The 72,089-nt window shown below is 39.3% G+C and overlaps 1 protein-coding gene across 1 annotated transcript; it reads left to right on the forward strand.

Annotated features, from left to right (window-relative positions):
• Positions 1 to 1,316: 1,316 nt before the first annotated feature.
• MME (membrane metallo-endopeptidase) lies at positions 1,317 to 47,375 on the forward strand. The gene is made up of 22 exons (XM_010584920.1): positions 1,317 to 1,477; positions 2,900 to 2,935; positions 10,060 to 10,221; positions 11,794 to 11,874; positions 12,629 to 12,724; positions 12,830 to 12,948; positions 13,963 to 14,028; positions 17,365 to 17,499; positions 19,863 to 19,964; positions 22,974 to 23,110; positions 23,204 to 23,297; positions 26,318 to 26,446; positions 27,391 to 27,489; positions 29,389 to 29,469; positions 30,751 to 30,854; positions 33,364 to 33,422; positions 37,131 to 37,250; positions 37,957 to 38,090; positions 40,334 to 40,399; positions 43,802 to 43,897; positions 44,307 to 44,383; positions 47,149 to 47,375. Exons 1-22 carry the CDS (start codon positions 1,318 to 1,320, stop codon positions 47,246 to 47,248), a joined length of 2,253 nt encoding a protein of 750 aa, XP_010583222.1. The 5' UTR covers position 1,317; the 3' UTR covers positions 47,249 to 47,375.
• Positions 47,376 to 72,089: the final 24,714 nt, after the last annotated feature.

The following is a 72,089-nucleotide window of genomic DNA, read 5'->3' on the forward strand; positions in this document are numbered from 1 at the left end:
GTCCAGAGGAAAAGCAAAGACTGGATATCTGAAAGATTCCAGCAGCTTGAGGAGACAAAGATCAATACAAGCCAGTAATACAGTTAAAACTAAAATAATTAAGGTCAAGTCTTAGACTTGAATGGATGCAGAAACTGGGAAGGGTTCCCTTACTGCTGTTACACCAACTTACAGAGAGTGGGGGAAAAAGGGTGTGATGAATACAAGAGGACTTGAATGCCCTGACCTGCACCACTGGTTGACCTTCTTATGAGGTGTCTGGTGAATGAAGGTGTTTCCATTATTTATCCCAGTGGAACTCTGATATTCTTCCTCATTGAATGGAAAGGGTGTGTACTTTATCTGTGGATATAAAGATCCCCAGGAAATGCTGTTAAGAGAAATTGTTGAGTTTTCATTGTGAAATACTGAGAAATACGTTGCTGTATATATAGAAATTTGAATCCCTGTCAGGAGAGGAAAGTCTGGCCATAAATAAATGGGAGCAGATGAAGAGAGAGCAAAGAACTGTAAAACAGTAGTACTGCAAAAGGTGGCCAAGTTATCTCTAAAAAGTGACAGAAATACAATCTTAAAATCTACTATTGCCTACACATTTCATGAGTGAGCATGAGTCCATTCATGCTCCCACCAGTTTTGTGTGTATGTGTTGTAGTTACTTCTAATTTACGGTGTTCTAACCTCAAAAGAGAGACTTGGTTGCACTTCTTTAAAAATTACTGTGAAGACTCACTATCTTCAGTGTGAATTTGACAGGCGCCCAGCAGAGCCTGAATTTTTTTTTTTTTCTATTTTTAGAGACAGCTGTAAAGCTGTAGTCAAGAATTGCTTACATCATATTTGAAGAAATGACAGCAAAGCACAATGGCATATTTTGACCTTTGGCATTAGATAAGTAATTGGCAGATTAAGTTAATTTTTATTCAAGTAGGGAGACTTGCTTTTTGCTTGCTTGTGAATTCCTGTACCATCATACAAGATTAAACCACACAGGTACGTTGTAAAAAGAGGGTTTGGTTTATTAGCCTCCCTTTTCTATTTGGTGGCCTCTTCACATGAAGGAAGACCAGTCTTCTGTTCTCCATAAATGACGAATAGCACATAGTACGTACCTCTGTGTGTGTGTGTGCACGAGAGAGAGAGAGGAGGAGAGAATTTTTAATTTCATGATTGACATTCTAGTAGTATTACAAATTATTTGAAAACTCACCTAGAAAACATCTTTGTTAGTGTGCAGTTGAGGAGTCAGTTTCAAGACCTGTGGCTCAGTATAAATCCGCCAGTGCATTTTCCCTTTGCCTTTTCAGACGCTGGGTTATGGGCAAGTCAGAAAGCCAGATGGATATAACTGAAATGAATGCTCCAAAACCAAAGAAGAAACTGCGATGGAGTGGCCTGGAAATAGGGCTAGCTGTTGTAGTGATTCTGCTAGCTATTGTAGCGATCACAATGATAGTTCTGTATGCAACATATGACGGTAAGTGCACTTAAACTGTCTGTGAATGTACAAATAGATATGAATATAAAAGTGTTTTAAGAAATTAAGAAAAAATGCTTTACTAAAGGGAATCCAGTTGTTAGTATATAGTAAAAAAAATTGAAGTTGCACTACATTAAAATGTTGTATTAGAAAAGACTGTGTTGCATGGTATATATAGCTGCACTACATAAAACATTAAGAAAATAAAATGAGGTCAGCTCAGAATTATTTGCTCAATAATAGAAAATTGTACCTTACCCAGTGTATAAAATTAGATGATTAATAGCTGCTACATCATAACCATATTTCATATGTATGTCACTAGACAGTATGACACAATTATCTGAAATATAAAGCTGCATCCACACTTATTGCTGGACACTGCCACAAAACTGCTTTTTTCCAAAAGGGGCTCTGTAAATTCATTTGTTCATGCAAAGTTGTGGTAAACACAAAACATTTGCTTGTTCTGACTTAGCAATACTTCTGTTTGTAATTAATACTTCAGTAAGCAAAAAACCTCTACAAAATACAAGACTGCTGAAGAAAACCAAACTAAAGTGCTTCCTCCATATTCCTGAATATATATGAAAATCCTATTTTTTCCTTTTACAATCTGTTGCAGCAAGGGCTCTTAGTAAGTGTAGTCATACTAAGAGGTTTTGTGATTCAGCAGCCATACAAAAATATTTGAAAATAATTCCATTCAGGGCTAAATAAGCTGATAATTTTTTAGAAAAGATTAATACAGAGAAGCTAAAATTTCCATTTGGGGTCAAACTAGAATGTTCCCTTAGATTGGAAATGAAATGCTTTGGTTCATTTTAAAGAACGTAATAATTTTGTTTAAAGTTTTTGTTATAGTCTAGTTCAAATATGGAATGGAAAAATGCCATTCTGAAATGAAAAATAAAAAATATTTTGTTTCTAAAGTCTCAAAAGGAAACATTTTCATGTTCCTGAATGTTGTATTTTGTTTAGAAGACTTCAGAGTGAATGTCTCAGAATTTTCAGTTAATTCCTCCAAAACCTTTTTGTCACTGAAGGGTATTGCTAAATTCAAACTGACTTTGCAGCTGCCTTCAGTCCTTGTGCTATTTTTCTGTAAATTTCTTCTTTGTTATAAATATATTTTGCCCACCTCTAATTGATTGATAGAACATTTTCCTCTGATGACTACAAAAATTCCACATGATGAGTGACTAGCACTGAAAGACCCTGAAGGGATGAACATGATATTTTTTAGAGCCTGATCTTATAAATATTCACTTGCTGAGTGTGAGGTGTCCATTCATCTTTATGTTACTGTATACTGCAATTAAATGCAATTCTAAAGTGACTGTCAATGAAAATAGTATTTACAATAGGTTTTAGATATATTCAATAAAGAATTAAGAATATGACTGTATTCTCTTTTAGATGGGGTTTGCAAGACATCAGACTGTATAAAATCAGGTAAGAATGAAAATACATTCCTTTTAAATTAATTTCTATATTTTTCAACAAAATTACCACCATGTAATGTTCCCATCTAACTGCAGACAAGTATGGCACAATGAGGCCTGGGATCTGCTAACCCAAATAATTTTCTTAGCATATTTCTTCTACAAATGTAAAATCTTGTGATGTGATGTGATATTGTTGGATCTTACAAAGTCATCAGGGTCTGGCTAGTTTAAGACTTAGAAACAGACTCTCCAAAGAATGCCTCCAGCTTCAGAAATGCTTTAAGTCAATCAGAAGATGGCTCTTCCCCACACCTACCTCCAAGTCAGAATTCAAGCAGAGGCTGTGTCTCTGAGGAAGGTACATAAAAATAGTCTTGATCACTGATAGCCATGTTTAAGGAGATGCAATGCTAATCATGTCAAAAAAATTTCCAAATTTTACAGTCTGACAAGCTAACTTCATTCTTTAGGAACAAATGCATAAAAAAATACTTAGGTGACATCCCGGTCTGAACTCTGCTAGAAAGCTACTAAAATGCATCAGAGGCATGCCGAGTTCCATACTACATATCCTCTTGTAGTAGGTCAAGTGGTAGTTATCAATGCTCTCCCTTTCCCCTCACCTGTAGTTCTCTTATCCTTTCTGTTTTCTCCTCCAGATCAATGAATGCTGGTTTTCCTTTTTTGCCTAATTTACTTCTAAATGTCCCCATTCTCTTTCTAACACTTCCTCCACCTCATTCATACAGACTGATCCTAGGCTCAGAAGCAGCCTCTCTCTCTCATTCCTCAAAAGAAAGAAGCATTTAGCTGGCTGTGCCAACATGTATTTCAAAGGGGCTCTATGCCAGCTCTGCCCTGCTTTCTCCTTTCATGCCATTTTCCATGGTCAAACAGTTGACAGTTCTTCATGCCCTTGCAGCAAGTCTTTTCCAAGTCAGGAGGAGAGCCCTACATTGCCAATATATAATCAACCTTGTTATATCTATATACCCCTATAACAGGACTCTTTTGATTATGTGGGGTTTTGGGAAGCTTCCAAAGCTGGGACCCTTGAAATCACTCTCTTCATATTACTTTTTGGCAGGCGTTCCTCTTTCGCTTTCTCCACCCCTGTAGAATAACTTGGCCACACAGTTCACAAAGGCTGTGGCCCAGTCACAGAGGGTGGCAAGAAGTCTAAAGTGGAAGCTTAGAACATGGATCATTTCCCAGCACCCACACTGTGACCTCTCAGCTTACCAAACAAACTTCTGGCATTTTGTTCAACCTTGGTAACCTCCTATTGAAAAGCATCACAGACACCCTGTTAGCTATGTGTTATCTTCATGTCAAGTGGAACTCATAACTTCTACATAGATTCTGTACGTCATGACTGGCCTCTCTGGAAGTTGAGAGAAAAGACAGCCCTAGGAGAAGACAGAGACGCGGTATGTCAATAGGAGAAACACGAAGGGTGGTGAGGAGTAGTAAAGGATTTGACAGTCAACATGCAAGAAAAATGTATGCGCTTGCAAGCAAAAGTGTATGTATGTAAGTTAAGTACAGTTGTTAGGAAATCTGACATACACAGCACCCCATGGGAGGCTCCCAAAAGGTTTTGATTCGTAGGCCCCATTTAGACTTGCAGACGTGCCAGAAACAGCGTAGAAAGGTCGTTATATTGGTTTCCTTACTTCTGTGGGACTACTCGTTTTAGGTCACATTTTAGACAGTAGCCAAAGTCCAACATCTCTGAAGATGCTCGGTTTTGGCTAAATACTTACGCATATCTGTTAAAAAAGTTCAGGTAAGACTACATAATGATGAGTGAACTCAAAAAGGAAAAGCCGTAGAAGGTTTGGAGAAATAAGCCGCAATGTAAACTGAAGACCTAGCAAGAAGTGGCTAAATGAATTAAGCAGAATAGTTTTACTCTTTTATGCTTCTGTTAAAAGATTTTACAGCATGCAGATATTTAAGGGGATAAATAAACATTCTTACTGAATGTAAGATTCTCAATACAGAAGTAAAATTGTGAAAGGATTACAGTAAGGACACTGATAAAGAAAAATGGCAGGCTTACAAAATGACATAACAGGGTGAAGAAGGAGCATTTTTTTAAAATATAAATTGCCTCAATTCAACAGAGATAATAATGAAATATAAAATGAGAAAAAAGGGTAGGTAGACTAAAACATCCCAAAAATAGAAATGTACGGTGTGGTTCTAATGTCATAATCTCTTTTCATTTTTCATTAAATACAGCTTTATTTTATTCACACATTTATCTCATTTACTATCAACTGCCCCATATTCTACAAATTGTCTAGTTCAAACATTGAAAGAATAACTCCTAAAGAAATAGTGAGAATTCAGTCTCAAAACATGTAAAATGCCAGGGTAGTGCTATAAATGTATTCTATGAAAGTTTTTTTTACTGGCAGGAACATCATCTAATTGACATCATAGAGGTTTTCTTTAATCCACATTCTGCTGTCCCTATATAGGACATGGAAGCTTATCCACTGCAGACAGGGGGAGTGCTCTTGTGAGTAACTACTACTACATGTGCAAGAACTGCACACTCCAGCCTGGAACCCATAAAATTTACAACTGGGTGAAAGACAGCTTTTGTATTTTACTAGGTGTTACTACTTGGTGTTTACTTACCATACTGTAAGAGTCCAGGGAGGCAACCAGTGTATCTAATTAAATTACAATCTTTATAATTAAGTTTTAGCTGTGGGGCTATACCTCAAGTAAGATCTAAACAGATGCAAAAGCAATGATGTCAAACTAGAACCCTTACTTCAGACCATGTTATGATCTGTAGCATTAGTATGTGTTTCTGCCTAGCAAGGGTCAATTACCAGAAGCAGCTAAAAATCTGCACAGTCTATTAGACTGTTGTAGCAATGAAATCTTAGTATGCAGGAAGCAGTTAGGATCAGGGAGCCCCCACATGAAGTTTGGATGTGCTAGCCGTTACAGAACTGTCAGTTCCAAATGCTGCATCTGTCTGTAAATGATTTAGAATGGATAGCTCTAAGCAATGTTGGGAATGACCAGCTTGAATTTAAAATTGTTATTTATTAACTGAGCCAGGATTTCCATGTCCCACCATGGTATGATGCATTTAATGTAGAAATTGCTATAGAAGTATTGGGCCTTCTCCACACTTGTATGGCCATTAAATGGAATATAGTCAGATTATGAAAAGGGGAGGCAAGTGTTGGTAAGGACGTAATCACCTAGAAAACTTGTTCAATTAGGTGGTCATTAGAGTGAGTGAGTTCTCAGCTCTGGAAGCAGAACACTGTGAATCAGGAGCCCAGAATGGTTAGCTGGCATCTGCTCAGGCCTTCAGCGCTCCAAGAGGTTAAAAAATAGTTCAAAGAGTTTGTCAGGATTATATAATTTAATAACAAAATAAATTAGTATTTTAAAAATGCAATGTAAAGTGTTTAATCCAGAGAAATAAACTGTATTATTGCTGTTTAATAATATTCTTACTGGGATGAATCTACAAGTTTAATATTACTGAAACCAGAATTTTGTAACATTTTCATCTTTAATTTGGCTGCTTCTTCCAGACCATGTACAATAACATACAGGAAAAGTTAGACAGATAGTTGCAGATAGAAAGACAGACGTATTAACTTTGGAAAATTTATTGTGGTCTTTCAAGAACTATAATTAGCAATAGACATTAAGTGAAATAGTAATGCCTTGCACCATAACTGACCAATACTGTGACAGTTTTTTGCAATGAATTTCAAAATTTTGCAATAGGTATAAGCCTGTGAAAAAGAATAAAGTGAAGATACTGACAGAATTTATAGTACAGTTAATAGAAGAGCTTCAAATAAATGACCAGAAGAAAAAATGTAATGAAAATTCCATTGGTTACACACACAGTAAAATATCAGTAACTGCATGGTAATGTTAGCAAGGTTTGTGAGATCCATTCTAGTGTAGCACATGAAGATAGCATGTAATTGCTACATTTGAAAATTCTTTAATAAGCTGACATACTGTCTGCTAATTTTACTCAGCTCAGCACAGACTGGTGAGAATAGGGAATTTTGATCTCTCTCATACCAGTTTCACCTAGGTAAGCATATTGTGTTTCTCCTATATCCTCCCCAGGTCACTGGTTGTTATGTTAGCCTATATTACTTTATTTGTAAGCTATTAAAGCAACAACTGGCAATCAGGAGTACCACAATATAATTAATCATTAAAAGTAATAGAGATAAGGCTCTACATTCTTCAGTGACAGTTAGGAAATTGAAAAACAAGTGAGAATAGGAACAAACCCAAAGACTGGTTCATCAAAGCAATACTGAGGACTAATGAAAAGTATACCATGTAATATCTGTATTTGTATACGTATGAATTAACCTATTAGAATTAAAATAAAATATTCATCAGTCTCACACTTATTCCAGAGCAAAAATGTCTCAGTGTGTACAGCCATGAACTTACCATAAAGCTTCTTTGGGCACAAGTATCAACTTATAAATAACTTAGAGCATGTTTTGGATTCTGTCCAGCCCAATTGTCCCACTGACTTTGAAGGGGCAATTCATGTGTCTTTATGCTTCTGGGCTTGGTTGATAACAAAATCACATTTCATTGATTTTAATACATCCACGGTATCAGCCAAATACTGGGTGGTTATCTTGGGGTTCAGAGGTACAAATTACACTTTTGAGGAGAGTATTCTTGAGCTGGATACTTAGTCCATGTATTTTGCATGAAGCCCTAAGTGAAAGACTACAGTTCCCATGACTGAGCTCTTTCTGTTATGTTTGCAGTATTTAAACTTCAAGTTTTGATAAAAGTTGATTGGCTAATATTGGCTAGCCTGGACTTTACAGCAGAAAAGTTATGATAGATGATTATTTTTGTGTGACAGTAGTAGGCAAGGAAGATTAAACAGATGCTGACTACAAAACAGAGCAACCTGATTCCACAGTTAAGGCAAGGTTTGATATTACATAAACTGTTAGTAATTTCTCAGATTTACGCAAGATGTGGATTTCTCCTGGGTTTTGTTGGAGTATTTTTTTTTTTTTGCAAAAGTGACAAGACAGTAGGTAAGAGCCATCTTTTCTTGGTGTCAGAAGATTTATCTATCCTGCCATTACTTTTTGACAGGGCTGGCACACTGCTCTGAATGAGTGAGCTGCAATATCCAGTCCTGGCTATTAAAGACTTTGTTGCTGGACTAACACATGCCAAGATAATCCAAGGGACAGTGTTGCCCTTCAGATGCTGCTCCAGCCTAGCAGAGAGATCTGTAAGAATACCCTTAAAACAGGAGATGTTAGTAATAATTAGCAATCTTCCTCTTTTACAGCGAATAGATGGAGCTAGGACAGGAATAAAGTGCATCATTCAAAACACTCCCCTTCTCCTAAAGAAAACAGGACAAACTAGACAGAAACAAGTACCAGAGTTTTTACACAATCACAGAAAAGTTGAGCTTGGAAGTGACCTTTGGAGATCACATAGTCCAACAGCACTGCTTAAAGCAGGGTCAACTAGAGAAAGTTGCTCAGGATCTTGTCCAGTCAGGTTTTGATTATTCCCCAGATGGAGACTTCGCAACTTCCCTGGCAGCCTATTGCAGCGTTTGACAACCCTTACAGTAAGAAGTTTTTTCTTAAGTTGAATAGGATTTTTTTTTTTCTTATTTCTGTATGTGCCCATTGCCTGTTGTCCAAGTTTACAGGCAGCAGGGAAATTCCTTGCTCTACTGGACAGTAGGACTGGATGCTTGGCTTTCTCAAGAATGAGTAAAAAGCAAGTGTCAAACTTAGTAAAAACATGACTGAATTTCACAGTCTCTTCTTGTTGGCCTGATGCTGTATCCCTGAAATTGAAGTCAGCCTGACATTGACTTCAGAAGGAAAAGAATCAGGTCCTAGGCATTGTACCTATTTCCGCAATGCTTTTTATGCTACTGAAGCAGTCTAAAATTGAAAATGCCTGTGTTCGTGGCTTTTTCCATCTTCCAAGGACTGGAACATTGTAAAACTACCAGATGTTGGCCTCAAATACAACAAGCGTAAGCCAACTGAAGATCCCAAGAAAAACGAGGGCGGGGGGGGAGGAGGCAAGTCAACATAAATACTATTGCCTGTCTATCCACCTGTCATTTCCACCAGCATAACAGACATGGAAAATATTGAAAGTACTGGAGAAATAACTATAAATATTTGACTCACCCATGTGGGTGGGATGAACACTGGAAATCACAAGCCTCACCATTTACTAAAAATAATGTCTGAAAAATGGGAAGGATATTCAGTGTCCTGGGGAGTTCAGAGGTATCACTAGCTCTTGCTTGACTCCTAGCATTTCTCCTTTCTGTGAAAGACTTTGTGCTAGCATACTAGTGGTGAAAGCAGTCTAGGTGGAAGAGGAATACCAAAAAGCAGCAGCACAGGTTTATGAATAGCAGCTGGGAAACTGTCATCAAGGAATCAGTTTTCACTAGAGAATCCCATGTCACGATCAGTCAGTGACTGGTTAGTCTTTGACAAGCCACTTCAAGAGGGTCAGTAGGGATAGAAAGAGGCAGTATCAGTTCTAGAATAAAAGGTGGAATAGGTCTAAAAAATCTATGTAGATTCAGAAAAGCATTAATAGGAAAACTTTCTTGACAAGAACTTAATCGGTACAACAAAGTCATTATTTTATTGAAATAAATTGGATTCAGCTGAGCCTACATCATATTAATTACTTAAATTACATCACAGTGGATACTTAGCCTCTGATATGTCTTGTGCTTTTAATCTCTCCTTTCACCACATTTCAGTGCAAAGTGTAGGTCAGTAAATGAAACATCTTACATTTCATTTAAAACTAAGCAACCACTCACAGGGTGCAGGAACATTAGTCAGTTTACCCATCAGTAAACACAGGCAACAGAAAAGTATATATAGGTTATGGGCAGTAAAGGAATAGTAATTTGTTGTGCACTTACTAGTACTTTGTTTGGTTTACAACATTCAAGTAGGCTTGAGCCTATTCTAAACTAAAGGAAATACATTTATGACTTCCCTCTTCAAAGCAAACAAATGTATTCATTTATTTTCTCTAAGGATTCTTTATGCCTTAATTTGTCTCATATTGCAGCAGCCCGTATCCTTGAGAACATGGACACCACTGCAGAGCCTTGTAATGATTTTTACCAATATGCCTGTGGAGGATGGCTTAAGAGGAACGTCATTCCAGAAACCAGCTCCCGTTATAGTAACTTTGACATTTTAAGAGACGAACTAGAAGTTGTTTTAAAAGGTCAGTGGGGTTTATGTTTGTGGACTATATAAAGTTTCTTCTTTGGCTTACATGTTATCCTAATATGATGTGGTTGTCTAGCAAAGCTTAAAATACTACCGAATATTTCAGTTTCTTTGTGTTTGGTTCAGGACAAATCTACCACAAACTGTTTGCTTGGAGAATGCTGTGGAAGTTATGCTGTTGTGTCTGACACTGGAGCAGAGTTGATCAGACCTGACCTTTCGAATATCTGTACTCTGTGTGCTCATCTGCATATTAAAACAACTGAAATCCATATCATTACCCTCATGCACTAACAATAGCAGCCACGCTAGGTGAAGCAGAAAGAGGTCTGCCTGTGTCCAAGTCAGCTGAAATGCTGGAAGTTGCTCTCTGGCAGCCTTATGTCCTGCATATCTGTATTCCATCAGCTAAATCCCAAAGAGCAGGCAAGCAATTTTCTAACTGGTCATATCATAAACTTAAAAATACTCCTTTTTCCACAAAATGTAATAGTGTCAAATTGTCCATATTCCCTTTTCTCAGATGAAAATAACAAAGAAGTCAGGCTCATGAAACATTCTCCAAACCGCTCTCTCAGACTGAGATTACTTTGCATGTCTTCTGGTTTTGCCAGGTTTGCGGTTTATGGATGCCATGGTGTTCCTTAAGCTTCAGTTTCTGTGGAGCAAAGCAATTGTAAAGTAGTAACTGGAGTAATTGTAAAGTAGTGGCAAGAGTGGGCTGCCCCACAAGGGAAGGTGATCCAGGAGCTGACTGTCACTCGAGGCAGGCAGGGACAGAGGCCTCACAGACGAGGGGCTCAGTCCCACAGGACCCAAACCAGAAGAGCAGAGCAGGTCCGGTGACAGTGACCAGGTTCAGCCAACAGCCCCATGATCACCAGACAAGTCCATAGTCATGCAGCAGGTCTCAGGCAAGTCAGCCAGGCAAGGTCCAGCATACCTATGAGAGCATGGGCAAGGAGCTGACCTGGACTGCTGCTCCTGAGCCAACAGGCATAGGGTGTGCAAGTAGAGGCACCAGATGAGGCTTCTTACAGCTTGCTCTTACAATTTAGCTGTTTTCATGGAAGTATGATCCACGGCCACACAGCTGCACCATACCAAAGCAGACCTTGAACACAAACAGCTAAACTCCTGGCTACAGTGAAGAGATTGCAGGATAGAATTACAGGAAAAGATGGTTATAGGCTGGTCAGTGTAGTTAGAGCCTGCTGGTACACTTAGAGTCCTGACAGCAATTCTCTTCACACAATAGCTTGGTCACCTAAAAACTGTCCCTGAAAAGTTGGAGCATTTGTATTTTGCCAAGGGTGATCCACAGAGTATCTACCTGATTCCTTTATGCTCAATTTATTAACACAGACTGATGCAATTGCAAGCCATGTAATCTCCAAAGTTTTTTACCCTCGGCTTTTGAAAGGCAAAGCTTCCCTGGAATTTGAGATGGATGCGGAGTACTTACTGTCCGCCCTCTGGTCCTCAGGATGGTATCCACTATGGTTCCTTCAGTATCTTTCCAATAAAGATTAGATATTAAGATACATTTGTTGTCTGTGTGTTTCAGATGTCCTCGACACACCAAGCAGTAATGATATAACAGCAGTGCAGAAGGCAAAAACTCTGTACAGATCGTGCATAAATGAAAGTAAGTGTCTCCTGAATTTATGCCTATAGGATAGATAAATTATCATCCAAAGAATCCCATCTTCACAGTCAGCTATACCTATATCATCCTAGTTTCTGTGCATAATTTTTTGGAAATTCGTCATGAAAACTAAAATGTATCCATTCTATAGAGTCAAATAAGAATGTCAATAGTAAAATTAGTGTTATATCTCCTGTTAGACTAGCTTTGATATTTTAGGTGAGATTACATTGATCTTCAGTTACCAGTTTGCTGCAGATATTTAAACTCAAATTCTTTCAGTTAAATGTGAGTTAACTTCTTTTTTAAAAATTATCAGGGATGAGGTGAAAAATGACTAGCACGCCAGGCTTCTAGAAAGACAGGGAGATCATTTCTTTCAAGAATCTGAGCTAGATGCTGCCACTAGAATGAGGAGCAGTAAAACAGTTAGCAGTGCTTCCTAAATCACATGTTTTTATAGGTTCTATAAAGTTACTAATACTTCTTAAAAATATTATTTCAAGATATCTGTAGAGTGAAAATACAATTGTTCTTCAATGTCATGGTCACAAGGATTTGCATATGCTGTTTGTAGTCATGACTGAAACATTTTTTAAATTAAATGTTAAAGTACAGTCACACATCAGAGCATACTTCTATTGTGGTGATGGTGAAAACATATTTCTCAGCTTCATTATTCTGAACTCATTATAGTAGTGTAACATTTGTTGTTTTAAATTGTCATGGTAACTCATTTTAATTTTTCCAAAAGCTATCATTGATAGCAGAGGTGGAAGGCCTTTAATCAGTTTATTGCCAAAGGTATCTGACTGGCCTGTAGCAACAACTAACTGGGATTCTGCCTACGGTAAGATAATCTGTATTTATTTCCTTTTCAGTTAAAATTTTTAAATTATTGTACTTTTCATTGCTTACTAAAAATAGAGGCTGAGTATACCTTTCATTTGCTTAGGTACTGCTTGGACAGCTGAGACAGCTATTGCACAGCTAAACTCCAGATATGGAAAAAAGGTCCTTATTAATTTTTTTGTTGGCACCGATGATAAAAATTCCACAGCACATATCATTCATGTAAGTCTCCCTGGGTGGCATTGCCTTGTTGATCATAAAAGTGCAGCAAAATAACTAGAAGCATAGACATAAATGTTAACCAGGAGAAACATTAGTGATTTGAATTTTACCAGAGTAAGTGGTAGATGAATTTGTGAATCTATGTAGTTTTCAAACTTAAATTATCAGTTTCACAGTGCTCTGTCCATTCTCAAAGTCAATATCTTTATTCTGTGCACTCATACTCTGTTACTTTCAGTGAGGTGAGAATAACAGAGATATATATAGACATACGGACACAATTTATGCGTACACTAGACAGAAGACAGACATGACCTACTTATATATGCATGCAAGCAAACAAGTAAACATGATTTCCTTACCATGTACTTCAGGCAGAAAGCTCTGTCACTGAAAACCTGGGCCATGATCCCAGTGGCAGAAAGCCCAGCAAAAGGGGTTGTTTTTACAAGGTATTCAGATGCCAAAGTACTAACAGGACCTGCTGGCACAGATATGAAAGTGGCTGAGGACATTCGCATAAAGAGTATGTCAAGAGTCCCCTGCCTATAAATGTAAGATGATCTCTGAAAATGGAAAATCCAGAGGAAGGCAGTATTACGTATGGTGAATCTTCACCAGCTACTCCTGAGACACAACAGTTACAAGAGCAAAAGTCTCATCTTTCCTGTAGATAGATCCTTGACTACTTCGCATGAATGAATTTCAAAGATGTAGTAACTGCCTTGCTTGACTGAGGACTGTTTTGTCTTCTGTACATGCACTGTTTTCACACGGGTTATGCGTAGCATGCATTGTTCAGCAACAGAACAGAAAGACTGAAAAGAAAGACAAAAAATATAAGGAGAGTGAAAGGAATTAAAGGAGGGCAACAGAATGAGAGAGAAACTCCCCTTTGGCCAGAAGATAATTTGGCAAGAGTGAAGCATCAGTGACCTGTAATTGACAAAAGAATAGTACAATGCTATGCCATTTTGTCCTTAAGCACTTTTTAATTTTTATTTGAATTTATAGATTGATCAGCCTGGGCTTGGCCTGCCTTCTCGTGACTACTATGAATGCACTGGTGCATACAAAGAGGTAAGATGAAGAGCTGACAGATCAGTGACTACATTTTAGAAGTTTTAGCCTATATTTCCAAGGCAGACATATCCTCAAGAGTGGGGATAGGCAAAGAGCAGAACAGTCCTTCCTGAAAGAGATTCCAGTACTGCCCCTGGGAAATACTACTGGGAGAATTGGGGAAACTGGAATAGAAAGGTAATAATGATGAGCATTTAAGCAAAGTTGATCTGCAGGTGGGCATAGTGTGTGTGACAGACTGGAGAAAGAAGTTCTAACATGGGTAAGTGAGCAAGAAGGCAAGAGAGCCAAAAGGGGAATGAAGAGAATACAGAGAAATGAGATTAAGGGCAAGTAGAAATAAGTTAGCTAAGAATGGGAGGGAGTATAACAAGTGTCCTGAAGATGAGGTGTTATAATATTATGCCATAATAGTTAGTGACCTAGTTTGATCTTCCTGGCAGCACTAGGAGCCAAGGGGGTTTTGTCTAGGCTCCAGCTGCTAGTACGTACCAATTGTCTCTGCACTGGATGAGAAGAGTGCACATTCCTCTGACATCACTACAGCCCGGACATCCCAACCTCTCTCCGTTCCTGTGTCCCCCTCCCTTATATGTGGAAGAAAAGTAGCTTTTCCACACAATTCCTGTGGGATTATGAAAGTCAGAAGAGGAACACCTACTTGACTATTTAGGACCTCTTGGAAGGAAATAAACATGAAACAATTTAGCTTTGTTACACAGCTTCTGCCAGGCTTCACAGCTGCATCAAGAGGTATATCATAACTGTCAAAGTTGTATTAAGATAGATTATGAGTGCTTATGGATCACCCCTGTTCTGTCACTACAAAAAGGATGCCATTTCTGAACAATGGTCAACTGGCATTGATTGGCAAGTGCTGCAGGTGTCAGTGGAGTCCGGGTGGACTAGTCATATCACTAATAGGCTTAGAAAGAAAAAAAGAACCATTCAGAACCAAAGACACACTTTTCTGCATGAAAGATCTGAAAAGATCACAGTCTCCTAGGTCAACTGCTGAACAAAAATGCAGCAGCTAAAGTATGTGATATCATAGAAATTGCTTCAGATACCTAAAATCTCATATGGTCTTCTTTAATTCATGTTTACTTGTTATTCTTATGCATTCTTATTAACCTGTTACCACTGGCACTGTGTATCTGTTGTTGCTAATGTTGGATATGCTTTAACATGTTGAGAGCTGAAGTATATGTGTTTGCTGAAGTCATGTAGCTGAAACTGCTACCACAGTACCCTTTAATTAGCCACTTCTCTTCTGTGTAATTAAATGCAGAAGCAATGAGAAAGCATACAACACATTTTGGGTTTGTGGGTATTTTGCTGACATGCTAACAGTTAATGCTCTAATACTGATTACATTTAATTACAGATCACATGCTAGTAAAGACAATTATTACCATATTAACTGTTCAGTTACATTATTATCACATGTGTTATGGTCTCTAGGAGCTGGGTCACATATCACAATTTGCTGCCTTCCTTGTATTACATCGACTGCAGCACTAAAACGCAATTCCCATTCTAATCTCGGACCTACCTGAAAGTATCATACTACTTTCTACTGCTGGAAAGCAGAGGGGAAGTATTTTTTAAAAATCAGAGATTTATCACTGAAAGGCAGGTTCATAATATTCTTACAAGCGTGAATACTTCAAGTGAGAGATGTTCCTCCTTTCAATCCCTGCACTCTGAGGGCAGCCTTTTCTTGGGTCTATTTCCTGCTGTGTCATTCAACTCTTTGACCTGTATGTAGCAAACAAGGTATCTGCCTTCTGCACTTTAACCTCTGGCTTTGTCAGGACTTCCCACCACAAAGCTACGGGTGGAATCTGTGAAGAAGATATTTTAAAAATCTTTTTCTTTTGTAAGATATATAATTCCTCTGCTCATACAGGAGTTATTCTGACATCTAAGTTCCTACTAAAATATCTGAGAGTATTTATACGGTCCATCTGAAATCAGCTGACTTATTTCTTTGCTACCTGACCATACAATGATGTGCACTTTAGGCCAAAAATAAAGTCCATTAGTTGGTACCTGAAAATCTCTGTTGACTTACTGGTTTGGGGTAATGTCTGCATTGAATTTTTATAAACTGTATTTGACTATTTTAAAATGGAATTTGCAGGCTTGGTATGCACTCTTTTTTGTGACTTGTAGCTGTCAGTGGGTTCTTGGGCTTTTCTCTTTCTGGTAAAGTAATCTATCTTGATTAAAAATAACACTGAGGGCTCAGTCCTTCAAGATGCTGTGAGCCACCTGTCTTTTTGAAGTCTGTCAGTACTTTTCATGAGCTGCTCAGAATTTTCCAGCGCACACAGCTTGCTATGGCACAGCATTGTTGGCAGGTAGGGGAGGCTGACAGGAAATGGGTGGCAAGGAAAGTAGTTACCGGGATGGCTGTATAAATGTAGCATTCATTAAAGGGGTGCGTCCTACTGCCTTAGGAGCTGAACTTACCAGAATACTTCTGTTAATAAAGCTGATGACATGCACACCTTATTAACCCTAGGTTTATCACTCTTTTAGTAGATTACTCTATTTTGCATAAAATAGATTTATTATGTATTTTTATTTGCATTTAAAAAGCATATTGAAAACAGCATTTCTGTGGATAGAAAAATGAATGTGGCTTATCAAAGAGGAATTAGAATAATCTTAAGTTCCATAAAATATAATGAGATCTGTAGATACTCGACAGTGTAATATTTAAGAGAATATACTTCCATATTTACATTCTTATCCTTGGTGAATTCTTTTATGTTAAATTTAATATACACTATATTGTCTATAGTATATCTAGCTATATACTAAATTTAGATACAGCAACATGATTTCTAAATGTTCCAAGAAGCAAGAGAGGAGGTATGCTGTTTCTGGGAGTAATTTTCCCACAACGCTAATTCAACACAGTCCATCAGCATTTCTCTTGGTTTTATGTTTCTGGGAACATCGCTCTTTGGAAGCAGTATTTTTGGAAGTTGTAATTAAAGTGAGCTAGAAAAAACATGGGTGATGGTTTAAATATGGACATACAAATGTCTCATTTCAAATAATGAAAACACAGTGCAGTAGTTGAGAGTGTTTAGCTTTGAACAGTGCTACAAATTATACAGCAATTTTCCATTAGGGAATTTTCAAAGTTAATTTCTATTTGTGATCTAACAGTATTTCAGAATACAATACTATTACACTGTTTAAGAAAGGGATGAAGAACTGTAGTTCGTAAAAATGAAGATGAAATCTTAAAGATAATCAAGGTATGCTATACTTTGAAGAGTTTTGTCTTTAAAATGTTTGTATTTTTTCCTGCAGGCATGTTCTGCCTATGTTGATTTCATGATTTCTGTAGCTAAACTAATCCTACAAGAAAGAAATATTTCTTTCAATGAGAGCGAGATTTCTGAACAAATGAAAAGAGTTATGGACCTGGAGAAAGAGATTGCCAATGTAAGAAAAACATTTTTGAAGTATCCTTTAAATAACTGACTTTTTTCTTAATATCTAAGAAAGCTAACTGTAAACTGAGTTGTTAAGTTACTTGCTAATGTTATTTTGTGGGACCAAAAGCTGACCAAAAATGTATGGGGCCTGGAACACCTAAGAGGAACACAAAATAAGAAAGACATGCCTTCTAATGAGCAAGGGAAAATATTTGAGTTAGCTGTTTTCCAAATAGAAAAATGTTTTATTCTAATCTGTTCACAGAAGCCCTTCCAGAGGAGAAAGAGAGAGCAAGAGAGAGACAGACTTGGTTTCTGTTTAGTCTGTTTTAGAAAATGAGTTTTGGGAGATGCTTTCAGGCCTCTTCTCCCTTTGTCCTGTTTTCCCTGTGGGCTGTTTGGTTATCAGAGCAGTAGATTCCCAACCCTTGGCCTGCCATGCAACACAAAGTAATGTTTGTCCTGCATAAGCTGCTCCACAATGCTGATTGTTCCAAGTGCATTTTTAATCAAACACTGTTCTCCATTAAAGTATGACTTGGAGAAATAGCTACAATTTGAACTTGCCTAGAGAAAAACAAATGGAAAATCAAGCATTCATGAGCAAAAACATGGCTTATGATTATTAAACATTTCAGAAGGACCTGAATCTAAGGATGACTGTAAAACAAGCTAAATACAAATATTTCTAGCTTCAGCTATGTTTCAAGTTACACTGATAGTAAGGGCACGTGTTTGGCATAGGAAGACCTTCCCCCCCCCCATTTGTATAAACTAAAAGCATCTGATTTTGATTTTATTCATGTTTTCCTGAGAAACACACCTCTGGGCTTAGATCAGAGATGGAAGATTATTAAAAGAAAAGGAATTAACTGGAGAAAGATTTAAGGGGGAGTACAAAAGGAAACCACAACTGAAATGTCTCTACAGCAGTTGCTGTTGGTAGAGAGTGAAGTTAGTGGTGGGTAAGCTGCTATTGCCTCAGTTTTTAACCTCTTTCATCAAAAACTCAGCAGCAGCCTGAATGTTACTGGAAGAGAGCTGGCATTATGCTCTTGGGAATTTGTTGAAGAAAACACAGAAAAAAATACTGAATGCACAATAGATTAGGAAAGAGGAAGTGGAAGAGAAATCTTTTTTAAAAAAGGATAGAGAGAGATAAAATCAGACTTGGCATGACTTATATTTCAAAACAGTTTAAATGGGTAAAATCTACTATTCTCTCTCTTGAACGAGTCATTTAAGAGTGCTTGAGGCAGTAGTGATGTAGGCTCTCCCATGAATTACTCTCATGAATCACAAGATCACTCTTTTCCCATAGTCGTTTGTGTACCTGTATTTTCTCTCTCTGCCATCAAAAAAAAGTGGAAGTTAAAAGGGGGTGGAGTATGAGGGGAGCATGTGCTGATGCTGTCACAAGGTACTTCTGCATGGAAGGAATGAAAGAGGATACCAGAATGCACTTCAGAAACCTGCAGGCAAGGGACACACTAGTGTTTGAGGAAAAGAACAGGAAGATATCCAAGAGAGTATTCAGAGACCAAGGGTGTAGTTACCATCAGGTGCTGGTTTTGCCTCCTCTCAGTCTACGTTGTCCACACCCTAATTCCAGAGACCTCCCTGCTGACATTTGCTGTCTAGAGACTCCAGTGATTAACTTGCCTCGTAAAGCACCACCACAGACACAGTTCACTGGCAGTCAGGCAGTTTTACTGTCTATAAGAAATGGCCCTAAGAGTCGTGCTATTAAGGTGTTAATGTATGCACATTTTTAACACACTGGTGCAAACCCACATTGCCTAGACTAATAAAGAGCTTATCTGAGTTATGACTCCCTTTCTTTCTATACAGTGGTTCCAGAAAGAATGAATCAGGTAGCACATGCATCCTGATCAGAACGCTCACACTGTATTCCTACCACAGCACACTGGTCACCCTATACTCAATAAATACATCTCCTTCATTCCCTTCTCCCAGGATTTTGCACCTTGCATCATCCCATAAATATCATGAGCACATTCTTGAGTGTATCTGTTGGTAACAGTGTCTACTCAGTGCTTTGAGTGATATGGGTCTATGTTTGAGTGTTCTTGCACAGCCTGAGCTGTTGATGCTCTAACACAAAACATCCAAAGAGTAAAGCTCCAATTTGCTGTCAGAAATTTAGTCAATTTAATCTGTCCTTTTATATACTTTTTATCTATAAAATGCTGTCTGTATTTACTCGTAAGGTACTTTACAGTTAATGCAAACTTACAGTAATGTATTAAGCCAGAAATACTAGTTTTCTTTCTTTTTACTTCCACTTACCAAAATTCCTGTGAACCGACTTGATGTACTTAATAATTTTCTTATGATTAACTTTGATAGGCAACAACAAAATCTGAAGACAGAAATGATCCACTTTTGCTGTACAATAAAATGACCTTGGCACAACTCCAGAACAACTTCTCATTGGAAATCGATCATAAGGTGAGTGATCAATAATCTGATATTTTAACCTCTAATTAACAACTGATTAAACAATGAAGCCTGACAATTTTTGCTTTTAAAGACATTTCTTTCTTGAGCTGATACATATTTGAAATTGAACAGGATACCTGACATGCACACTATCTTAACCTAAACATCTGATGACATTAAACTGTATGTAAAAGACTTGCTTCTGTACCCACAGTTTCTCCTAACTTGAAGGCAGATCTTGCCCTCTGTTTCAACATAAAGAGATGGAAAAGGACAAAAGAAAAAAAAATAATGAGTTTGATTTACCCTCATGGAATCAGGATGATAAATCTTGCAAAACTTGCATATACATAACCCTTGCAGCAAATCAGGAGAGTATCCTTTATAGAGTACAAATAAATTCCGTTCCTGTAATTACCACAGCAGCTCCAGAGGGCCCAGGACAAACGTTATGACTGTAGCCACCAGTTGATTCAAGTATGCTGTAGCGTGACTATTCAGGCCCCCTCTGTTTATCCAGAGCTGCAGATTCAGAACAAAAAGTCCTGTTTTTCCAACATTCCCTCTGTAAGATGGGCTTCCAGAGCAAGCAGAAAGGAGCCCAGGAAGTCATGACTATGAATCAGGAAAATTCTCCCCATTACTCCGACTGTAGCTCCTCCCAGGGATGTTTCAGCTCTGCCTTTTCTCTTACCCTGAGCCATGTCCCATTTGGGCAGTACAACCTTTACTTCATGGCACCACAAAGTCCAGCTAAAGAATAGCCAAAGATTTGATAACATAGGTGTGCCTCCTCAGTAACATCATTTCTTAATAGACCTGGATATTTTTTTATCGTAAATGACTTCTACTTCAGTATCTTGCACAACAAGCAAGCAGGTTAACTAATGTGTCACATGGAAAGCACTGTGGTCTGACTAGCAGGAATGCATTATTGAGTCCTTTGAGGCCAGTAAGTTACTATGAAATACTATTATTCCTACCACAGTTTCATAATCAGTGCTATTTTTATTGACTTTAAATTCTTCAACTTTAAATTATATGACGGTTCACTTCTGCCTAACTTAATTTGTTTCATAATTTGCCTTCTCCCACAGGTCTTAATTGAACAGTTACCATTACAGTCATAATGTCAGAAACTAAATTCTCTTGTCACAGAGTGGTATTGCCCTGGTTATTTTTAGTTCCTGGGGAGGGCTGCAGATCAGTAATAATCATATCTGAATTTATCCAAAAATGCTCAAAAGATACATGATGGGAGTTAGTAGCATTGTTGTAATGGTCTAAGGATAGAACAGCAATTATTCCTAAGATTACCTTGAAGTTTGCTGCTTCTCTTTCAAACCTGAAATGATTCTATTCCTGAAAGCTTATCTGCTTTCCTCAGCTACATTAGTTTGTCTGATGAGAGATGTTACCTCTTCCAATAAAACTTTCCTCTCAAAAGATACAGACTGGGAAAAATCACCAATACTTTTTTCAAAGTAATAGGCATAACAAAAATTTTAAAAAATAACAAAAAAAAAGAAAAAAGTACAAAGATTATTTGTTTTTCTTAAATGTAACACCTTCCTTTTCATTACTAAAGTGAGTACCTACCCAGTGTGGTAAAAGCATTGAGTAGCTCTAGAGTTTTGATGATTATTTTCAGCTTTTGCTCTGAATCATTTTCTTAGTTAAATGGTGATCCACAGAGGCCATGGATTAGAAATCCTTGGGCCAACATGGAGAATTTGAAGCAGTGTATATAGAGTTAGCTGTAACATCAGTGTCATTGACTAAAGAAGTGAATGGAGAAATTGGAGGAATTAAACACTGTACAATCTACAGTATTCCAAGCTGAAGGATCTATCTCTCTCAGCTGGTATCATACAGAGGAAGACAAGTAACGCACTTCATACTTGTGAAAATACTTCACTTGACACCAGCTGCAGGTGTGAACTTCCTGGGTAGGGGAATGCAGAGGTTATAACCTCCCACTAATACTACTCTGTTGCTCTGGGTTATGTGATGGAGGAACAGCAACGCGGTGGCACGCAGCCTGGCTCCTTTGCCCACTTACAGCATAGCTGCATGGCTCAGATCCCAGTGCTGTGCAGCTGAGCAGCAACGAAAGGCTGTGTTCTCTTAGTAGGCAAGAGAATGACTTATCAAAGCGAAATTATTTTTCTTATCAGCAAACTAGTAAGAGTTCCCAGTTGAGAGTGCCCATGCACTAAAGTAATGCTCTATTCAGACTAGATGGACGCTACAGAATGAAAACTTAACAGAAAATAATTTTCATAGGTACTGGGTCATGAAAGTTACATGGGCCTCCCACAAAGGTGAATACCCGCATAAAGAAGATGGGTGTTTAGGACCAGAGAGGCAGAAAACAAACAAGAACTCTAACCCTTGTCTGAGATTTGTCTGTCATGGCATGCTGCAGACTGACCTGCTATCAAATCAGTTGCTTCTCCAGTATCTAGTACTGTGGCATGCAGAGAAAAATTCATTATAGATAGTGGATTTAGTGTGTCTGTTTTAAAGCCTATTAAAATAAATCCATTTATGGACTTCAGCATACTTCAGAACAAGAATGGATTCTCAAGTATACCATGAATCTTATTGCCCCATAGATACAGAGACAGACTGTACTGAAAATCGAGCTGTTAGTCATGCTTTGATATAAAAGTTCTTAGCCAAACATAGCAAAAAGGCAACTGAAGATTTTATTTAATATACCATTTCTGCTTTTCCAGGCTAAAAGGAAGGGGTCATAGCATTTTTAATTGTGTTAGTCTGAAATCAAAACAATGTCTCGACCCTTTCTGCTAAATACCACCCTATTTTAATAGGATTTTAGAGCACAGAGGATATAAATTATCTCAGATATGACTCCAATTACAAGTAGTACAACAATTAGGAAAACTAAAAAGGCAGAGCATTCATGTTATGCAAACGTATTTAAACTGGAAAAAATGCTAAATACTGTTTCTTTATGATTTAACCATATAATAATGCATATTGATTTTCCAGGTATTCAACTGGTCAAAATTCATAAATGATATAATGTCAACTGTACAAATTAAGGTTGAGAACACTGAACATGTCATTGTTTATGATCCAGAATACCTTATCAGGCTGAAGTCTATTCTTAATAAATACACTCGCAGGTATGTATGTTAGGTAATTTTGTAATTTTATTTCCAATAAACTTAAAAAGCCTAAAAACTTTACCAGCTTATTATTGTTGTTTTGTTAAACAGAGACCTTCAAAATTACATGATCTGGCGATTCGTAATGGATCTTGTCAACAGCCTAAGCCGTAACTACAAGGACACAAGGAATGCTTTTCGTAAGGTGAAGAAATTAATCTTTTAAGTTGTAAAGATGACTTTTGTGAACCATAAAAGATAATTTTTTTATGTACTTGTAAATTATAAAAATTTAATGTATTTTGAATTTTGCACACAAAAGCTAGACATGTTTGCTGAAGCTTCTGCTGCAGTGTACACATAATTTATGTGATAAGTGCTTGATAGCTGGAGTGAATTTGAAAAGCACTGTTCTAGTAATTGGTGTCTATGCTTTTCCAAATCTAAATTAATCCCCATTTTGATAACAGAACAGTCCCAGTTATTTGCAAATGATTACTCTACAGTTCTGATTGATTTGTTACAAACTCTTCAACATCCAAAGTAGTATATTCAAAGTCAAACATTATGGAGCCAATCTTCTTTTTTCAGTCATTTGATCTTGCAGGTATTTTAGTGCTTTTAAGGAAATGCTGAGCAATTTCACAAACAGGTTGGCGATGGAAGTTCTTTGTATTTCCACAGTAGAACTTTCTACTTTGTAAGTTTGCTCAGCTCCACTGAAAAAGGTTATGGCCATACTTCAACACACATACACAGCTTTTTAAGGAGATTCTGCTTGTTACAGAAAAAGATAATAATTACTGGAGGAAGTCAACAAGCGTTCAGTTTGGTCAGTTTTATATATCTGAACAGGGCAGTCTTATTCATTGATTATTTGGCTTTTTCCCCTACCCTTTATAGTATGAAACTATTTTAATATCGAGCTTCATATTTGTTTCATCTGCATCATCAGGCAATAGTATGTTTTGCACTCTATAAACTAAAGTCATCCCCCACTACATATTAGGACTTCACTGAGGAATTTTCATTTAGAAAAAAGTCAGTTTGGAAGAACAACAGGAAAATATTTTACCGTGGTCTACGTATAAAAACATACAATTGTTTGCTAACTAATTAATAATATATGATATAGTATAGCTTGAACTTCTCACACTAAATGCAGTGAAAATAAACTAGCATTTGTCTTGTTAAGTTTGCTTTCATATATAAACGTTAGCACAGTTATGGCATTCTATGAGTCTCCCATACCATTTTTTTTCTGGGTTGTGTGGCTGATTAGTCACTTAGTCACTCAAAACTCCATTTGCTTTAAATACATACTGTTTAAAATGTGCTACAGAAAGTGCCAGAGTCCTAGCAGAAATATCACTGGATCTACAACCACTTCCTTAAGAAATCAGCAAAAAGATCTCAACAGCTGACTAGGCTGCACATGTAGACTGGCCTATATGTGTTACTGCGGGGCTATGCTGTCACTATAAATCACTTAAGTTTGGTTCTCCATCTCAAGGTCAAATTGCCAGTTTTCACTGTAACATTTGTTCAAAATTGCGCCCTTCCAGCAGATCTTCTGTCAAGAAGCCCAGATGTGGGGGTGGAAGAGCATGCAGAGTACTATCATGATACTAGTTTAATTCTTACAGCTACTGGAACTGTATCCTCAGGATACAATTACTCCCACCAAAGAAACACATCAGTATCTTTCTTTTTTCCCCAAGATCTATTTAAAGAGAAAAAAACTGCATTCCCTACAATGTTGTAGTTGAGAATTTATGCCCCATGAGATCAGGAGGTGTAATTTCAGATGCATCAGCACTGTACATGTACGAATCCACAATAACGCATTTTAATTGCATGTTATTTTTACTAATAAGCAGGCAAGTTTCCGTTGCTGTAGAAAGCACCACTTTGGTTTTTCTTATGCACCTCTGGTGACACTAGGCTTACTTGAAAAGAGTCTAACTCAGGGTTCCTGTGAAGGGCAATCCTAGTCTGATGCAAGTCCACCATGGTCTCAAATAGCCCTCTACCCAAGTGAACTATGATTGACTAGGATAAGCTTGAGCAGCACAAGGTGATCTACCAGAATCTTCATTGCATAGTCATTATGAATTAGTTATTATTTTAATTAAGCACAGTACTGCTAATACTTATTACTGGGTTTACTTTAAGTTCTGGGGGAGAGGGGTCATATTTACTTTTCCTATATAAGCTTTTGCTATATAAGCAAATGACTACTGATGCAGCTTGTTTGTGTGCAGGGAGTATCTAAGAAAGACATAGATTAAGGACAGACAGATTTTCTAGTCTATTCAGCTATTTGTCAGTAATGAGTTACAAAAAGCTCCAATATCACAGCCTCTCCAGGAAGACCTGCAGTAGACATCTCTGTGCTGTGTTGTACTGGTAACATTTTCAAAAGACCATTACTGTGTCCTTAATGCTTTAAAGTAAAAAGAAACATTATTTTCCTAGTAATTCAGTTCAAGGTGTAGTAGTTACAGAGCTTTTAACGCCAAAAGTCATTGATCTGTACCTCTGAAGAGATGGGTAGCTGCTTCATTATGGAATATAAACTTCATTATAGAATGTGATTTCAGAGAGTTGTCCTATAATGACACTGTCTGCTATATTCCTTGTGTTCAGATGCCGTACCATTATATTAACCACTCAGCTTTATCACATATTTACACATTATCAAGACCAAATCCTTGCATGCCTTGTAGCAACATCACATAGAGTAAACAAGCTTCTACTTTGCAAGCTCTCAAAGATGGGAGGCTCTGACAGAAGCTGCTGGTTGGGTAGAAAACACAGTCTTACCACTGCGGAAATTAATTTGCTGCATAATCACAATGGCCCTGTCAGAGATGGAACTGCAATACAGATCCCTGTAACAGTGAAAGCTTTGTGTCAGGGTACTCCTCTTTAATGTCTCCCATTCTTAGCTTTTAGAGTAGTTTTCTTCTCTCTACCTTTCATGTTTTGAAAGGATAAAGAATATTGCTAATGATTCTCGTATTTCCTCAGCCTGTGACCGATGTTCCCATTACAGAGTGAGTCCACGTAACTGCCATAAACACAACTGTGAATAAATGCATGTATTTAAGGTTGACTAGGACTAGGCTTCTCTGAAACACATATCTGCCAGTCAGTCACCATTCTCCTTCACCTTATGTGGGCCCAAATGTCACTGTTTTACCTAATGTTTATGTTTCACAGGCACTTTACGGCACAACATCAGAAACTGCTGTTTGGCGTCGTTGTGCAAACTATGTCAATGGCAACATGGAGAATGCAGTGGGACGATTATATGTACAGGAAGCATTTGCTGGAGACAGTAAACATGTGGTAAAGCTTTTAGTAAACTTAGCCTGCCTGCCGTCTAAGTGTCACTTAATTGTCACTTACCATGCAGTTCTTTACACAGCTTTGATTACAATTTCTATTAACCTTTTCTATGTAGCAGGTCACTTTCTCAAAAACCTAACCTTCAGATTTGCTTCTCAATCAGTGTACCACTGAGGAGTAACAATGTATGTGCTAGGACAGTCATTCCTTTGCACCTAAGTACTTCTGCATTACTTGTCTTGAGCTGGCCTGCTTTCCAAGCACAACGACAACAGTGTGAAGTAACGTGTGAAATATGAAGATTATGTGTGCACACTTGGAAGGAGAGAGGCATCTGCCTGCTCCACTTGTTCTATAAGCCAGCCTTGAGCCTAAAGCACCATTGGCACATTAGCGATGGACCGTGCCCAAGCCAGTACGCACGCCCAAGGAACAGCACTTACTGAAATGAACAGTCTGCTTGTTCTTCGAGACCAATGCGAGTTCACATCCTGTCAACATGGGGCGTAGGGACAATTGATTATTTCTTTTTGTCTTCAGTCACACAGAAAATTGCTGAAAATTAACTGAAGTTAAGCCTTAGTTTCCTCCTATCACTCCTACTGTAATCCAGGCTTGAGATACACCATTTTTTGTGGTTGACATATACACAGTAATTTGATCAGGTGCACAACATCCAGCGGATAGATATCTGTCAGATGTTTTGTTAACTGAGTAACTAAACTGCATTGCCTTGTGAGCTCATGCCTATTCCCTTTCCTCCCACAGGACAGATTAAAAGTACTACTTAACTTGAGCTCCAGATTTTGAGTGTGGCGCATAAACAGCATAGACTTAGGCAGCTAGTGCAAAAAAAAAAAAGTCTGCAATAAACAAATCATAACTGTGGAAAAATAATTGGATCATTTTATGTGGTGTTGTAACATACTGATGTTTTTTCCGAGGTTGAGGAAATGATTGCAGATATACGTGATGTTTTTATAAAAACCTTAGATGAACTTACCTGGATGGATGCAGAAACCAAAAAGAAAGCAGAACAAAAAGTAAGTTAAATCTTAAATATTAGTAATGTTGTGTATTTTTATAAAAATCAGTATTTCAGTTATTTTTCCTGAAAAAAATAAGCAGTAACATCTATCACTTTTATATATACACAAACTCCCATATATTTGTGTTTATATAGGCACAGCAGCTTACAGACTTCCTATATCAGATCCAGATTACATGGGAAGAGGCCTCTGTGGAGATAAGTGCACAAAATAGGAGGAATCTATATACAAGATTAAGACCTCCAGGCAAATCAGTGATTAAGGGGCTAGACAGTCAATATCTACAAGAAAGTAATACTGAAAATGAGAAGGAATGATTTATGGTGATTTGACCAGCTATTAGGAGCAACAGGACAAAAACAAAAAGTCAAACCACAGGCTGGACATCATCAGTGAGTTCTCTTAAGGGCAGACATAGCTTTAGACAGTTCATGTAAGTCTGGAGTAAGTAACGGAAATCAGTTGTAGAGAGCCCTGAATTGGGAGTGAAGCAATTGAAAGAACTATTTATTACATCTCTATTTTGTTATACTGTAGAGATAATAAAAAAATCTTCAATTTTGCATTTTTAATGATAAATTATTATTAAAATTTAATTTTAAAAAAGCTTGGAAAATATCATGGTTTTACTAATTGTAGAGTGGGACCTGGCATTTTCCTCCAGAATTTTATGTTAGAAGATCTTAGAAAAAAACGCTTAAAATAACTATCAAAATATTACTGGTTTATCAAACAACTCTAGATTGTGAAGTCCACAAAAAGCTACAATTGCAACAGATAGCTAAGACAGTCATGGCATGCAGTGGGGTTACACTGATTCTGATGTGATCAAACAGTAACGATGTAGTTATATGAACAGGTTTTTATGTACATTCCTAGTGTTATTTCCATAGCTACACATGTTGATCAGTTAGAACCACACAGTAACGTCAAATCGGGAATGGCAGCATAAGTCACGTAGTAAACTGAAAATCCTAATTTCTGTACTGTGATTAGACATAGACAGTATATGTACAAAGTCTATGAAATACTTCCACTGTTACAAACAATTTGACAAAATGAGATGCAAACCGTCTGAAAAGTTAGGATCAGAAACCCGTGCACTCCATGTGTTGCTTATAATGTTCACTTGTTTGTGGGAATAGCCTACATCAGAAAATAATTTGTATAAATAATGTGATTTTACTGCCAAATTTATTAAGACATATTTTTATGGAAATAGTAGAAAGAATTGCTGAAGAATCATTTGTTCTTTGGGTTTTTTTAATTACTCCTGACATTGCCATCAAATACAAATCAATACTTGGCTATCAAAAGAAACTGGGTAAGGTTTGGGTTAAAAACTTTGTTCAGGACTTCAAATCGTCAAAATCTGGGAACATTTAAAGAAATTATTTTAGTCCAGTGTAGATGTGGCAGCTAGTTAAGAAACATGGATACAGACCGAAACTGAGTCAAACTGTACAAATTTCTGGGAATTTGTAAATGTGTTTTCCTATAATGTACTGAAGTTAAAAAATGTCCAGTTATTAATTTTATTTCTATTTTAAATGCTGTAAAATATGTCAAATATTTCAGGATTTCTGCTATTTGTTTAAACCAACCTTTCAAGTCAAAAGCATAGCTGACGTACGTTTGGCTATCTTGTGCACATTTCTATAAGTTTACTTACAAAGGAAGGAACAGAACATACTTTCTAGAATTTTCCATTGTTACAATTAACCATAAACTTTACAGTGCTTTCAATGAACAAAAAAAAGTAAACAAAAACTATAAATAGTTAACATCCTGGGTTTTCTGCAGTTGCTTCCATATTGCATTTATTATATAATTTATGATTGATTTAAAAATATGGCTGGATTTGCTATGGGTATCATATTATCTTGTCCCTAGGCAGCAGCAATTAGAGAGAGGATTGGTTATCCAGATGAGATCGTGATTGATGACAATAAGCTGAACAGTGAGTACCAGGAGGTAAGTATCCACAATAGGCGGTATAATTAGAAAAGAGTCTTAAGAGAAAAAATGGTGAATTTACCTTCATAGCCAAGCCGAACCATGTGCGTCTGCACAGAATAACACAATCTGGTGCTTAGTTGCACAGGTGTAGAATCATAGAATTGTTTAGGTTGGAAAAGACCTTTAAGATCATTGAGTCCAACCATCAGCCCAACACCACCATGCCCACTAAACCACGTCCTGAAGTGCCACATCTACATGTTTTTTGGACACCTGCAGGGATGGTGACTCCACCACTTCCCTGGGCAGCCTGTTCCAATACCTGACAACCCTTTCAGTAAAGAAATTTTTTCTAATATCCAATCTGAACCTCCCCTGGTGCAACTTGAGGCCATTTCCTCTCGTCCTATCACTAGTTACTTGATAGAAGAGACCAGTACCCACCTCACTAATAGTAAATAAGGATGTATTAAAAGCCAGTGTAGTACAGCTGGTCCAGTACAGATGGTAATAAGTATTTGATGGTATTTCAAGGGAATGTATAAATTCTAGAGGAATTATGCTAGAATAAAACATGGAGCCAATGGTGTTCAGTCTAGTTTTTCTAAATCTGCCACTGATTGACGCAACATTGGTTGAAGTGGATGCAAGTACACATAACTTAGTAACTGTACCTATTTGTCCATGGATTGGAATTAGTCCCTGAAGTATGACATTGGATGACCCGTATAATTTAAACTGCATCTGAGCTTTTTCACTGCAAGATGTGACCTCAGTATTCTTTTACCTTGTAGGTTGATTTGTGAGAGTAACTCCATTAATGTATTTAGTATACATATAAGTTCAGGCAGAATATGTCTTAGAAGTCAGTTTTAATTTTAAAAATAGAGACATACAACTGAAGTATGCTTTTTAAAACACCATTTAAGCTTTATTCATGTATTCTTTCTAAGGTGGAATTGCAGCTTACCAACCTGGTAGCTACTGGTTTCAGGTTGGCAGCTCTCAGAGATTAGGGTCAAAACCAGCAAATGCTGAATTCCACTCAAAAAATATAAAGAGGGAATAAAGATGTCTGGAAAAAAATTATGCAGCTGCTAACATGTATCCAGCTACAATATCAACTCTGTGATGTAGCAGAGCACTGCAAACCAAATTCTAATTGTAGATCAAAAAATACTCTTAAAAATGTGCTGCTTAGCTCATCATGCTTAAGACTAGATTTTCCAGATCTATGTGTCTTTTATTGCAATTCAGTAACATCACCACTAAGTACTTTTCCCTCTTTCTTTTTAGCTGAACTACAAAGAAGAAGAATACTTTGAAAACATTATTGAAAATTTAGTATTTACACAGAAGAAAAGATTGAAAAAGCTTAGAGAAAAGGTGGACAAAGAGGAGTAAGTATTTAAAAATATTGTGTGTAGTCTTTCATCCAATTTCCACAGGAGGAGGTATTTGGAGGGTAATCAGTGATGATTTAATGACCTTCCTTCTGCACTTTTTACTCCATGAAGAGGGCAGGTAAGAGGGCATTGCTTGTTTCTCAAGGGCTGGACCTACATTAGCAAGTAGGGCAAAGAAATTGGGAGATGGTGTAGAAGGTTAAGTATTCTGGAGTAGGTCTACTCTGGTCCCTTAGCTCCCAGAGTGGATTAAGTGGACTCCTGGAGAGCAGCTTTTTAATTAAGTTCATGTGAAAGATGAATGTCATCCCTGAGAATTTCATTTCTCTTGCTCAGAGACTGCATGAGAAAAGAGAAAGCATGATTAAATGAGGATGAGCAGGAATTTACTTCAGAAATGTACTCCTGCTCTGAATTAAAATATTAATGTAGAATGTAGATGTACCAAAAGACTGACAGGGCACATTCCCTAGCTGTACTGGCTACTCTTCCTGTCCCAGCTCTGACCCATTTGGAAGTTAATTTAAACCAAATCAGAAAGATGACTCTGGTAACCATAGTCCATGCAAACTTTGCAAGACTGTTCATTTGAATAAGGGCTGCAGAACTGGATTTATGTTGAGGAGAGGATAAGAGAACTAGCTTTCTATAGTCTAAAAAAAGAAAAGACTGAGGGGAGGTCTTACTGCTGTCTTCAACTACCTAATGGGAGGAGACACAGAGAAGCCTGACTCTTCTTGGAGATGTACAGTGATAGGACAAGTGGGAAGAGACACAAGCTAGAATATGCAAAATTCTGACTAGTTGTTAGGAAAAACTTTTCACCATGTGAGTGGTTAAACAAGACCCAGAGAGGTTGTGAGACCTCCAGATCTCCATCCTTGGAGATACTCAGATCTTGAATGGACAAGCCTCTAAGCAAACTGATCTAGTTTATGACTTCTAAAGGTCCTTTTGATGTAAATTATTTTATGATTCTGTGTTTCTATTTTTAATTACTTTATCATTTTCATAGTGCTGTTCCAGACTTCTTTTGTAAGAAAAAAAAAATCAAAACCTGCAACTGTTCAGACTCTTTCTAGTCAGTCATATTGCATCTTCAAACTCACCTTTTCAGAAGATGAAGTATATACTTCACACCTCTGGAATGATCACTATGAATTTTCCAAATACTATGTCATAGCTTTTCAGAACTATAGTCATTATTGTGGATAAATAATTCCAACTGTTGCTTTTGCTGTTCTGTGTTTACATATCATTAACTGAAAATTTATGTTCCACTTAACAGCCACCTCACTTCTGCCCTATTTTAACTTCAAGCTGTGTTTGGGCTTGGCTTGTTCAATTGCTTCAGCTTGATTTAACACAACTCCTATTCTGTTCTCACAAATGTATGTTAGTTAGGAGTAACTACCATAAGTTTAATTGCATTCAGAGATTACCTAAAGTGAGCGTGGAAGTATCAACCACAATTGATTATCCTCTGATAGTTATAATTTGTTCAGCAAATTAATTTTCACTTAATCAAGCAATAGCCACTGTTAGAATACTTTGCATTGCTTATGATTGGCATATGCAATACAGTTATCAAATAGATCATTTATCATAGCAATTAATTTCACTCAGAGAGCACGGAGCCAGGAAATAAAACTTCAGTTGTGTAAGGCCCAGCTGTTTTATTTTGTAGAACCGTTATCTCATTTTCTCTGACATATTTTCTGAAATACTATTAAACGTGTACAAGAATAACCCACAGCAAAACACTAGCCCTGCTTGTGATTCTAGGAATTTAATTAGGTGATCACTGATGAAAGCCAGTAAAACTGTAAACTAGAAAAAAAGAGTTAAAACTCATTATTTCCCATGTGTTGAGATGGACCCAAAAGTAATGCTGAGAGCCTTCATCAAGGAGTAGGTAGTATTTAAGTTAAACCACAGGACTGTGAATCAAGCCGTGCCTCTGTTACAAGAGCTCATGATGATCTTTGCACATACCTTCATTCCTCAAGAAATTAAGGAAAAAATAATAATAGTCTCAAATCTGATACTTGTAATGTACTGGTATTTGAGATAGCTGGATATAGGACACTAATAGGTGACACACAAATCCTTTTAAGTAAGCAGTCTTAAAAAAAGTTCCATTATCCCCAAGTGTTTAGATACCATTATAACCTCAAGTTCTGTGTTTCAGTTTCTTTATGTGGGAAATTTTGCCTGTACAATGCTGCAGTATGAGCGGAAATAGAAACAAAACCTAAGTATCATTGTTAATGACTTTGGATAACAAAGGGAAAGGGCTACTAAAATGATGAAGGGATTGGAGTGTCTGACATACAATGAGAGGCTGAGCGCACTGAGGCATTGGACTTGATAATCTCCAGAAGTACCTTCCAACCTCAATTACTCTGTGATTCTGTTATTTAATTTCTATGTTTGTTCTAGTAATTGTTAACTCTGCCAATAAGAACTGAAATTCTAACATTTATCCTTCTGTTATTACTAGGTGGATAAGTGGAGCTGCTGTTGTCAATGCTTTTTATTCAGCAAGTAGAAATCAGATAGGTAAGGTTTACCAACTTATGAACTGGATACAGATTTAATGGTCAAATTTTTTTATATATATATGTATGTATTCTTAAAATCAAGAAGTTAATATTATGGGGGTTGCAGAAGGGCCTCAGTGCAGCAAAACTGGAGGTTTCATTCATAGTGTTTTCATTTCCTCGTGTTTTGAATTGCCTTTGTACAGAACAAGGACAGAGGCTTGGGATTCAGCCATGAAAACAACAACAGTGTGGAGTGGCTAGAAGTTTAATGACCCAGTAAATTTGGTGGCCCGAGCCTTTTTTTTTTTTTAAGAGATGAACAGTGAGTACAGTACCACTTCTATCTGAAGGAAACACTGACTAAAAGAAAGCCACGGATCTTTCTGCCACAGCGTGCACATGGCTTCCATTCCTTATAACCCCTTCACAGTCCCTTTGTACAAGCTTATTTAGTGTGGCTTGGGGAAGGATGTTGAATTTCATCCTGCTGGTTAATGAACACACCAGGTCATTGACTGGACTGCTCAGAATCCCGTAACATTTCACATGATAGGCCAGAATCACAAAGCCCCATGCTTGTTCTCATGAAGCGGTACACTTGCTTTCCTTAAGGGTAATTACAGAGAGTCTAAAAAAATGTCATATTATCAAGGCAACAAAAGTTCTGCATTTGATGATGAAATAATGCTGAAATATTAGTGGAGAAACCAGCTTGTTCTCAGTTTCTATTTCCTCATTTCCAGCACTTTCCCATACACAGCTGTAAGATCCAGTGCTCAGAAGACAGACTGCAGTTATCAGCTTCACATAAGCTGTGCTAAGCAAACTTGTCCCATGCTGCATGGGAGCAGGAACTCATGGGGTCAGTGCTTCTGGAGCATATGGTCACTGTTGCATGAGTGTACATGTAGCATCAGGTTTATAATGGAAGAAATAAATAAACAAACTAAGCCAAGCTTTCCAAAAGGATTTTTCCTTTTTAATTATTTCTGTCCCCACTGAAGAGTTGAAGATAAAAAGTCCTACAGTCCTAGATTTTCAGATTTTACTGAGTCAGATGATCTGTTAAGCAGACTTCTGCAAATATGATCCTGATTTCTCCCATTAGTCACCGTGTCTTTGCAATAGCTTGCACCTTCAGAAGCACAGAGAGTACTATTGTGGGCACAGTGGGACTGCAGCGTTGTAAGCCTCAACAGCATGCAGGCAAGAATGAGGAGGCATGGAGAAAACTCCTTGTATTGGTGCAGTCATAAACAAGACAAGAGAATACAGCACACTACAAATGGTGCTGTTTGCGGAGGAATTCAGCAGCTACAATACTAACCTATTTTAGGTTTCATATCCTAGTCAAAACTTTGGTGATATTTGCCAAGGTTCATGAACTTTTCCAGTTAACCCAACCTGTTCTGACTTTGCAGTGGGTACTATAAGGAAGACATGAAATAAGCATAGTGAAATCCAAGATAGACTTCATAGAGGCAAAACTGTGTTGACTTAACTGACCAGCACTGCTTGGTTAAGGATGGCAAAACAGTGCAATCAGTTTGGCAGGTGGCAAAGCTAAGTGAGCATTTAGCTCATTAGTAACATTTAGCACAAAAATCTGCTCAGAAGGCTTTGTTTAAAATAGTTTTGTTCAGTAATTCATAGAAAAGGAATCATGATTTGGAAGACTGAAACTGGTGACTGGCAGTTAATATGAGCTACAAATTCTTACCTCATCCTTTAGCTATGGCATGCCACAGGATAATTAAAGCAGTCTGATCTTTAGAGTGATGTCTGAATTAGCTTAGTATTATGCTTTAAAAAAAAAATCCCTCTAAAGAGGAGTTCTGTGCATGATGTGTAGGAAATTTAGAGCTCTTATGATTACATTTTAACATGGTCTGATCTTTACTGTTCCATCAGCAGCACTGATCATAAGGATGCCACTCAACCTCAAAAAAATCAGCTGAGCTGCTGCTAGTAAGGTAGCCCACCATATGTTCCTTTAGGTACCAGCTACCTCTGACCCACAGGCAGGTATGCAGGATTGAACTGACCCGTGTTTCTGGCTGTTGGGGGGATACTGTGCAACACAGTCCTGGTAAAGGCGTTACTGTTCTCAACACATTCAAGAAGAAAAGCAGCATGTTTTCTTTTGTCCAGGGCTGCACAGATTCTGAGGGAAATTATGCCTTTTTCTGCCTTGGATATTCACAAAGCTGAGAAGTACAATCTGCCTGTTAGGTCCCAAAGGTGTTGCACTTCTCTCTTTAAATCTCTACTTGAAATGTATCCCACTGTGGGAGGAATGCCTGTCCACTTCAGACCTGTGGTATGTAACAGAAGTCATGGAATAAGTTGTTTTCAGAAGGGTGGAGTTAAAAATAAAATCTGTGAATTCTGACATTTTACTCTAAAAGCGGATGAGGTGACAGGGTGTTAATTAACAACTGAACTGAAAGTCCTGGGGAACTGTCTGCCTCGGGGCGGGGAAGATGGTCCTATGATTTCAAGTAAAAGACAGGTTGAGCTCCAAGGGAGTTACAGTTGTAATATTCCAGGCCACCAGGACTGATGTGTATCATTCTGAGTAAACATCTTGCTAGCAGTACTCTCCAAAAAGAATAGTGTGTTGATGCTATACACTCCAGATACCACCCTGTTTTGCCAGTCATCAGAATAGCCCATCACACAGTATGGCTTTACACTCTTTGTCTTTACTATCAATACTTTCTGACAACATCAAAACATTTAGATATTTAGTTCCATGTCGAACTAACAAGGTAATAGAATTACTGTGACAGTAGACAGCAGTTTGCCCAGGACAGCAGAAACAGGTTTTTTTCCTCACCTGTTTATTATTTTTCCATTTTCCCATGGTTCTTTCTCCTCTTGAAAGAAACTGCTAGAACTGTACTGGATTTATGCCGAAATGCAAGAAGTATCTGTTTTTGTTCTTTTGCTGTTTGAAAACTGTCATCCAATTCCTCTTTTTTGTTCAAGTTTTGTAGAGTTACATAAGTCTCATTCACAGTGAGAGTAAATACTTTGTATTGCTGCAAGAGGCTGAAGTATAGGGAAAAGGCCTGCATGGGATATAAAGTGTAACTGAATATTTTATAGAATTTTTTTAAATTCTTCACTTATAAAAAGATCACAAGTGCAACATGATTTTTTTACTAATTTGTTTCTTAAAAGCCTAGAAAAATGGGCACAGAAGTGTGTGAAAAGAACCGCTTTGTTCCAGTTCTTTCATTGCCAGCTTGACCTATTTTTATTGATTCTATAGTGGGAATTACTGGTATTTTCAGTGGAAGAATAAATTCCTCTCTCTGAGATTGATTTGTGGTGGGGACAATGATCAAATAATTTATTCTTCCAGGGGAACACCCTCCCACTTCTCATGATGTTGTGAGGTTTATTTAATAATGATACAGGAGTCTGAGAATGCTAAATGCTGTAAATTGGAAAAGTAAACTGCTTTTTTGCAAAGTAAAATAGTACCAAAGACAAAGTAAAAGCTGATCATGATTTTGCAAGTGTCTGAAGAGGGGAGTTGTCCTGCTGGTCTGTTCCTACTATCCTACAGCAATTATCATGTGTCAACTCACTTAATTGTTGCTGGTAAATGAGGGAACAGCATGACTTTGGTTCAAGCCTATAAAAATGGTCTCTTCACACTGCGCGCATAGGATAATGAGGTAGGGCCTTAATTGTGTTGTGGATTTTTTTGCAGTTTTCCCTGCTGGCATTTTGCAGCCCCCTTTCTTCAGTGCATCCCAGCCCAAATCTCTGAATTATGGTGGCATAGGCATGGTCATCGGTCATGAAATCACACATGGTTTTGATGACAATGGTAAGGCACTGAGTTTCTAGTTACAGAACTTACAATGCACAGAATGTTTTACATGCTTTAGTGCTTAATCATTCCAGAGAGCAGATAAAATGAAGGTAAAGTTTCCATATATAAGACCAAATCTGGATTTCTGAGGCTTTACAGTATTGTTCCCCATGATTCCCAAAAGTGCGATTCAAGGAATACCACAGACCCTCCTGTAGCTGCTAGGCTGCAGCAACAGCCCAGGATGTGGGCCTGCGGCACACAAGGGCTTTTAATATAGTTGCTGGTCACTTGCTTTTCCCAAAGACTGCATCAAAAACCATCATAAACTACACATAAGTGTAAACAGGCTGTGTCACTAGTCTGACATAGGTGTGAACTCAAGGGTCTACCTCTCAGACCTGCTGCCCAGCCACATGATTCATTTCTAGACCCACACTATGATCAAACCAGCATTGAGTCACAGGTCAGAACCATACCAGGCTTCCTAGGAAAGCCTTAATCCCATCTTCTGATTCAGTATGAATTTATTTGTTTTTCTCCTCTGCTGAAATACAGCCCTCTTAACAAAAAGAAAAAAAAGGAAAAAAAAGCATCATCTGTATGACTGCCTCATTACAGCAATTTTTTTGCATGAGTGACTATGCTTACTTGCTACCCTTCCTACTGCATCAAAAACCTCTTTTCCTGTATACATAATTCTGTTAGCATATTATTACAGGCAGAAATTTTAATGAGGATGGAGACCTTGTAGACTGGTGGACTGAAGAATCAGCACGCAGTTTTAAGGAGCTATCCCAGTGTATGGTGTACCAGTACGGAAACTTTTCATGGGACCTAGCAGGTGGACAGCATGTATGTATATTTATTTGTAACTAACCAATGCTATTTTTAATGAGGAAACACAAAATCTTATGTCCTAAACATGCAAACTGTTATTTACATGAATGCTCTCTTGGCTTATGGCCAACAGTGTCACCCCTACACACACACACACACACACACACACAAATTCTTAAAATTAAAGATAGTGGTAAAAACTCCACACATACACCAACTGTTCTGAAAGAGGCAGGATTTACGTTCTGAATGAGTGACAGTCCTAGAAGCCTTTGCCTTAGAAGCCTTTCTGGGCCGTCAAAGGCTCTTTTTGAATTCCATGAAGGAACAGAAAAAAAAAAAATTTTGAAAGTTTGAACCTCATTTCCCCAAAACTTGATGTGCAAATAATATATATCCCCATCAAAACAAATCCTACCTGCTGTTTTCCTTCACTCAAAAGTTTCTTGCTCTTTCCCCCAGAGAAAAAGCTGGACTACAGAGCTAAAAGGTCTGAGAAGAATCAGGGTACAATAGGAGAGGAAAAGATGATAGATTTAGGAGAGGCAGGCAATCTAAATGTGACTGCATTTATAGCATTCTGCAGAGTTAAAATTATTAGGCATTCAGTGTAGTGTCTGTGTCTGGAAGCCCTAATTTCATGAGAACAGTTAGCAGGATCAGGTCTGTTCTGTGTCCCAACAAGACCAATATTCCATTAACTCACAAAAACAGGTGACACTGATACTGTAATTACTCGTACTGAACAGGAGACCAGTCCTCTTCCTATTAAAATGGAAGCTGCAAAACTGCCACTGGAAGGAGGGAGCCTTGTATACATAACACAGCACTTCATAGCATGTCATTTCAGGGGTGACCAAATGCTCTGCTAATGCACCTGCATTGTCTCTAGTACACAACCCAGCTTTAATCATCTAGAGACAGTTTTATCATCTTCACAGCGCTCCCACCTTGCTGCCATAGGGATTTTACTGTCCCAGGCTGGCAGTGCACATACTTCAAAGCTACAGATGGCAGACTTCAACCACAGTTACTAGCTGAGCTGCCATCATTCTGTCAGCCAAGGTACATACTGCACCAGTGCAGCGTTTAGCTCACACTCCTGCATCTTCCACACAAGTGACAAGTGTCAGCCCCTAGATCATTGCTGCCCAGTTAAGAAAGGAAAGCAGTTTACTACAGGAGCACTCAGTTGCGTTGCATTGTGGAAGACCACTTTTAACATCCACCTTGTTTATTTTGGACTTCACTGGATAACCATGTGTGGCTTTGAACTGTGCCACCACCTGTTTTTCTGTAAAGAGCAAAATTTCTCTTGGATGGGTCCTCCTACAGTTAAGTGGCAAATGAGAAGACACTTACAAGAAGCTATTTCTCTGACTACTACTGTTTGGTTTTTTTAGAAGCTGACAATGTATTCCATCATACAGAATAGGGAAAAGAGAAAACTTCCAGCCCTGAGGTTTTCCTAGTCTGTGTGTTAAACTGTTGGGACTCACAGAGAGGCCACTAAAAATAGAGAAGAATATTTCAACATTTTTCTGCCATTTTTTCACACATTAAATTCAATCTAATGATGATTCTACATTTTGCAGCTTTGAATATCATAGGCCAATATCTTGGGCTAAAGGTTGAAAATACAATTTTTTTTTTTTTAAATAAAATTACAGATTCTCCATTACCAAAGCTTCATCATCTTTAGTGATACTTGACCAACTTACAAATACTATACCAGCTAAATAGATATCTTCTATGTATCTTGCTACCAAAGAGCTACCTAACTTGCCCAATATACAGGAAAATACTTACTTTCTAGCAGATTTGCTGATGTCTGTTAACTGATAATTTCCACTGTTTGGAGTTTGGATTTTAACTTGTTTTGCAAACTATATGGAGAGATTCCGCCCGCTTCCTCTAACTGGAACTGTAGTAAGAAGCTGAGGGTTAAAGACATGGAGGAAATAGGAAGAATGAACAGTGACTAAGCATCAGAAAATCTGGGTGAAAGAGATATGAGAGCCTAGAAGGCTGTCTGTAAGGGAAGGAGGAGAATTAGGGAAAACAATAGTATTTGTATGGATTTTGAGACAAGGGAGGCAAAGACTTTTCAGAGATGGTAACATAATCTTTTGCTAAAACTTCATATTTTAAGGAAATTCTCATGTTTAAAAAGTGAAAAAATGCACAAAGTTTGACATTACAGATCCTGGATAAGCCCTTCTTTTCAAAAAACTATACCTTTCCTTTCTATTTTACAGCTGAGTGGAATCAACACACTAGGAGAAAACATTGCTGATAATGGGGGTGTTAGACAAGCATATAAGGTAACAAGTATCCATTTTTCTATTTTAGCTGAAACCATCATAGAATAAGAAAATTAGTTTCAGAGCCTTTGAAGAAGAAACATTATTTTTGTGTTAGAGACAGGACCATACCTACTGCGTCATCAAGGCATGGTTTAAAACTATTGACTAGCTGTTTTATTTCTATCATCCTGTTAATTATTTCCCGATATATATTATCTGTTCCTAGTGCACTCTTTTTCAGCTGACTTCTTTCCCTCTATTTTTTTTTTAATTATTATTTTTTCCTATTGTGAATAGGGAATTTGTAGAATGAAAACATTTAATGAATCACACTTGGACCATCACCTAACTAAACTGATGATACCGAGAAGCTGTCTGCCTCTGCCTTCACCAGCTTTTTTGTGCCAGGAAGGAGGGACAGAATGACTTTCTTCTAAGCTCTACCCATAAACAGTCTCTGCCTATATGGAACACTATTCACTGTTAAAAAACTATTCAAAATATCGTCTTGTACAAGTGACTTGGGTCCCCTGTACAAGTATCCAAAGATGTCAGTGACATCTGGACTCCTTGCGCTAAACCTTCCATCAAAGCTTGTATGCTTTTTGGCTTTCCTTTCATTCTCTTCCTGAAATAAGTATGTAACTCCTTAGATGGGCCAACTTTGAGACTGAAAGGAAAAGCAGCAGAGGTCTTCTCTTTGTGAATGCGGGTTGCGAGGTGAGAAGCAAGTCAGCTTCTCTGAACTTTTCTTGTTACCTGCAAATCTGATGGTGGCAGGCCTTAATAACGTGACCCTCCCTCTCCTTCCCTAAACACCTTGTTCTGTGGCAAAACATTCAACACTTCACAGTGCTGTCATTCCTCAACAAAGTGCCTGCTGGGGTGCATGGGCCAACTCATACTTCTCAAAGTTATCATCATAGCTTCTGCAAAGAAAGCCATCAGCAACACTTCACTAGAAATACACAGGTTTGAGGGCAAATACAATTATTAATGAGAGTATAAAGAATGATTTGGAAGCCTAAAAGAAGTGTCAGTGTGGCTTATTAGATTAGTCTGATCTTCAATTACTGGATCATTTGTGCATTTTAAAAAAACAGTACAAACTCATGAAAGAGGATACTCTTTCTGAAAGGAATGGGAGTAGCCAGAGAAAAATTAGAAGGTCAGAAATATTACAAAAAAAGAATTGGATAGTTATAATTATTATGACATCATATAAATAGTAAAAAAAGTCCAAAAGGAATCTTGAGAGTTCATCTAGTCCACCCCACCCCCACCTCCTAGCAGGTAGAATCAACCATTTCTGTATCATTCAAACATACCGTAAGAGAAGTTCCACTACCTCCTTGCTGCCGTTCAAGTGCCATCATGTCTTTGCTTTCAACAGTGGAAACACAGAACAATGTGCTCCTTTCTTTTCTGTGACCTTTTGCGTATTTGAAGACTGTTACATACTTGAAGGCCCAGACTTCTCTTCTTTAGACTAAACAAACCCAATTCTTTCAATCTTTCCTCATAGGTCATGTTTGCTAGACCTCTGCTCATTCTTGCTGCTTTCTTCTGGACTCTCTCCAGTTGGTCCACATCTTTCTTGAAGTGTAATGCCCAAAACTGGACAGAGTGCTCCAGCTGAGACCTGGCCAGTGCCAAGTAGAGTAGAAGGATTACTTCATGTATCTTATATAAGACACTCCTGTTTATGCATCCCAGTATGACACTTGCCTTTTTTGCAGTACTGTGGTACTGTTGGCTCTTGTTCAACTTATTATCCACTAAAACTTCCGGAGCCTTTTCAGTAGACCTGTTAACCGCTCATACCTCAGCTTGCACTTGTGCAGTTGATTGGCTTTACTCGTGCAGTAACTTGGCACTGACTTTAGTCAGAACATTTCTCCAGTTTGCCAGCATCTTTCTATCAGTAAAGATATACTAACAACACATTGTTTGACACATGGTCTTCATAAGAAACATGAAAGCGGCTGTTCTTACAATAGAAAGGTTTTAAAGTCTGTTGCAATTTGCTTAAAAAAAATAAAATCTACTTTCCATAATGCAACATTAGATAATTGATAAATTAATGTCTTCTCCCTGCAGAATCAGTTTTGTGCTAGTAAGATTGGATCCTGGAACTCTGCATTGTATATAGGGAAAGCATATCTTACCATAAGTGTGGTATTTAGACTCTAACCCAATAGCTGGCAAAAAAATATGTAATATGCTTATGTAACAAACATTTGAGAGAAAACCAAACTGTAAACGGGACAGCAAATACATGTGTTCTGTAGAATCGGAGAGAGGAATGATTTTTTGCCACAGCTGAAGCTTTTTACCCCACATCTCTCAAGTCTAATGGAAAGAAGCAGTGGAAGAGGGAAAGATGAACAAATGGGGAAAGAATGAATCTTGATTGTCTTGGAGATCATTTGTGCCTCCTTGAGCAGAGGCAGGCTGGGTTGCCCAGCAGAGTCACTTAGCCAGGGATCCATGCACAGGGAATCCTCAAATCATGTAAGACACCTCAGGTATGCTCATTTTGGGACTGTGCCTTAGAAAGCAGCACAGCAGCATGCTTTTCTATGTGGATCTTTGCTATGCAAGGTGCATATTGAGGGTAACTGACAGTAATGCGTGACCCACAGAACCTGCAGGAGACAGAGCTGCTGCTGGTGAATCTTTATACAGACAGCTGTGAACCCCAACAATTTGGAGGCTGCTTTTAACACAGAGCTTGCTGATGCCTCCCTAGACCTACCCCTCAGCTGATGTCAGAGAGTCTCACAGTCATTTCCATTACAGAACATATTCTACTTTTTTAACACAGAACCACCTTGCTTTATGCAGTCATTAATTAACTCTGTGAAAAGATTTGGCAGGTAAATATGTAACAGTCCAATGACATTTAATACATTCATTTATTATAAAGCTTGCTGAAGAATAGTACTAACTCTCTGTAGCTACTGTACTTCAGAATATGTCCTCCTTTGCATTCTTGATTTCTTCCCCTGTAAAAAGATGCGTAGTTACGCAAAAATCTTGTTATCTGGGTGTACCCATCTTACTGAAATTACTCCATTAGCTTTGACTTCTTTTTGCTACAATAAATTGCCTTCTTTAAGCCTGTTTCTCTTACCATTTATTCCAATATAATTCAGGCAGCTTCACTAAACCTGGTGTAAAACACTACTGTAAGGCCCATTCAATGAGAAAACTGTTTTGATTCAGTCAGGCCACTGGTATCACAGTACTAAGGAATGGCCCTGTTGTCTTCTGCTTAAAGGTGTCATGTGGCAAGATGGATGTCCAAGGTAGTCCATGATTAATTATGTCAAAGAATCCATGTTCCTCCTTGTCATCATTTCATTTTGACTGTCTGGGCAGGGAAGTTTTAACATTTCTACTCAATTCCTTCTACAGGCCTATGAAAACTTTGTGAAAAAGCATGGAAAAGAAAAACTTCTTCCTGGTCTTGAAATGAACCATAAACAGCTGTTTTTTCTGAACTTCGCACAGGTATTCTATACTTCTTGACTGAAGGCTTTGAAAATCAGTTAAAGTTACAGTTTAACAGTAAGTCAGAAAGTGCAGGCTCATTGTCACAGTTTTACTAAGAGCTGGCAGAGTTGCTAAGCTGAGCAGTGTTCACTACAAAGTAGGAAAATAAGGTTGTCTTAGATAATTTTTATCTTCCCTAAATAAATTAATTCAGCCACAAGTTAAGTCTTGTGGACAGTTTCTTGTGTCCAAGTGCCTTTGTCTGAGGACAACAGCATACTTTTTTTTTTTAAATGTATTTTTTTTTCTCTATGTTCTAATGTGAAATTTATTCTCATGACATTAAGTATTTCATAGTGAAATGACAGCAGGTCTCTTCCTGGACAATCTTATGGCTCACAAATGCTTTTCTTTGTTACGTGTGTAGGTATGGTGTGGAACATACAGACCAGAATATGCTGTGAACTCCATCAAAACTGACGTGCACAGCCCAGGCAAATTCAGGTCAGCATGTGTAATAATCTTCAGTGCAGTTCCTAGGTGCAACACAGCTTTTAGCTATAGAATTTAAAGAACTCTACACAAAAGGCTAGGTTGCACTTACCAGGGTAGATTTAGGCATACATACATATATAGGCATAGCACACTGAAGATGGCTAAGAGAAAGTCAGACTGTCCCTCCAGACCTCCCAGCCCTAGCATAGCTCTGTGCTGACAGAAACAGGCACAGTCCTTCCCAGGAAGCTCCACAGGCAGAACAAGGCTGTGGGAGAGTTGTCCTCACACTTGAGATGATACAACTTAATTCTGTCCACACTATTGAGAAGCTTTGAACAGTCCTCATCACAGAATACAAACACCATCACCTGGCTGTTACCACATGTGCACAATTGTTACAGCAGAGTCCCAGTGACTGTGTCTGGAATCCAGTGCTCTTCTGGAAGTCCCCTGGCTCCCACAGTAGCTCCTGATAGGGTTCTCATAAAGACCAAAGGCTATTGATGGACTTCCATCCTCCGCTAAAGTCACAGGTAAAATCTCCAGTTAATCTGTGGGGTGCAAGGATTTTACTCTGCAAAGCATGGAGACTAATTCATCTTCTTTTAAATGGTAATACTGACATGAGAGAGAAATGACCTTCTGTCGATAGCCTTTGCCATCATTAGAATGAGGAATGCCTTTGCCATTTAGAGCTAGAAGGATGTTCTTCTGTTCCAACAGAGCGGATTGGCCTGTCTTTGCTGTTACGTTAACAGCATTACTCGCAACGCCTGCGGCACAGAACTGGGGCTCCGCTGTGCCCCAGGTGTTCTACAAGGTCACTGTTTGTTCTCTGATGCAAGAGTAACAGAAGTGAGTTCTAGGTGGAAGATCACTGCCCCTCAGTAACAAACTTGTGTGCTGTGGTGCAACAAGCAAATTCGTATTTTTTGCCTTGTGTACTCAGTCAGCCTTCCCAAGAATAGGTGGGCTTGAATTCAGTAGTCATGCAGGAAACTTGGCTGTTCAGGGTGGAAGTCTTTGGGCCAGACTAGGATCTTTTCTTTTTAACTTAAGTCAGAGCAACCTATTCATCAGTAGTGTAACCATGTTTTTGCTCTGATAAATCTGTTTGATCAAATGCCATGAGATCAAGTAGTAATGTAGACATCACAACATCTCTGTTAGCTTTGAAAGGCTGTGTCATCTCCAGGATTCACATACACAATAGCTGATTTCTCTCCTGATACAATTCAGAACGTTAATTCCAGTATCTTTCTTTCAGCAGCTTTTCACCAAAGAATTATTTTGTTTATCCCACATACTCAAATATTTAGTGAAAGCAGTGACTGTTCCTTCAGCTGCTACTTGACTGGCATTTCACTGTGGGTGGTTTTTGTACTTTCTGCAGATCTCTCCCAGAGGCAGTTTATGCATCAAGTCCTACCATCAGCTGAATTTGGTCACAATGCTAATGAGGCTCTGCAGCAGTTCTTCAGAACTGTTTTGCATATCTAATTTGTATGAGTCATGAGTCCTTTGAAGTTCACTAGTTCAGCATCTCTGTGTAATTGTGTGTATCTTGGATATATTACATCACATATTGTGCTGTTTTTACATCAGTAGGAAAGGCTATAAACTTTATATGAAACTACACAAATATTAATGAGAAACCATACTAACATTTTTAGAATTTGAAGTAATTTTCAGGATGAGGCCCCCCTAAGAGCTCTAAAATAGAAAGCATTTCAGTACATGAGACATACCCACAAATTACTGCCTAAAGACATACTATTAAAATGTCACAATGGCTCCCAATGTGCATTTTTTTTTTTTTTTTTCTTTTTTTTAATTCGGGGGAGGGGTCGTTATTTGTTTAATACCTGCTATACTGAGTGCAGGCTATTTCTCCTTACAGGTAGGACAGGCAGCTCTTCATAAAAATTGTTAATTGCATAGCCCAATTTTAGTTTATGGGCTAACAACTTTGAGTACTGGACAGGTAGAATCTTTTGTCCACTAGAAAAATAAGACATTAACAGAAAGATGCCATAGATCAGGTAATTGTCACAGGCAAGTGACAGATAATCTGTATCTGAGTGTTAACATGCAAAATTAAAACACAGCAAGTACAGTAACAGATACAGGTGAAGGCCTGCTTATGTACCAAATCCCTGTAGTTCTGGGGATTTTAGTAAATGAAGCAGGATTCTTAGCCCACTGCTGTTCTAGCTGTTTGTTAATAACAAATGTAAATAGAGTTATTACCCCCAAAATACTTTTTGCTCTGTTTCTGGCAAAATCCCTTTTTAGCAGTTCCAGTCCTTAAGAGCAATGAAGCGCTCCTAGATCACTAAATGTAAAAATATGTGTAAAAATAGAAATGAACGTTCACTGAAAAGTTACACTGCAGTCCTCTACCTCAGGGTCTTCTTTTCCCTTTACCAAGAAACTTGTCAGCAAAACGTAGCTGAAAAAATTCTCAGTGAAAACTTAACGACAAGCAATAAACCTGTTCCTAGTGAAATAAATGGAAGTTTTGTGAGAGCCAGTAACGAAGGGACAGATCCTGTATTTTGAGGGGTTGCAATAGGGACTGTACAAACTGAAAAGAGAAAATCCAGGACTCCTTGAGGTGAAATGGAAGCAATAGTCACAGTTCAGAAATACAGCATTTCCCACAGTATTTTGAGGTGATGCAAAAAAAGAAGTTACAAAATGTGGGTTGTCTTGTTTGTTTTAAACAAAGGCAAGCAACAATGACAAGATGTTGTTTTTTTGTTTTAAAGGGTCATAGGATCACTGCAAAACTCTCCAGAGTTTTCTGAAGCCTTTTCATGCACCAAGACAGACTACATGGATCCTGCTAAAAAGTGCCGAGTTTGGTGACGGAACCGTAAACCTTGCATCTTGAGAAGCTTTCCAGAAAAAAAGAAATTCTGAACTAATTTTGAGAAGGGGAGGAGGGCAGAAAACTGAGGTGAATATGCTAGAGTAGTCACTGTAATTCTTAGTAAACAAGCAAAAACAAACAAAAAAATCACACATCAAAACGTCAAATGAAGGACTAATGCAAATGCAGCAATTAGCTGCTCTAGCTGATTGGCTGCTTTTCCTATCACTGAACCCTGTAGAATCTACATCACTTGACAGTGTACAGTAACATTTCACTTGCAGTTAATCCTGTTCCCCACTGGCCAATGGCTTTTTGGATTTATTTTAAAATGTCAAAGTATAACACATTAACTCCTACTGGTCGGTGAATGTGTATTTCTGATCAAGCGGAGGAAGGAAATACTCAGTAACACACAGTTTTAGACATCATAAGATGATAATGAGACAACAGTTTTTATCCTAAGTGTCAGACTTTGTATCCTCTGCTGTTATGATAAATCAGTTCTACCAAATGTTTTCATTTTTACTTGAAACCATTTATACAAGAGGAGTCCAAAGACCTGCTGTACTTAAGTAACTTCTCACTAATTATTCCAGTGTGTATTATCTGAAGTCACTATTTACAATAGTTTATTTACTGCTTTCCAGCCAAACTGAAATTGTAGGTAATTTATTAATTTTTGAACATATAATCTGTAAGATTGTGATCAAAGACCCTTTCACAGTTTTCTAAGCTTTTCCTTGCTTTCTCTAAAGTTGGTCTTTTTTAAAGTTTCTAGTAATGTATAAATCATAGTTTTTATATTTAAATCTGAGCTACACTTTTGACTTGAAGTATTGTAATATATTTTATCAGTGGCTGCATAGAACTGGGAAATTTGAGCAAAGCATGGCATCAGGCAATAAGATAAAGTCTACAAAACTGAGTTCTCCAATGGAGTATACCAATATTCAAGTTTTCAGACTTCCTCAGCGTTTAGGGTCTGATCCTGCACATAATTCGTACATGTTCTGATTGATGTCAGTCCTCACATCACTAAAGCTGCACAGCTGATTGCAAGAATCAGAAGGAGCTTTAAGTAAGAAGGTAAAGGCTTTAAATCTGCAATGATATGTATTAAACATCCTCATGCAGATTGCAAAGGAACTTACTGCTTTGTATATCAAAGCAAACAGATTTCCAAAAATAAGTACCAGATACCTCAGATGACTGCTACAATAGGTATATTTAAAAACCTATGTTCCTTTTAGCTTTCCGAGTTTGTCATCTGATAAAAACATTTTGATAATAAACTGAAATTGTGAGCCAAATGCAATGTGTGTTCTTTATAGGAAATACAAAAGTACAAAAGAAAAAAAATCTCTGCAAATAAATTTCGATACTCGCCCCTGAGCCCTACACCTCAACATCTGCAACAGCTGACAAAAGGAGAATTCAAATAATTTTGTTCTAATTTAAAAGCAGATGTCAATAGGTTATTTAGTATCTAAGGAAATCACACCAAAATTGCCTCCAGAAAACTTTGTCTTCCCGGACTTTTCCCCAACAGTATGATAAAGAGAGCAGAAAATAGAATCCTTTTTGTGAATTCCCAGCTGGAGGAGTCATGCTTAATGCAAGAGCAATAGCGAAGGCATCCAGGAGCAGCCAGGACAGCTCCACCGCTGCTGGAGGTACGGTGGCTGTACCTGCAGTTTCTAAGAAGCAATGGAAGGATCTTTGCTTGTGGTGCACCCGACAGATCAAGTGGCCACAGGCAGCCACAAAGCAATTCCCACTGACCCTTCTGAAGGCACATGATGTCCAGGGTGCAGAGGGGACCTGCAGAGCCCTTGTACCCACTCCATTCTTTGTCTAGTCACTGCTGCCTGTAAGTCACTCCTGACCACAAAAGGGAAGCAGAGAGTGAAAAGCAGTAGAAATTGGAGAAAAGCGCTAGAAAAAAACCAAAAGTTGTGTTAACAGGGTTTTTACCTCTCTGCTGAGTCCCTTTTTTCATGTATGCCCCTTTTCTCCATATTTGTTAGACATCTTTTTATACTCTTTATCGTTAACCTGATGCATACAAATGAAACTCAATCCTTTACAAATTCAAGCCCATAAAACTGTGAAACAGGAAGTACCGTTATCCCCATTTTACAGCTAGACATGGTAACACTCATCAAGGAGAGAAAAGAAGTTCAGAAGGTAAGTAAACCAGTGGATCACTAAATACAGAATAAATAGTATTAAGTGTCACAATCAATAAATAGAGACTCACTAATAATTAGTGAATAGAATAGCAAAAAAACCCAACCATGAATAAGTCAATACAGGTAGATCAGTTGTAGTACCTGTTCAATAGTGTACCAGCAAGCTTTTCTGATAGACCTTGTGGTTCATTTGCCTGCTAGACAGACAAAAATCTCAAAGAGCGTATTTAGTGTTGGAGATACAGATTCCTCCCTGTGATTTTCAACAGCAGACATACTACATGCTGAAGGTTTTTTCACTTCTAAGCAACCTATACACATGTAAAAATAGTTGCATCTTGATTGATGCTAGCTCCTAATGGAGCAGGAAAGGTGAATTCATATATACTACCAAGGACATGGTCATTTCTTTCACTGTCACAGGAAGAAATAAAGCTACCCTTTGTGGAAAGTATCTAGCAACACCCTGGCCAGAGCTGCAACAGCTACTCTTTTAAGGAGACAAAACATAGACACATTTGACAGCTGGCTTCAGACATGTCATCAAACTCAGCTTTTACATTCATTCATTATAAGACTCTCTTCCCCAAACCCCCATTTCTTCACTGCTTCCCTTTCCCATCTATTTTGTTACAGACAATCCAGCTGTAACAATGAGCTAGAAGCCTAGAAAGAAGTGTGTGAAATGAAACCAAACATAAGGCATATGACCGGAAGAATGGCAAAGTTTTACTAGTTATTGCTGACTGCACAAAGGGACAGAAATATCTCCTTTCATACATGAAATCATGAAATCAAGTGAATGGACATCTAGAAAACAGCCCACAAGCACTCCATGATTTGATGTGTGTGAGTGAGAAAGGTTTAAAGAAAAAGGACCTGGTCAATGTAGGAACCTAAATAGTCAAACTGTTTGTAAAAGACAGATTTACATAGGCCCATGCATCTATATCGCTTCCAAAAACATCCCACCAAGAGACACCCCCCTTCCTTCCTTCACACAGCCAACCCAAACTATTCTATGATTCCAGACAGGCTACACTATCTACAGGCTCAAGCCTGTAGGTGCAAATGAGGCTGCTCATTTCCTTATTCCCCCTTTGGAACAGGTGGGAAAAGAAATGAAGGGTTGGCTTTACTCCTGGCTGAAGCAGCTGAATCAGAACACTGTGGATAGCTGTGACTACTGAAATAAGCCCTAGTAGGAAATTACTGCACTCCAGAACCAGAGAAAAACAGAGAAATCATCTGCAGTACAGGTCTGAATGTCTTCTGATACCAGTCCTGGGGCTAGGCACATCATTCACCACCTCTCATCAATTTAGTCTTCTCCAAAAGTCACTTGGTGCATCAGCTAAGTGCAGGGAAGCCCTGTATTAGCATTTAACAGAAAACTAACATGTAAAATTTATGTCTTTGAAACCAAACTTTAACCAGTGGCAATTACGATTTCCTCACTCATGCAAAAGTGAAATTCAGGTCTTCATAACAGAAACATAGCACTAACCATTCAGATGTGAGATATCTGACATTAAACAAACAAGCAGAGACAATGAGAATATACCTTTCATCACAGCTTGCAAACTAATTAGTGCCAACCAGGATTTTCTTTCACAGAGTGTCAATATGTCAGGGAAGTATTTATAGACATGCCATGGAAAGCATTTACCAAAGGCCTCAAAAACAACAAACAAGACTGAAGGACATGTCACTCAGTGCAGCATTCATATTTTACTGCTTCTTCAGCTCCACATTTAGACACTCTTAAGATTTCACAGTAGGAGTTCAAGTTGTGTGCAAATGCACTGGTCCTTTCTAGCATTCCCATGAGCTTGGCATGAGGCACGTGTAAATTCAGTAAATTGCCAGATTTACTGCCAAAAGTTACAAAAACAGTAAACATGGTATCACAAACACTGTGTTGCTAAACTGTTTGCATTTTCTGTAAATTTTACCTGCTTTGGCTACATCACCTAAGAAAATGTGTTTCTGTTTTACTGAAAACACGCTTAGAATCAAGTTGGCATGAACAACAGAGAGATGGAAGAATTTGTGAAAACATGTAGAAAAAAAATTAACTAGTGCCCTATGAAGTATGCATCAGTGCATGTTTGTTAACATTCAAAACAAGAAAGCAAAAAAGAGCAAAAAAAAAATCAGTATTACCTCAACGGAAGGCAAGGAATTTCTGGAAGAGGAAAGTATTCCATACCTAAAAGAAAGAAAAATGTGTTAATACCTGACAGGTATTTAAATTGATCTTGATTTGTGGATGAATATGGGCTATCTCCTCCTTGTTAGATTCCGCTAATTCCCTTGCCCTTGATAGTTTTATTCTTGGGTTTTGTTTTCCAGCTACTTAACTCACCTTCTGTCTATATTCTCTTAGAGAAATCAATTCCTTGCAAAATAACCACACAGTCACATAGTCCATCTGCCATGTTTTTCCTCATTTCCTGCCCATTTAAGCTCCAACTTCTCCCTCTGCTGTATTTTCCTTTACATACATTCATACAAATTTTGGCACTCTCTTCTTTGGTACAAAAAGCAGTTTTGGAGCCTGCTGCTGTGTAGATCTGCTCTTGAATCCAACATCTTACGAGTTATAATATAGCAGGAACATCTGCTCCTATCTATTACTGGCAGACTGACCTGCAGTTACAAATACCTGAGCAAGCACTAGCCAAGCAAAAGCTAAGGTACTATGGTACAAACACTCCTTGTGTAAACAGTTAATACTGCCCAAATATTGGTTACATCTACCACCTTCATTTCCTAACCATCAGAGAAAAAAGGGATGAAACAAAATATCTAAATTAATTATGTAAGTAACTGCTGTTCACTTGCAAAGTCACTTTGCAGAGCCATTCTCAGTACTTGTCTGCATGAAGGCTGCTGAAAGTCCCGTAGGATTTACGGTCATCAGTCTCAGGGCTAGAAGAGGTTGCCCGAGTATTACAGTCCCCTTCCCCGCAAGTTTGGTCAGGCTGCCATTGCCAAGTCCTGCCTACCATTCTAAAAGCTCTGAAGTTCTGTGGAGAGCATCAAAATGTGAAGAGAAAAGCTGGAGGGAGCATGATCTCTTGCTCATGATACGTTTCACATTTGTTCATTTTGGCTGAAAAGTCAGTTTGGCTTTTTGCTTTATCGCAGTATCCTTGTTAACACCAACGAAATGTACAGGAAAAAAAACATTTACAGGTATGAAAAAAATATTGTTATTTAACAGCTTTCTCTGATCTACTTCAGTGCAAGAAAGGACAGAGTTAAACTCAAAAATAAGTGTAATGGACAGTGAGACTGAGATATAGCAGGATCCAATGGGCAAAAAGCTGCATTTGTCCATAGTTCTAGGGAAAAAAACCCTCTCAATTTTACCTAAAAAAAAAAAATTATAAGCACCTTAGAGTATCACTATCAGCTTCCATAAAATCTAAGAATCAGTCCCTATAGTTCTACAGATGTCTTTTGATTGTTTCCATTGACTTGACTTGCCATAGCAGCAGGCGGACAAAACCTTAGGGACTATATAAAATACACATAAATACTGACATTAGTCAATTAATTGACAATGCATTAACAAAACAGCTCCCAAACACACATAACAGACAACCATCACTAAATAATTCATCCAAGTACTGCTGAGATGCTGTGATTCACAGTCAAACAGCTTCACTTCTGCTGCCCAGGGACTCGGGGCCACAGGCTCGCCAAGGCCAGTGGCAGATCTCTGACGAGGCTGCGCAGGCAGGACCGCACCACCCCGAGAGGTGCTGGGCCACCCTCGAGCCACTGACTGACGTCTGGACTCGGAGCCCATAGAAAAGCTCCAACAGGGAAGATGCCACTGATGACAACCCTTAGGGACTTTTTCTTCCGGACAAGTGACTCCTTAACCACTACTTCTTAACCAGGTGTTACTTATTTTCCTACATATGCTACACTTACTATTTTTTTCCTTTTTGAACCTATCAGTTCAATTCAATCAGGTATTGAATCATGGGCCTTTAAATTAAAATATAAAAGACCCGAGTTTTCTCAATCTTCTGTAACGCCCAATGGAAAAATCACAATACAGCAAAAAATAAGTAAGATATGGCACATACTGTGTCCAGAGGAGCCATAATGGATTCACACATCTTCTATAACATTGTTAGGAAAGCTTTCTACCCAAATGGCTAATGAGTAATAATTGCCCAAGAAAGGATTTTCCCCAACATTGTGCTTAATCCCAAAGAAAAACGTCAGCAGACTTAAGAGAAAAACTGAAGTGAGCCAACCCCACAACCTACAGGCTGTGTTGGAACAGAAGTTGGAGATACTCTGGCACTTAGTCCTGCCCCTTGATCATTCAGAGCAGGCTGTGCCCTGCGCTTCATTCCCTGCCCACGCCCCAAGGTTTCCTTCTGATGCAAAACAAGGCACAAAGGCAGCACCATGCAGTTGGAACCCATCCCTGCTACCTTAGTTCCTTTCCTCAAAGAGCATTACTGGTTAAATGTGGTCAGTAAAGTATTTTGTTCCTTCCAGACTCTAGCACTGCCACATTCTAAACTAGTTCACAGTTTAAGTGAGGACACATTCTGATTCAAAGGCTCCCATACCCTCGTTTCAATTCTCACAGGGATGGAGTGTCTTGATGTTAGTCCTTTACCTTAAAAATCATCCTTCCCTCATGGCAAATTCAGATGAAAGCAAGAAAGTAACAAAAAAAAAAACCACAAAAAACAAACCCACAAACCACAGGACATAGGCTGAAAGGTTTATCAGACGCAGCTGTCCAGAAATGAAACTAAGGCTAGACTGTCATGGAACTGAGATTAACTTTTTTCCCCACGGCGTAGTTCAGCTACTGACCCAGAGGATGCTTCAGTCTTCCCAGCACACCAGCAACATTTGCACTGCTGGACTGCCCTCCCCAGAAAAGCCTAGCACTGGGGAGCTCTTTCTCTGGGATTTATTCAGAGTCCAAATTCCTTGTTCTTCTTTCCCCCTTCTCTGGGACTTCTTACTTTTTAACTCAACACAGGGAAAGTTTTGATGTTACTGTAATATATCATGTTATTTGTTAATTTTCCTTTGTATATACCCCAGTGCTTTTCTTATTTGACCAGCTGCTGACAGACTGCTAAGTACTGTATTCATTTTCTTAGCTAAACCATCAAGGAATTCCTAGTCCACAATGAGGCAAAAATCTTTCCAGCTGCTTTGGGATGGGTTCTCTCCAAGTGAAGCCCCTCCATACACTGATCATTATTACTTTACATCCACACAGAAATGGATAATTGTATTTCACACAGACATGCACATGAGCTCAGTGCATGTGGCTAATTACTAGTGTTTCACTAAAATCAGTGGGTCATTTTATTGCTCTGTCACACTTACAGGTCTTACTGACTTTGTAAGAAAGGCAATGAAGACAACTGCTACAGGAACACAGCCCACTTTCAATGTCTACAGTATTAAAGTAGCAGAGAAAAATAATTTTTAAAGAAGTTTTTAAAAATAAATTCTGAGGCTCTAATATTCATAGAAGGAGATTAAGATTAAATTAAGTATCTCAAAAGTTACCTGAGAACTAAATCCTTCCACTAACCTTGAAAAAACGTCCAAAAATTATTTTATCAGGAGGCACTGGAATAAATTCTCCTCCAGAAGAATCAAAGATGCACACATTGAGTCAGTCACAGTGTGAGTGAGCGTAGCAGAATTTGGAATTACTTTATATAATACAACCAACTTTACACTACTGGAGCAATGTTCCACAGAACAGAAAGCAGTTGGTTCAGAAAACAAATGAAAGTGGCAACAATGATTATAAAAAAAATATAGTTATATAACTGAGTTTTGACAGCAGGCAGATTTTTCCCGAATTATTCAGATTCCACATGTCTCGATGTCTCCTTTGGTCTGCCTTAACTCAAGCTGATCTCACCACATCACACATCAAGACACCAGAACCAAATACGGGAGGAAGTGATGGTGGTGACTCAAGACAGAAAGAAAAATTTTCCTCATAAAATCAGTATTTAATAGAAGTGAGTCCTAATGAGCTCAGACCAGCCTCTCAGACTCAGTATGGGCAGAAGGCTGGATCTGTGCCCTGGAGTCCTACTCACCTCCTCTTTTATGAAATTATATTCATTCCCCCATGCAGGTTTAGCTGGCTGTTGTGTTGCCTGGGACTCTGCCGTGTAATGACAAATGTTTAGTACACTTCGCACCAAACATGATTACCTCTGGTAAGGGAACTCTTTCCTGTATCCAGGAAAGGACTGTGTGCACTGACTTCCAAACAATGCAACCCCCTTAGAGCCTTTACAGGTATGACCCAAAATCTTGCAAACATAGCAGAACCTATCAATTGTATATTTGGGACAAAATTTCTCATGCTGACACTGTTCAGACTTCCCATTTGCAGCTTCAGTTTTACACTGATCTCCTGGCAACAACAGTACCATTCAGTATGTTCTCCGCTGTCCATGCAGACCCTCACGTAGCGATTAGATATTACACTAATGGGAACAACAGAAAACAATAGTCTAGAATAATCCTTCGTGAGATTACACATGTAGACCATTCAATTGTTCTAAGGCTTCCTTCCTTATATGGGGATTTTATTGATGAAGTTTTAAAATTATCTGAGAAGACTGATCTATTTCCACTTGATTGCTACCAAATGTTCCATATATATTCCAAGTCTTGTATCTCAACCATAATACACCAGCAGAATCATAACAAGAATAAGCTTGCTATTGTTCTCCTCACTGCAATAGCAGACGTGCAATACAGCATCCACTTTCAGAAAACTGTATGGTATGTTTTCTGTTGGACCTCAGAAGTCAGAATTCGATCCAGAGTTGAACCAGGTCCTGAGAAAGATCTTCCTCCTGCACAGGTCACCTTCTGGTAGCCACACAGTGCTTCAAAAATAGGCTTGTCAACTATATTCTTCATCCAGAATTGTTTAGGTATTCTGCTACTGTTTCAGTTACAGCCTTGAACATAAGGACTGACACCGGCAACTTGATTTAGTATTTTATGAGAAGCTAATATAGGAGCAGAAGACAGTTATCCTGCTGGTGTTGAGACCTCCTACACTAGGCTGGACTTTCTTAAGGACTGGGCTTCACGCCCACATGAATTACATGCCTGTAGTCCAGCTATGAGGTGATGAAGTGAGGCAAAGTCATTAATCACCATGATGAGGTATGGTAACCTAGACAAAATGGATGGCAGAAAGCATAACTCACAACTGCTGTTACGGAAGAGCTTGTGTCAGTGAGGAAGTCGGCAGTAACTCCCAGGCTCTTCCCTAAATAAATCAGTTGTCCAGTGCATCTCCAACCAGATGCAACTACAGGAGGCTACAAACTCACCAAAATGTTTTCACCTGTTTACAAGAAACACTTCCCACCTTTGTTGAGGACAGCTTTCAGGACTGGAATCAGTAAACCCAGCTGTCTTTGTCAGCCCTACATTCCTAATTCTAGTTAACTGTTGCTCTCCAGGAGGGGATCTCATCCAAGTACTGAGCTTCTCTAGTGACCTTCTCCCTCCCTTACCACCCAGAATAACGCAATTATGCAGTAGCTACTATTTGATTATTAAATCAGTTTTAAATAGTTCAGCTTAAGGCACGTGATATTGGCAGAGTAACTTATCCTTTTAAGACTATCTCCAACGATCAGAGCTATCTTGATATACAAGAGGTTACAATAATTAATTAAATCATACAACTTCATAAGTAACAACAGAAAAGGCTATCGTAGGTGTGAACCCTATTTGCCCTCTAGCCTGTCATTACACCTCAACCCATAAATCACTGGTGCTGAAACGGTCACTGACTAAGCTTCCTTGCACAGCACCAGGCTCGAGAGGCTGCGACCTGGAAGGTGTTGTAGCACTGCTGCTGCAAGAACGATAAACACTGATGCATTTTAATCAACATGCTGTGACAGCACATGGGTACGAGCTGACCACTCTCCAAATGACTGAGAAGCCGCAACCCCCTTTCTAGACAAAGGGAACAGAGCAAGCTGGAGAGATGGCTAGAGGTGAAGGACAGGCCCCATGCCTCAGAAGGGTCCTTCGTCCTGCTCTCTGGTAAGCACTGCTTGCTCACTGCACCCAGCTTTGACGTGAATGTCGAGCAAGAGACCGCGGATAAGTCTGACCCGCTGACGGCTACCGGCAATATAAGCACCCAGTCTGGGATAGCCCATGCAGCTGCACACCGGTCAACCCTTTTGACCTGGATCAGTGCGAGGATGGATTCGTCTACAGCTCCTACAGCTGGTGAAGCACAATAATGTCCTGCAAATCAATTGACCTAAACAGGCCACCAACTCCCCTGGGTCAGTTTCTTAAACATCAGTAAACAAAAACTGCAACAAACAAAATGCAATCTTGCTACATAACTTGGAGTATTTGCTTTGAATAGAAACAAGCCTCTCAGAAAAAGAAACTTAGAAGTCCTCTATTTTCACACAGGAACCAATGGTCTCTGCAGCTTTGTACAAGAACAGTATTTTGAAAAGCAAATGTAATTAATCATGTTCTACTAACCCCAATAAAGGAACACAGCTCCAAAGCCTCTGCTGCACTCCCAGATGAGAGCCAGGGACGGGTCTGCAAATGTAGGTAGGATTTGAGTTAGACCTGGATTACCACACACAGGAAGAAATACCATTACTGATGTACTTGAAAGTATTTCGGTTTCATGCCCGGCGGGTCTGATGCACTCCTGTTACAAGATAGGGTTAAGGATCCAGTCAGCTGCGTTCAGCATTGCTCCTACCTGTGGCGACCCCACCTCCACTGCAGGTCAAACGTAAAACGAGGGTCCGAGCCAGCACACCACAGCCCTGTGTCCCGGGCTGCTCCTGCAATGCCTGAGCTGACGGGGAGGGAAGGAGGACATGCAGATGGCGATCCCCACCTCAGCCCTGCCACGCCATCAACCCCAGCCAGCCCTGCTTCCACTCGGCACCACAGGACTGCCCTGCCACGCCCTGCCCCTCAGTGCCCCTCCGCAGCTCCACCCCCTTCCAGAACGTTCCCCTGGCCCCACCCCTCAGTGCCCCTCCACAGCTCCACCCCCTTCCAGAAGGTTCCCCTGGCCCCACCCCCCAGTGCCAGTCTGTAGCCCCCCCTTTCCAGGAGGTTCCGGGGTGCCCCAGCCCACCTCCTTTCCGGCGCGAGGGTCTCCTCCAGGCCGTCTCCCTCCCGACCCGGCCCCAGCAGGGCTGAGGGGGCGGCCATCCCATCCCGTCCCCCCCCATCAGCCCGGAGGGACGCCGTTCGGAGCGAGGGCTGCTCCCACCTGCCGGGACCACGGTCGGACAGCGCCGGGAAGCCTCCGGGGAGATCCTGGAGCGGGACTGCCGTAGCAGAGGGGAGCGGGCAGGACCGACCGCGTGGTATTTTTCCGCTTTCCACTTCAACCAAGAGAAGACCAAGAGCGAGGAAGCGTCCGCCATTAACGCCGCTGGGGAACACTAAGGGGGTTAGGGCAGGGCCCGCAGTTAGTGCTACGCTTAAAGCCAGGGGTGGAAGGCTCAGCTAAGCTGGGCCTGGAGCCAGCAGGGGTAAAAAGCAAGGAGGTGGTGGGGAGCAGGCTGGCGTGCTGGTGTTAGACTTTGGGGCAGAAGAGACACGAGAGGTGGGCGAAGCGCCCCGAAAGCCCCTGTTTTTGGCTTAGGGCTGGAGCGGGAAGGTCTCCTTAGGATAAACTCCGGTCTACAGGCAGGCTTTCTCACCACGGCCCCGCTCTGTACGCAGCAGAGAGGAACACAGTAATGCTCTTGTATATACTGATATCCTTAAATTGGATTACAAGCATTAAAAGAATATAAACAAGAGACTGGAACAGTTACCAGGAAGCCACCCGCAGCATCCCGGGACAGATGGACGGACACTCACCCCTAATCAACTTACTCAAATAGCTCTTCAGCAGGTAACAGGGAAAGCCAGGCAGAGGCTGTGGTGCAAACTTGGCAACCGTTCTCTGGAGCAATACGAACCCAAACGTTCCCACTTAGCTTTTGTAAAAACAAAACAAAACAAAAAATAAAACAAAAAAAGATGAATAATAAATTAATCAGTAACAATCATCTTGGATCACAGAAAACATCATCCTATCTGGAAGGAAACAATAGAAATGAAAAGGGGGCTTGAAAAAGATGTCCACCCTAACCATGCGCAGGCCACCTTTGCTCATAGAGAACTGGATCTCAGGTGATGCGATACAGCTCTTTAGGCCTTAATGGCGTTATACTGTAATGAAGCCAGCATCCCCTCCAGCATCATAACAATGCAAATGTTCTACGTTCTGGCACGGTGACAGAAAAACTGAAGCTATCGCCACACTTTAATAGCAAGGCACCTGAATTTCGGAAGAAATCTGAGTGTGTATATTTTCTTCTTCTCCTAACTCATTAGCATCTCTCCAAGAGAAAAAACTTAGCACCCAAACACTCGTTTTATTTTTCCAAGAAGAAAAAACCCAAACCTTTTGTTACCCAATACACCCCTGCAAGTGTGGGAAGCTTCAGCAGCGCGTTGTATAGGCTCATTATGAAAAGATGCCTGAGTGGGTTGTCCTGAAGGTGGTTGCAGAAGGCCACTTTGCAGTGGTCTGTGCACTTTAAACAGCATGTGGGATGCATATTTTCTTGGAATGATCCTCATTTTGTTACTTTACAAAACTGGCAGGAACTTCTTTTCCTTTGTATATAGCAAGTTGGCTTGACACTATTGAAGCCAACGTAGAAAGTTATTTTGTTTTGCTTTGCCAAATCAGATCTTTCTGCTCTCAGAAATCAGGTAAAGCTAAAACATATTGCATTGTTTATATTTTAGCTCTGTAAGATTTTAATTTGAAACATTTGATTTCAAATGGTGGTAGACACCTGAAAACACCGCTTGGGTCAGCTGGATCTTTCAGAACTGTTTTCATCAGTGCCTGGTAAATAAACTGAAATGTAAAGATACATACATGGTCACTACGAAGTCACTGTCTGCGCCTGCTTGTCCTGGCAGCAGCCGTGGACGGGCAGCTCGCGGGGCCAGCCGTGCAGTGCCATCCGCAGGATGCGCTGCAGCCGCAGTGGTCAGAGCCCAGATCAGCGCTGCGAGGCAGCTGCAGGAGAGCTGCTGCTGGCTCCGTACTGCGCTGCCGGCGGAATGCAGCACCAGATACTGCTGACAAGTTGTGCAGGGGAAGAAACTCCCTATTTACTTTGTCCGCTTGCAAAAGGAAGAATGAGCTCGTAAGAAGACAAGACATAGACTGGGACTTCATGTAATGGCAATCAGTTTCTCAGCATCAGGTTTTCTGGGAGAGTTTGAAAAATACCAGATAATTGAACTACATGTGCATCTACCACTGTCTTCAAGGAGCCTCCCTGTTGTCTAGAGTTCGGACAGTCAGAACTAGTATCAGTCTGGATGGTCTCAGTCTTAGAAAATGAAGCATTGGTCCTTAAAATGAGATAATAAGGTATCTGCTTGAAGTATAGGCTTAAACTAGCCTCTTAGCTTATATAGTCTACGTGTATGAGTGAGTTAGAACGGATGTTCTCATCTGGAAGTGACCAGAAGACAGTTGGTGATGCTGGAGGTCCTCGCATGGAAGCAGCAGCTGCTGCAGAGATTAGCAGTCTCCAGCTCTCCAAGAGACTGCAGGGTTTATCCCCTCTCTTTCAGGACATTTGATGAAACAGGAGTGCCCCTTTGCCCTCAGTTCATTCACAGGTGAAGTAACTTGGTGTTAAGAGAATTCCCAAAACAAAATGTCACACTTCAGTGCTGCTGCTAATAGCTGCTGGAGTTGCAAAGGCATTTTCATGGTTGTGCTACAGTCAAATATATTTCTTTTTTGTTTCCATTCCTAAAGGATAATAGACACTGACCACAGACGGAGACAGGATGTCTGATTGATGTCTCTTCCTCATGTTCTCAAAAGTACACAGATTGCATGAGCAGGATTCAAAAAAAGTTTCTTTCTCTATCTAACCCCATCAAGGGTCACTAAGATTTTTTTCACATTCCCTTAAAAATACCTCTTGCTAGGATTTTCAAGACATGCTTCCCCCAAGCAGTTCTCTAACGAGGGACTGAATTATTAATTATTTAGTCTTCTGAGAACAGAAACTTTTTAGTACAAAAATCTGCGAGCGCACAAGCTCAAAGCTGTCTGTGAAAATGCAGTGGCTCAGATAATCTGATGATCATTTCTGATTTAAATGACCAGGTCACATTATCTAGAGGGTGAATATAATTATCTCAAGTTATAATTAAAAAGGCAAAACGCCTAGTACAGGATAATCAGGAGGCGACAATGAGTCTGAACCACAATTCTAGACACACTATGCTGTACAACAGACCTCCCAACCTTAAATAAGTCCAATGTTTTCTTTTTGAAGGACATACATGTTTCTGTTTCATAACAATAGATTCCAAGAAATTTTCCACATAATAAAGCTAAAAATACTTCCTCAGGCCTCACAAGAAATTAACTCTTGCCTGTTTCTAAAAAGTTTGAAGTTCCTTAGCTGATAGCACCTATTTTAAAAGTTTGATATTCAGCAATGTGCCCCGTAAGGCCAAGTTTCTAAAGAAAGGCGTAGGAGTACCATACCAAGGCTGATTCAGGCACTACAGTATCTTCAGATGACTGCAAGGCAAACAGTTTAGTATACTACATTTTGGTACATCATGCAACACCTACCAGCACTTGTGTGGTACATACAGCCTGTCTCACCTAAAGGCCTGTGATCCTCTCAGCTTCTACCCTTGTTTGACAGGTGAGTCTGAACTGCCTCGGTAGACGCACATGAGCGTGCTCACTGACAGCAGAGCATGAAAACTGGGAAATACAGAGAATCAGCCCACCCGCCCCTTGGACTGAACTAAAGAAATGGTTCTCTCGTGCCTCTTCCTCCTCTTAATGACTCAGGAAACATCTAGGAGGATTTAAGAACATGTGAAGTTAAGGCATTAAATACGTGATGGAAGGCTCAGCCCTTTCTGCTACGTAGTCCATAGTTAGATGCAGTCGACTGACATGCAATGCATTCATCTGAACATTAGCCCCCATCGTCAGTCTCCTTGCTGTAATAGCACTGCTGCCTTTCTTCGCGTGGCTTTACCTACACACCGCATGTGTGAGCTGCCCCTATTCGACGTTATACAGTTTTCCTAACCCTGCAACCAGTATTAAAATGTTATCCTTGTATGCCAGAAGCTTAATGTTGGAAGTAGTACTTGCCTCTTGTTACCATCAATCAGTTCTGTGTCTTCTCTGCAAACAGTCCTGCAGAATTTCATGCGAGGACCCGATAGTCATGGAGACTCGTGCATAAGGAGATGTCAAATATTGTCGTGCTCAGGCACCAACGCAGGATCACCTGTCCTCCTGCAGCATGCCCAAGAGATGTTTGTCCATCTGTTTCCAAAGGTTCCCAGTAATCAATAATAATACTGATTATTATGCCTAAAAATTTCTTCCAGTGCTTCAGTGCCTGGACAGCCTGAATCTTACTTTCTATTTCTTCGTTACTTCTTGGCCTGTTTATCACCAAGAAGAGATTATTCCCTTCCTCTTTCAAAAAGTCTGATATACTTAAGACTTACATTTTCTCCAGTCTGCTCTTAGGCTGAACCACTCCAGTGTGCTCATCTTCTCACTGGTTAAACGTTACAAACCTCAGTTCCCCCTTGCTGCTCTCCCCCGAGTTTCTTCCCACCAGCCCATGACTGGTTCCCGTGGTGCCCAAGGCAGCTGCAGCAGGCTGGGGAGGCCTTACCATTGCTGGTAGAGCAGGGGGTGATTTCATGCATCTCTCAGGCCTTTTTTCTCATAATCATCCCATACAAAGTTTCACTTTTCACACCAACATCATGACATTGCTGACCTGAATTCAGGCTGTCATACATGGCAATTCAAGGCTCTTTTCTGAAAATTGCTATCCAGCCAGCAGCTCCCTGTCCCGTATTTGTGCTTTTTAACAATTCCTGTAAAGTGTAGGAATTAAATTTTCACCTATTGCATTGCATTTTTTTCCAGACTAGTTATTTAGTTCCATTTTGAATTCTAGCTTTGTTCTCCAGTCTCGCTGGGTTGCACTCCAGCTGGTGCCAGCAGAGGGGGGCTGCCAGCATGCCAGAAAACAGGACTGGATTTCTACATGGTCTCAATCCATTTCAGTGCCCACTGAGTCCAGCAGCATTTAATTTGACAAGAACCGGATTGGTTGCCAATGGAAAAATACAAAATTGGGCCCTGAACATCATGTAAACAGAAGAGACCAGCAGTTAATTTGGTATTTATCTATATACTATTAAATAAAACCCAAATATTTTATGATTTAGAAAGTCTAAGTCATACATTTTAGGATGCATTGCTTCCATGTAACTCACCCTGTCTTCCTTTCATTTTCTAAAGGCCTTTTTTTTGCTTTATGTATTAGTATGCTTGTATGACTGTTTGTTTGTTTTTTTAAATGAGGAATTTAAATGTAGTTTCAGAAAATTTATTTAGACTTCAGATCTTTATACTTCAGATCTTGGGACAGGGAGAGTGTACCACCACAATATTTTAAGTTTAACAATTTATTTTTTACTACAAAACTTAAAAAATTATCTTAACTCACTTAAAACTTTCCCAAACACATCGAGATGCTTCTTCCCCAGCTTGGCACATATCACAAATGAGGTTAACTCACTTTTTTGTCCACCATTGCATCACTAACTCTGGGAATACTGTTTCCAAAACTGCTTAAATTGAGGGTGGCAACAACAAAGCAGGCTGCAGAACAGGCAGGTATCTGACCTACCACTGGACTCCAAAAACTACTCCCACAATTATGAAACATTTGAAAACTGGGAAATTGGTTTGATGATTCTTCCCAATGTTCTAATTAGCATTTCAAACCTTTGTTGTAGATAAAAAGTGTACACCATGTTTACAGTGTTGATATTAAAAATAACTCATTTTATACATATTGTAGTCATTAGACATTTCAATTTAACTTTCAGGTTCTTCTAATCAACATAACTGTAAATTCTTCTGTCCTGTAAAACAAAGAAAATTACATTTTAAAAGGTGGCAGTGCAAACCAAAGAAAGCATGGATGGTATATGATAACTGTAGAAGTCACTTACTTCTATCAAGAGAAGACAATGTAAACCATTAGTGCACAACCCACTATCCAGCCAACTGCAAGGAGTATAGGTACAATGAGACGTGAAAGCGGGACTTGGGCTGAAAGAGAAAAGATGGTCTTTTTCAGGAAGGCCACATTACATTGATGCTGAATTAACTAAATGAAACACATCAAAACCATGATTATCACAGAGCAAAAAGATATCTGTGAGCTTGGGCCACATTATCTATGATTGCTGTTTTTAGCATGGAGTCACCGTATCTTGGCAGGCCTTCTAATGAGAATACATAGCAAAAGCCCAAAGAGATTTCCACACTATGGTCTCTGCAATCAGATAGGTACAAGGCTTAGCGCTTCCAAAAGCGGCAGGGTACAGGGAGGAGACAAGCACGCTTCTGCCCTTGGTCGCCACAGGTCATCAGGAGAACATCTGTACTGGGCTTTATTGATATCAGCTATCCCGGCAGATTCAGGATTCAATCCCTGACATGTGCAGCACCTTCTAGAAATCTCATTAGGCTGGCAACAGCAGATTAAAAATACAGCGATTATTTCACATCACACCCATTTAAGATCAGTGTGCCTGGGGCTGCAATAAGGGGATGCTGTATGAGTTCCCACACCCCGAAGGGACATTTGCCAGCAGCTGTGTGTCAGGGATTCATAGCTCATCTCTGTGTTTTCTGTGCAGGGTGCCTGACTTAGCCCTCTCTTATCCTGTCACTACAGTGATACAGGGTAGTTAAGGTTGATGTAATTACCTGCTGCAAGGGTGTTCCCCACTTTCAAGTAAGAAAATAACATAAGTTTCCAATGTGAATGTACCACCTGCCTGGCTGAGTTGGGCCAGGCACAAACACATGACATCTCGCCTGTATATTGCCCACTAGTCCTAGAACAAGCTAAAAAATTACATGGAGACATGGAGTCCAGTGCAGGCAATAGTTCTTCAAGGAGCATGCAGAAAGCAGGACTAGTGCTTGATAGAAATATGTTTCTATACAGCATCAGAATTTCAAAGACCCATCTATCAGTTTCCTACAAATAGCAGAAGCTTGCCAGAAAGCAGCATATCAACCTTTGAGATCATATTACTACCAATATATTACAACATTTGAAAGCACATCTTTTGCAGTTAAAAGATTTCCTTCCACGTTTTTGAAAGGATTAATAATGTAAAACTATTCACGACACCTTGCACACTAGATCAAGCAGACAGATTTTGGATGGATGCTCAATAATTTAAGGTTTTCCACATTGCTCTTTTAAAGCTATGCACAACACAAACATGTCTCACCATGATATTGCATGGTATATCTACTGAAAGGGAAAGAGAGAACATATAGATAGAAAATCTGCGTGTACTGCCATAAAAATATTAAACAGATAAGCAACCACACAGCAAAAAGATAAAATCCTGCTCTGAAACTGAGTGTCCTTTTGCCACAGGGGAGTCCCTTACCTGTTTCATTTAAAGACTGTTATTCCTTTGACACTTCGTAAGGTAAAGCTACTTCTGTTGGGAATCATTTCTCTTCACTTGCCATTTTTCTAAAGGTCCTATTACAAATAAAGGGCTGAATCCTACTTGGGGTACATGGAAGAGTTTTGACAGAGCTCTGCCGAGTTGCCATTGTGTCTACTGCATGTGGTGTTTTGTATTATGAGATCCAGTTTAAATGCAGTAAGATAAGAGAGGCAGGCAAGTCCTGATGGGTCAGCAGGAATGCTGTGCCCAGCATTTGTCATGAGGCAGCAAGCAGCTGGCTCCAAGGGATAGAGTTTCATGGGAGCCATTGGGAGTACTTGTGTTTCATAGTTTAAGAACAGAAATGACCATGAGATCATTTGCTCTGATCTCCTGTATGTCACAGGACAGATACCCCAAGACTCAAGTTCGAATAAAGCAACTGCTTGGAAGACTATATTTTATGCCACGAGCAGGAGAGACTGAAATGCGAGATATGCACAAGGCTCAGGCTTGGCTGGGTCAGACATCTGAGCAGGTAACCCCTTCGTAAGGCCTCAGAAGAAGGTGACAAACTCCAAGGTCCCAATATTTGGTCCAAGAGAAAACTATCCTGAGTCTAAACCCAAGAATCGGTATTACCCTCGCCATGGAGCAAGGCTGTGCGCACCAACAGCCAGAAAGAGAGCATCTGCATTGTCTGCTTTCCAGCCTGGGGTGGAGATGGGGTGTGGGGGGACGAGCCGCAGAGAAACAGAGTACTTCTAAGCAACTGTGTTTTGGAAAGAAACAAATCTTTTCTGACACCTGCAGGTAACCAGCTAAAACCCTAAAACATGAGGTTTCATTATAATCACCATTTAAATGAATGCACATGCAAGCAGAATACTGAGGGAAATAATGTGGGTTATTGCAGTCACAAGTATTGCTTTCAAACAGACCAAGGAAACAAACCCTGGCTTCTGGGGTTTGAGCCAGAGCCTGCTGAAATAAAAAGGCCAATTCTGGATGGCAGCAAGAATAAATAAAGGAATCTTAGTGTGACCTGTGTATATAAGCTGGCGTTCTAGCTACAAATTACTTTCTTTTTCCCCTATTACAGTAATTTTTCTCTACTTCAAACATGAATTTATCTCAAAATAAACAGAAAGAGGCTGGTCAGAGCAGCAAACACACAGCACTTTTGCTGTGCTACAGCAGGGTTCCTCTGCATGTGATAAACAGACTCCTGAGCTCTGAGCTTCTGTAGGTTGGAAGCCCTGGGAATTGCCCATCACGGGATGCCCAAGCACTACCGTGAAGTCAAGGATCCCTCAACTACAGGATACAGCAGCACAGGTTTCCAAGCTAAATACAGCCTAAATATACTGACAAACTTAATCTGATCACTATCTTCTTTTTTTTTTTTCCTGGGGTTTATCTTTTATCCAGAACTAAGTTGGCGTGGTTTTGCTGTCTGTAATTGGTCAAAACTCCTACCAGTTACCAAGGGAAAAATGATGCCTGTGGTCTCACTGAGCTGCCTTCACCCCCAAAATGTCTGGGCCTGACTGCACTGACAAGGGTGCTCCAAGATACCAGGTGGAAAAAGCTCCCACTTACTTTAAACAGGCAGAGGCTTGACAGGTAAAGAAGGGAATGTTTCCCTGCCCGAGCCTGTCAAGCTCAAACTCGCAGTCTTATGTTCCCTACTCCAAAATGCCTCAGAATTTCACAGAAGTTTTCTTTGCGTCTTCTCTCATGTAGGCTACACATGCACACACGTAGCCAAACCACTAACCCGTCACTGGGGTGGCAGCTTGAACGCTACACTGATGAGCAGAGGAGGAGGGAATGCGTGGGCATGCCCAGAGGACCACATCTCCTGCATGTCTCCCAGCTGCCAGCCCCAATAGACAAGTTTTTCCCCGTTCTTACACGCTGCCTATAGAGGCTACGGTGCTTCGATATCTAATTTAACCACAGAACTGGACAGGCTTTTGTATTGATGGCATTTGCCAGCTTCATATTTAAAAGTCATGCAAACCCTGCAGTTATTAGTTTCAGCGAGGTTGCCCAACCATTTCTAACCTGGGGTTGGGCTGGAGGCATGCGCGGGCAGCAGGCAGTCAAGCCCAGCTGCGACTCTCGCTGCACCCAAGGGCCAGTGCTGGTGCCAGGCTGGTCCGTCTCAGTGATTATGGCCACATTGCTTTTTTTGTTTGTTTTTTTGTTTTTAAAAATATTTAAACACAAATAACAATACACATCCCACCAATGCAAAATATGGTTAAGTACTAATTCCTGGTGGAATACCAGTATCAGTATAATTTCTATGGATATCAATGAAAACTAAAATTAAGAAACAGCATTTAGTATCCTGTTGCATCTGAGTTTAGTAGAATTCTGCTATCCTTCTTAGATACCAGCGGTAGTGGTGCAAAAAAGGGAGATAAAGGTCTTTAAAAGCTTTTAATGTAGCTATGAAGATGTATTAAAAAAATTACTTTTACAAGGAAAAGTACTACCTGAATAACTGTGTACACAGCTAACGCCATGTTTAAAATTACAGTTGTTTCACCATCTGAACCTCTTAGGTGAAGTAAATAGAAGATGACAATGAATATAAAATGCATTTTTATAAAATTGCTTTTCTCCTTCAAGAAAGTGGAAATGTGCTTATAATGAGAAGGTCATTAATAAAATTTCATTTTGCTCTGCCACTTCAGCTTTGTGGGGTTAAAATCTAAGTTGTTATACATTAACCTAGCATTATGCTAAGATTTCAGCTACACAGACAGTATATTTAAAATGCCATCATACAAAACTTATTTTACACAGTTCCATTTAATTGTTAGTCAAATTAAAATTACGACTACGAAAAAACTAAAGAGAAAAAAAACCTGGTAGCATTCAGAAATACAGGAGGAACCCAAGCTACTTGAAACTCATTGCTGTTAATAGAATTAGCTTTTAAACTGATTACACTTACTGAAAACTAAAATATATAGTGCATCCTACAAGAATACAAATAGCTGAGTATTTTCACATTACATTGCTCAGATTTATGAATTTTAAGAATACATTGTTACATTCACATTTAACTGTGCATCTTACCTGGTTCTGCCATTCCCCCCTCTGCTAGTTTTATTGGCAAGTTTTAAGGTTTGCCTCTGCAGTTGTTCTTGTGAGCCCCGTGATGCTTTAAATAGAGCAATATTTGGAACGTGCTGCAGCTGCCTTGCTCACTGATGCCAGTTTTTGGCTATATGCATTCAATTGTCTAAAAAGGCAGGAGTTCAAGCGATTCAAGGTTACCTTTTCCTATTCCTGCAACTGCACATCTGTTTCAGAGAAAGCTGAATAAAGAGGGATCATTTTTTGAACAGGGAGAGAAACAAGGGCGAAAACTGCTTTATGGTCTCTTTACAGCCATGAAACACCACATGATATGTTCATGTAATATTTATGTGCATCCACATATTTAGAGCATGACAGGGCGCCAGTTCATTCTTAGTCTCACACATCTCTCATCCCTCTCCTATCAAAAAACCAAGCCAAGTCCTACACAGTAATACTCGTATATGTATTTCTATAGTTAGTAGTTACTTGCTAAGCATCATCACGTATCTTGTACTCCACAAAGCACAGAAGCACGTTTAGCATCTTCCCTCTGGAAGGTTACAGTTGCAGTCACAGGTTTTCATTACTTCCTTGGGTACTGGGTAACAAAATTCAAGGGAGGAACATTCCTAAAATAATCTGAGAATGATTTTGTCCTAAATAGCATAAATCCTTGCAAACTTTCTCTAATTCAGAAGAGACAAAACATGGAGATGAGTGTCAGATATGAGCCAAAAGAACAAATTGCACACTAGCTTGTATTGCATAAAAGGAGAGCTCCATATAAAGATCCCTTGGAGTGATCCTGGCCACAGGTTTTGACCAATAAGCATAAGAAGCCCATTCAAAGTTTATTAGGGAAAATGAAGTCCTGGACAGAACTTTCAAAGGAACACACAGGTGCATCACATGTTAGCAAAAGGCCCCTAACCAAATGCTTTTTGTCAGGCACAGGAGGACATTTTCTTTAACATTCAGCAAGCTTATACATAATCCCATTTCAGAGCTGTGCCTAGATACTAAATGAAACAGGGATTCTTCCTGTGTGTTTCTGAAATGGAAAAGGACACAAATTGCTGTTCAAAAGCCATTCCATATAACAGGTGCACAGGATGTTTTGAAGAGGTCTAATCTGGATGTTTGTGTAGTTCAGAGGAATTGGTTGCAGGCTCCAAGACGACAAGACAGTGCTCAGAAACACATTATGCAGATCTTCTAAAGGAGATTATCCCTTTCTTATGTGCTCGTTGATTAAAGATTAAATACTTTACATTAAAAAAGTAAATTTCAGTTATCACCTTTCTTCAGCATTGCTTCCTCTCTTACAATGGCTGTGGAGATCACATCTTCCTTGGAGTTCTTATATGAGACAGCCTGACAAAAAGGAATTGAGCCAAAGTTAGATTCTAGAGCACCAGGTGGAAAAAATACTGGCTTTTCATACCAACACAATCTAACTTGTTCTAAAGCAGGTTTATAACTCAAGTATTTAATTTTGAAAGAACTAGAACTGGTTATAATGGAGATGCAATCCCAGCCCCTACCAAGGAAGGGTCTGTTCCTGAACACAGGAGCTGCTTGCCAGGGATCCCTTCTCAGTTCCCTGCCCACTCCGTGACTGCAGAGGCAGAGCAGAAGTGTGCAGATACATGTCTAATACTACACCTACAAAACAGCTGGGAGAGACAGCCTTCAAAATACCCATAGGAAATGCAATTAAATATCTGGTTATTTTTACAGAAATAATATTTTTTGTCCTAGATGCAAGAATGGAAACCTTGGGCCCCAGGCTACACATGACTTGTGTCCAGCTGCAGAGTACTTTCATCTAGAATGAACAACAACAACAACAAAAAATCAATTGCAGTGGAATATTTTAAATACAATTATTTGTATTGCTGTGATCAGTATCTTAGAAACCATGCTAACATACAAAATGTGATTGCGCAGCATTCAACTCTGGCAAAACTTTACTGAAGACAGTTGTTTTACATCACTGATTAATTTAGCTTTGTATAGATTGATTTCATTGCATACTATAAACAGTCCTCGTTTTTTGGTCTTTTGAGGTTAGCATGAATTCTAAGATGACAATTACAGAAAAATAACTGAAGCCAAGTCATGTCACCTAAGGAAGTTTTCACCAGTTTCTGCAATCAGTATCTTGACCAACCTGTTCCTCAGTCAGTTTGTGCTCACTATCTCTTAGGTTCTTGTGTTTCTGTTTGTACAATGAGATGCTTCAGAGCAGGTACTTTGAGGCATAATTTCCAGTTCTGCAGATGCAACAGAAACATTGAACATTACTGTCTGCCCACTAACACCAGGTCCACACCAATAAGTTTCTGCTGAGAGCAGGGACTCTGCTGGCTGAAGGATCAGACTCCCACTTCTTCTAGTAGGAGCACAGGACGTAAAGGATTTTCTTGGGACCTGAAACTCCTGTCTACCAATTAACAGCAATCACAGGATAACATCTTTTTCATAAATTTTAACATAATCTTGAAACCAGCAGAATTTCTGGGACCTGTTACTTTCTAGAATTTCCCACAGGCTGTTTCCCAGCGGTTGTGACAGCACTTGCAGCACGTCCAGACCTGCAGGTACTTCACAATAAAGGCTCAATGAGTCCCCTCAAAGGATCACATTCATCTGCCCAGGGAAACGAGTCAAAAGATTTCCACTGGTTTCAAATGGGTATGCTAATATAATAACTGAAACGGCGAGTTCTCTAAGTACTGAAATTTTCTGGTACTGGATATGCCTAGTATGGCTTCACTGTTGGCTTTCACCCATCCTCTGCATTCTTGAGCAAGACAGGTGTCCTTAAAAAATGCTTGCCTTTCCCCAAGCACCACATCAGGAAAGTGATTTCATTACTGCTTATCCAAAATGGGTATAC

This window comes from Haliaeetus leucocephalus, unplaced genomic scaffold, assembly GCF_000737465.1.
Source record: "Haliaeetus leucocephalus isolate CR32 unplaced genomic scaffold, Haliaeetus_leucocephalus-4.0 Scaffold1014, whole genome shotgun sequence".
Classification (NCBI taxonomy): Eukaryota; Metazoa; Chordata; class Aves; order Accipitriformes; family Accipitridae; genus Haliaeetus; species Haliaeetus leucocephalus.

Excerpts from the sequence above, each read along its gene's own strand:
- MME (XM_010584920.1), top strand. The coding sequence starts at position 1,318 with ATGGGCAAGTCAGAAAGCCAGATGGATATAACTGAAATGAATGCTCCA. Across the intron at positions 37,251-37,956 it reads ACATGGTTTTGATGACAATG|GCAGAAATTTTAATGAGGAT; the intron begins GTAAGGCACTGA and ends ATATTATTACAG. Across the intron at positions 40,400-43,801 it reads GTGTTAGACAAGCATATAAG|GCCTATGAAAACTTTGTGAA; the intron begins GTAACAAGTATC and ends TTCCTTCTACAG.